Genomic DNA, 72,089 nt, shown 5'->3' with positions numbered 1-72,089 from the left:
AGCAGGAAGCTACAGCAGCTCAGCAGGAATCTACCAGGGCTCAGCAGAAATCCACCAGGGTGCAACTGTTGGCCTTGGAGACAGCCCAAAGGCAACAACAGGTCGCCATCGAGGAAACCCACCAGGCCTTAGCGGAAAACAGCCAGGCCATAAGAGAGGTGGTACAGCACCTGGTCGCCCGGCCCAGAGATGTTACTACTGGTCCTCCCACCACCACTCACTCCGTACGAGCCAGTCACTTCCTCCAAAAGATGACTTTTGGCGATGATGTGAAGGCCTGTCTCACCGCGTTTGAAAGAATGGCCGAAAGGGAGAGTTGGCCCAAGGAGCAGTGGGCAAGTCTGGTGGCACCTTTTTTGTCTGGAGAGCCACAAAAGGCCTATTTCGACTTATGCCTGGCCGATGCCAAGGACTATAAAAAACTAAAACAGGAGATCCTAACTCGCTTGGGAGTCACCACCTTTGTTCGTGCCCAACGGGTCCACCGCTGGGAGTTCCATAGGGAGAAGCCTCCACGTTCACAGATGCATGACCTCATCCATCTGTCCTCAAAATGGCTACAGCCCGAGACGCTAACGGGACCACAGATCGTGGAAAGGGTCGTGATGGACCGGTACCTACGATCATTACCTGTGACTCTGCGCAAGTGGGTGAGCCATGCAGACCCTAAGTCCGCAGACCAGTTGGTCGAAATGGTGGAGAGGTACGTGGTGGCTGAGGAGCTGATGAGTATGCCCCACCGAGCCCCGATGGCGCACCGGCGAACTCCCACAGATGCTGGTAAGACTGTTCCAGGGGAGAAGGGTGCTGGGCAGTGGAATGTACCTAAGACTGAGGGTGTAGAACCTTGAGACAGGCCTGCTAGGCCAGGAAGGTTCTTGCCCCGTAAACGACTAGACATTAATATGACTCAGTATTTCCGATGTGGTGGCTTCGGCCAAATTGCCGCTACTTGTTCACTTACAACTGAACCTATGCAATGTGATACTGCTCATGTCTACTGCAGGGGGTCTTTCTTTGCGCAGACAGCCTGTACGGCTGACCGGCAGGCTGAGAGTGATAAGCACATGTGTGTACTCACTGTAGATGGCAACCGAGTAGAGGCACTGTTAGACTCTGGTAGCTTGGTGACACTTATAAAAGCTGAGCTGGTGAACCCCTTGAGGCGTAAGGGGAAAACTGTTGGTGTGACCTGCATACATGGGGATACTCAATATTATGTTACTGCCGAGGTGAACATCGAGACACCATGTGGCTCTGCTATAGTTTCTGTGGGTTTGGTGCATGGTCTGGTGTATGATGCAATATTGGGGAGAGACTTTGCTCACTTCTGGAAGTTGTGGGAAAGCCGTTTTGTTCCAGAGGTGAACAACCCCGATCCATTTGAGAAGGTTGTCGATGTAGTGGAGGAGGGAGTTTCTTCTGAGTCACAGTTATTCCCTTTTTCTACTATGATTGGCGAACTAGAGAATGCGGAGCGTGACGGTGGCCCGCCAACTGATGTGCCTCCCATTGAGGTGGGAAGTGTTGTTGGGCCAGGTGATTGTCTGCCTGATTTAGAGGTCAGAAGAGAGGTCTTTGCCGTGGAGCAGTTGAATGACCCTACTTTGGTAAAAGCCAGGGAGAATGTAAAAGTAGTTGATGGTAAACCCGTAGATCCTGATAGTCCTTTGTCCTATCTCCACATGGCAATGTGTCAGGATTTGTTATATCAGGTGACTAAGAAGGGGGAAGATATTGTGGAACAACTAATAGTTCCCAAAGCCTTCAGAAGAACAGTGTTGGATCTGGCCCATGGTCATATAACGGCAGGCCATCTAGGGGTAGAGAAAACCACTGAGCGAATAATGCAGAGGTTTTTCTGGCCCGGGCTTCATAAAGAGGTGTCTGACTTTTGCGCATCCTGCCCTGAGTGTCAGTATCATGCTCCCAGGCCACATTTTAAGGGTCCACTAGTTCCATTGCCTATTATAGAGGTGCCGTTTGAAAGAATAGCGATGGATTTGGTTGGACCCTTGATGAAGTCTGCCAGGGGACACCAGTATATTCTGGTCATAATGGATTACGCTACCAGGTACCCGGAAGCGATCCCGTTGCGCAATACGTCAACCAAGACCATTGCCAGAGAGCTAGTTCATGACTTTAGCAGGCTGGGTATACCCAAGGAGATACTAACTGACCAGGGTACACCGTTTATGTCAAATGTCATGAAAGAGTTATGCCGCATGTTCAAAATTGAACAGTTAAGAACTTCGTGTTTATCACCCCCAAACCGATGGGCTGGTCGAGAGGTTTAACAAGACGTTAAAACACATGCTTAGGAAAGTGGTCGACAAGGATGGTAGGGATTGGGATTACTTATTACCGTATTTATTGTTGGCCATAAGAGAGGTTCCCCAGTCCTCCACCGGGTTTTCACCCTTCGACTTGTTGTATGGGAGACACCCAAGGGGGTTACTAGACATTGCCAAAGAGACATGGGAGGGGCAGTCTAGTCCTTACAAAACGGTGATTGAGTATGTTTCTCAAATGCAGGAGAGAATTGCTGCGGTAGTGCCAATAGTGAGAGAGCACCTGGAACAGGCTCAACAGGCACAGCAGAGGGTATACAACCGCAATGCCCGGTTACGCAGCTTTGCTCCTGGGGACAGAGTGTTAGTGTTGGTTCCCACTGTGGAAAATAAACTTTTGGCTAAATGGCAAGGGCCCTTTGAAATCTTAGAAAGAGTGGGGCAGGTCAATTACAAAGTTTACCAGCCGGGGAAAAGAAAGCAGGAACAGATATACCATATAAATCTGTTAAAGCCCTGGAAAGATAGAACTGTACTGTCGGCCGTCTGATCCCCTCCAGTAAATCCAGGGCCCTTAGTTCCCAAAGTGACAGTGGCAAAAACCCTGTCGGCAATTCAACAACAAGAGGTCACGGAGTTTCTGATCAGAAATAGGGTGCTGTTCTCTGATGTACCTGGGAAAACCTCAGTCATTAAACATGACATCATCACTGACCCAGGGGTTAAAGTTAATCTAAAGCCCTATAGATTACCAGAAGCACAAAGAGAATCGATGTCGAAAGAAATTAAAAATATGCTAGAGTTAGGGGTTATTGAAGAATCACATAGTGAATGGTCAAGTCCCATTGTGTTGATTCCAAAGCCCGACGGGAGTGTGCGTTTCTGCAATGACTTCCGACAGTTGAACAGTGTTTCAAAATTCGATGCCTACCCGATGCCAAGAGTGGATGAACTGATTGAGAGACTAGGGACGGCAAGGTATTTAACCACTCTTGACCTAACCAAAGGGTATTGGCAAGTACCGTTAACCGAGAGCGCCAAACAAAAGACAGCTTTTTCAGCGCCAGAAGGCTTGTTTCAGTACAAGATGTTGCCCTTCGGGCTACATGGGGCACCTGCTACCTTCCAAAGAATGATGGACAGGATTCTAAGGCCCCATAGACGGTATGCGGCTGCTTATCTGGATGACGTGGTCATTCATAGTCCTGATTGGCAGTCTCACTTACCCAGGGTACAAGCAGTTTTGGACTCCATCTATAAGGCAGGTTTGACAGCCAACCCAAAAAAGTGTTGTCTAGGCATGGAGGAAGTAAAATATCTGGGATACACCATTGGCAGAGGCCTGATAAAGCCTCAGCTCAATAAAGTTGATGCCATACAAAACTGGCCACGGCCTCTGAATAAGAAGCAGGTGAGAGCCTTCTTGGGAATTACGGGGTACTACAGGAGGTTTATACCCAACTTTGCTACCATGGCAGTCCCACTGACTGACCTGACCAAAGGTAAACAAAAAGTCATGGTAGAATGGAGTCCTGAGGCAGAGAAAGCTTTTCAGGAGTTGAAAGTAGCTTTGTGTTCCCAACCAGTCCTGATGACTCCTAATTTTGACAGGGAATTCATAGTACAAACCGATGCATCAGAAGTAGGTATAGGAGCGGTCCTGTCCCAGAACAAGGAGGGTGAGGAACACCCTATTTTCTATCTAAGTAGAAAGTTGAATGTACATGAGATAAACTATGCCACAGTGGAGAAGGAGGCGTTGGCCATAAAGTGGGCATTAGAGGCTCTCAGGTACTACTTGGTTGGAAGAAAGTTCAAATCGATCACTGACCATGCCCCTTTGAAGTGGATGTCCGAAAATAAGGACAGTAATGCGAGAATTACGAGATGGTTCTTGGCGTTACAAACTTTTACATTTTCAGTGGAACACAGGCCAGGAAGCCAGCTGGCCAATGCTGACGCGTTGTCACGCATTCATTGTTTGGGGGCTTCAGTTGTTCCGCCCCACAGGTCGAAACAAAGGGGGGGGATATGTGATAGGATCACTGGTAAAGTGGTCTGTGGCAGCTACATTTGTCCCAGATTCCTGTCTTATGTGTTTTAAACCCCCAGGAGAAAGTCTGCAGTGTAGCAGGCTTGAATTTTCGGCTTTTTGAAAAGCCGGTTTGGGACCTGGGGGTTGTGGGTGAGAGGAGAGGGAGGGCTCCACCCACGGCCACTCCAGGTTTTGGTTCTCGCAGCCTGGTAACAGGCTTGTTAGGGTTTCCACCTGAGAGTGGCCAATATAAGCCTAGTGTGTATAGGGCTGAGTGTCTCACCTGGGAGAGCAGGCAGGGAGTTTGCTCAGAGACACTTGAAAACCTAACTGTGAGTGTTGTGCTGTGCCTTTGTTGCTGGTGAGGGCATTAGGCCCTGCCAGGTTCTGGTAGTGAGGGAACCACCTGTGAAATTAGTGCCCCGACAGGGCTAGGATTTATGTTTATGTTTTCTTTATGTTATTTCTGTTTTGCACAATAAAGACTGGCGCCGACCAGCTTGTACTCGAATCCAGTCTGGCGACTGTTTCCCGGCTGCTGTGTGTGTGTAAGGAAGGAGTCCTCTACCCAGGAGAGGGACCCCTAATCTGACTGTGTCACAATATATATATATATATATATATATATTTATATATATATGGATTATTGATCTATGATTGGCATTTTCCTGTTATCTCTCCAATTTATTGAAGAAAATAGGAAAACGCCCTCCGGAGAAATTCAAGATCCACAACTATTAACTGATCCTAACAGCGCTTGTGAACCACTCTTATATATCTATCATTATTGCTATTGAGGTTTGGTGCATTCATGAGTTGGTACTCAGTCGCAGTTAGGGGGCGCAAGTTACTCCTCTGTATTTTATTTATATTGCTGTTAACAAAAATGTGGATGGGTGCGCTCCCCAACTAGTTAATATATTGGGTTATAAACTAGCAGCTCCCACAGCAGGATCTGCTACCTGCTGTAAAGGTCAGTAGAACAAAGATAGAGGTGGAGCGCTGGTTTGAATAACCACACAAATTATAAAGAAAGTAAATTTAATATATAATATAATTGCATCTATCAAACAGTAAAAAATAAAACATAAAGATATATAAAAAGGTGATACAATACAGTGCTATGGTCTGTTCAAGCTCTATAGTTGATTGTTTCCCAGATTCCTTTTCTTAAAGGATACAATAGTTCAAGAATGTGACCAGATAGTAACATATATTGAGATGGTGAATTATCTTCCGTTAATTCTGTGCCTGTTCTTTAATAATTGCACACATGAGCATAATTGTCCCCAAATAACAGTCAATATCTTAGTATGCACTTCAAAGTATTGAACTCAATCCACCTATTATGCCGTAGATTCGGACATAGATATACAGTGTGGGATAGGTGGTTTGTATTGTGTACTCACTGATTGATGTCTTACGCAGACTTGTTCTCAACCGCTCGTCAGTGGGAGTGCAAACAAGTTGTAGATCCGCTGTGCAGTATGGTGTAGTTGGTGATAGACACAGTGAGTGAAAGGGATAGCGACGGAGCCACTGATGTCTCTAGTGGTCTAACACTGAGCAAAGCTCTCAATGTTTAGCTGCCTCCGTCCTGACCAATACAAACTGGAAATGTCAGGTGGAACTGTATACGGGTTAATCTGGAGGTCTTGAGCTGATCAGAATCTCCGTTCTTGACTCGTTTCTCCGGGAATAGTAACCCCGGTTTCTTCAGAAGGTATGAATCTCACTGGGCTAGTTGCAGCTATTTAAATGGCTGTGATGCCTACTAATTAGTGTAAATTTCCCTCAGTTGGTTTGGCAGGTTTCACTGAGTTTTAATTAGCACTTCTAGAAACTGTAGTACCTAAGATTGATATCTTTCAAGAAATTCCATACATACACTGTCGAAGCCGGATAATTGGCAGAGACAGGATCGGTTTAAAATTAAATCTGTGCGACGCCATTTTGCGACTGGCCGCCCAGTGCCATTTTAGTGAATCTCGCCCAATATAAGTACATACGGCGATGCTATTATTTAGCGTTGTGCGATTCCCACACAATAGAAAGAAGTTAAAAGTCCTCATCATATAAATACACAGTCACTAAAACATATAAAATGATCAACCCTGCAAAACACGTACCATGGTATACTCCACAAACACGTAGTCGCACAATGCTAACTAGTGTGTTTTCCCAAAATCCCAATACTTACACACTGCACACTTACATAAAAGGTTCCCTAGCATTAAAGTGTAATATTCAAGGTTTATTCAGTATTATTAATGATGTGAAATAAATGTAATTTGATATCCAAGGTAGTACATGGTAAGCAGACCGTGTTTGGTGTTGTACTGATCCACTATGTCTTTGCAGATTTCTGGTACTATCGGTGAGAAGATCGCAACATGTGTCTGCATACTATGGACTATAGAGAGTTAAACATTAAAATGTACTCTGTAATGTAACCAGCTTAGATTTAGTATGCAGCGGGAAAAAGGACACAAAGGGTTGTTGGAGGCTGGTTTGTGTCCATTCTAATTCACCTATGAACTATACTGTAACAGAAGAACCAGGAAGAAGAACCAATTGAATCATGCCAAACTGTTCTATTGTATTGCCTAACTCTGCTAGTGTATATATGTGGGCTGTCTAAACTTGGATGCCAGTCTTCTTGCCTTGCTGTTGACAGAGGTTTCTATATTGTTGCCGGTGTCTGGGTCCAGAGCGCGTGCGTATGTAACAACTGTACCTTGGGTCTGTATGATTTATTTGCGCTAATTGTATTTAGATCACAGCGTGTAACCATCTGTTTTAATATTGAATAATAACTTTTTGTGCTAAACTGCGGTGCGTACACGCCGCGAGATAGCGCGCTTGTGCAGCAAGGTAGCATTGCAGAAGGTATTGCCAGTGGTTCACGCGTACCACCACCGCCTTATGCGGATGGGGGTGCAGGTACAGTTGTAAAAAAACCATAAAAATTTAACAAGTAACTTGTACTCTCTCTTGAGTAATCACAAAGAAAATGCTTATGATGTGGATAATTAACCTGCTTTTATGTCTGCCATTTCCCATGCTGTACACATGTTAGATTCTCCATCTCAACAAGCACAAGTGGTGCTGCCATCTTCATCAATGATAGTACAGGAAGTGTTAACATCCACTGCACCCGTAGAGGAAGTTGTTAATCACATACGTAGCAGTAATAGACTCAATCCCCAGCCAGGTAACAAGGTCAAAAGTAGCAGTGCGGCTGGTCTGCATCCCATCTGGACAATAACTGTTCCGAATGGGAATGAAGATGCGAATGGTGTAGTGCCCACAAGGGAGGTAGCAATGCATTGTCCTTGGACAAGAGCGGAGCTAAATTCCATAATGAATGATTTCCCTGATCCTAAAAAGGAATTAGCCAAATGCCAAAGATTTTTGAAAAATTTGGGTAGTGCTCACGAGCCAACCAATAAAGATTGTCGAGTGGTGTTAAGGGCTTGTCTTCCACACAACACCGACGTGAAAAAGTTTATCACAGATTGCGTATTGGATGGAGATGGTCCCGTAACAGACGAAAGTAACCAAGGTAACATAACCCGCATAATAACTCAATTGGGTGTATATTTTCCAGTAGTACTTAACTGGAGTAAAATTTTCACCATAAAACAAAAAGAGAGTGAACCTGCAGAGGATTATTGTAACCGAGCTCTGCAGGCTATCACCCAGTACACTGGGATAGAGGATATTAATGATAGCACTCATCACAGGGGAATAATCATCACTGTACTTATGGATGGTCTAAAATAGAACCTAAAGACCCGTGTTCAGACCTCACATGCACAGCTACAAGTCCTCACCAATCCTGACCACCACAAACACAGCCCTACCCCACTTATCACACACAGCCTCAAAACCCATACTATCCACAACCACCATATTACCCTCAACAACCTTTTCCACACCCACAATCTTTCGCTACCACTCAACCCACACAGCAACCCTTTAACCCACCCCACTCACGAAGGTGCTTTAATTGCAACCAAGTGGGACATGTAAGTAGGAACTGTAAGGTGAAGAACGTAGGACCCCCTAACCAGGAAGTACCTGGATATCCCCATAAGGGATGTACACAGAGTACAGGAAATTTACAACAGTCACCAGCTCCAATTGTGGCCTTAAATGGTGTATTGGAGAGTGAGACTCAACGCTAAGAGACAGGTCATACCTGTAGTCTACAGATAGTCAGGTTAACGGGAAGTACTAGGGAAGAACTGGTGATGATGGTTGATGTAGCTGGTACTAAATATCATTTTCTTGTAGACATAGGGGCGACCAGATCAGTGATAAAATCTCCCGCTAATTTACAGGTGACCAGCGAGACAGTACCAGCAATGGGTGTAATGGGTAAAGTGCAACATTATCCTGTAACCAAATCCACAAAGGTCACTATCGGACCGTTGCGTACCAGGAATTTTTTCCTCCTGGCAGCAGCGGCTCCTCCTAACCTACTGGGAAGGGATTTGTTATGTAAGATGGAATGTGTCATATATTGTTCCCCTGATGGTATATTTCTAGATTTCCCAGAGAGAGTTACGCATGAGGTGAGGAATATGTTGGACACTCCCCAAAGGATAATGTATCACTCTACCGGTTCAGGTAAAAATCCATCTCAGGTAGATCAAATGTTATCCCAAATTCCAGATTCACTTTGGACCAAGGATGGACAGGACACTGCATTAATGGCAAATGTAGCTCCCGTAATGGTGATTCTAAAAAGCGGTAGGCAAGCTCCAAAAATTCCCCAGTACCCATTAAAACAGAAGGTAGAATTAGGGGTTTATCCCATAATTGAGCGATTATTACAGCAGGGAATTTTAATCCATACACCAACAGTCCCATCTTTCCTGTGAAGAAGAGTGGTGGGAGGAGTTATAGGCTGGTACAAAACCTTACAGGGGTTAATGAGGTAGTAGAGAGCCAATTTCCCGTAGTGCAAAATCCAACTGTCATTCTTATGCAGATCCCACCAAATGCAACCCATTTCACTGTCATTGACCTCTGTTCTGCTTTCTTCTCTGTACCTCTTCATCCTGACTGTCAGTACCTATTTGCTTTTACATACAGGGGTGTACAATACACATGGACACGATTGCCCCAGGGTTTCATAGACAGCCCCAGTATCTTCTCCTGGCCTTACACGACTGTTTACAATCTTTTCAACCTGCCAATGGATCTGTTCTAATACAATATGTGGATGATTTATTGTTATGTTCTGATTCATTTATGTCTTGTTTAAATGATACTAAACTTTTATTGCTTCATCTCTCGCAAACAGGACACAAGGTTGCTAAGGACAAACTACAGCCATGCCAGTCCAGGGTTAAATACTAGGGACATTGCCTAACCCAGGGGTTACGACATCTGACATATGACAGAATCCAAGCCATACAGAACATGACTCTGCTGCAGAATCAACAGCAAATTCGTACCTTCTTGGGAATGTGTGGATACTGCAGAATGTGGATCCCAGGTTTTTCTGTTTTGGCCTCAAAGCCCGATCGTGTCATACACACAGAGGAATCAGAGCAGGCTTTCCTTAATCTTAAGGATAGTCTGACAAGGGCACCTGCATTGGGAATACCTGATTATGAAAAACCTATTGATTTGTATTGTACGGAAGCTGATGGTTGTGCATCAGGTGTCCTCACACAAAAACATGGTGATGCCAGTAGGCCCGTAGCATACTGCAGTGCACAATTGGACACTGTGGCAAGATCACTCCCAACGTGTTTAAGAAGTGTAGCAGCAACTACTCTATTGGTCATTAAGAGTGAGGATGTGGTACTAGGCCATGATATGATTGTCTGTACTCCCCATGCTGTATTTGCTTTGCTAAACTCTGCCCAAACCAGACATGTCTCCTCAGCTAAATTCACAAAATGGGAACTAGCCTTAACAGCACCTGCAAACATCACCATCAAAAGGTGCAGTACGTTAAATCCAGCTACGTATTTACCATATGTGCAACATGATGCACAAAGGGAGGAGAGAGGTGAGTCGCTGGTGAAAGGTGAGTTCTGTAGGTATATTGATGCACATGACTGTATGGAATATCTGAATCATACCCTTTAATGCAAGACCTGACATACGGGATACACCTTTAGAAAATGTAGATGTGACATTTTACACGGATGAGAGTTGTCATAGACAGACTGACACTGGAGTTATGTACAGGTTATGCTGTGGTAAATGATGAGGTCGTTATAGAGGCCGAACATTTAGGCCCACCACACTCGGTCCAAGTGGCGGAACTGGTGGCACTAAAGAGAGTGTGTGAATTAGCGGAAGGTAAATCTGCTAATAACTACACTGACTCTAGGTACGCCTTCGGGGTAGTACACGATTTCGGTGCTCTATGGCATCTGAGAAAATTTATGACAACAGCAGGCACACCAATTGCACATTCCAGACATATAAAAGGACTATTAACAGCAATCCAATTGCCTAAGACAGTGGCAGTAATTAAGTGTAAAGCCCATACATGTGAGGATGATCCGGTGTCACTGGGCAACAGCAGGGCAGACGAAGCTGCAAAATGGGCAGCAGGGTTAAAAATGAATGTACCAACTGAACAAATTATGACTTTTCAAACTATTGACATGCTGACATTAATTGAGATGCAAAATTTGTGTTCCATTCAGGAAAAGGCAGTCTGGAAGTACAAGGGATGTGGGCAAGAGTCTTCTGGACTCTGGAGAGATGGACAAGGTAAGCCAGTGGCTCCCAAGGTGTACTACCCAAGTCTAGCTGAGGCAGCGCACGGTCTGACTCATTTGGGAAAGCAAGGTATGTGCAAATTGGTTAGAGCATACTGGGGCGCACCAGGTTTTTCTTCTCAAGCAGAAAAGAGAGCAAATGTCCTGTCTGACCTGCTTGAGGAAAAACATTGGGAAAACGATCCCTACCGAACCATCCCACATTCCTCCGACTGATGGACCTTTTCAGGTAATACAAATTGATTTCATCCAATTACCACCCTGCAGGAATCTCAAGTATGTATTAGTGTGCACTGATGTGTTTTCTAATTGGGTTGAGGCATATCCAGCTGTCACTAATACTGCTGCGTTTACTGCCAAGAAAATTGTTCAGGAGTTTGTATGCAGATACAGTATCCCTAAAATTATTGAGAGTGATAGGGGTACTCATTTCACAGGTGATGTTTTCCAAAATATGTGTAAGCTGATGGGTATTAATAGTCGACTTCATACCCCCTACCGACCGCAAGCCAGTGCCAAGGTGGAGAGGATGAACGGGACTATTAAAATCAAATTAAGTAAAATCATGTCAGAAACTGGACTAGGTTGGCCAGAAGCACTACCACTTGTCCTTCATAGTATCAGGACAACTCCTAGGCCTCCTCTCAATCTGTCCCTCTTTGAAATACTGTTTGGTAGGCAACCTCATTTGATTATAAGTCCGCAGGAAGATTTGAAAGGTAACAATGAGGTAACTGTAAGGTATCTTATAACAATGAGTAAACACTTCAAACAGCAACAGCAGATACTGAAATTGTTGTCACATGATATGCCTGAAACAAACTGTCATGATGTTGAACCTGGAGAGTTTGTTATGATCAGAAATTTCTTGCGTTCAGGTTGTTTGACTGATCGGTGGGAAGGTCCATATCAGGTGTTGTTGAAGAGTACAACCTCATTGAAGGTGGCGGAGAGAGATACCTGGGTCCATTCCACTCACTGTAAGAAGGTCAACCAACCGGTGGAGATACAAGGCGGAGACGAGGCAGATAACATGGACCTGTCCATCACGAGCTTGTTCCGGGAGGGTTAAAAGGTTGCAGTGAGATATCTGAACTAAAGAAATTTGTAGATCCTTGCTACAGCAATGGACTGGTCTGCTGTGTTCTTATTTGTATTCTGTTCCAGAGTGTCCATCATCCTGTTTTTTGGGGGGATTTCTGGTTTCTGTGATGGGGGACTGATAGAGGAGATGGGAACTAATGGCAGTATTGATGGAGTGGAGTAGAGAGGAGGAGTGCAATGCCAATCAGGGGAGTGTCTGACCAAACTTAGTACAGTAATTGTTAAGAGATCTGCTATTCTGGATATTCGGAGACAGTGTGAAGGTCTGTCATCTGAGGATTATTGTATGTGTGAGTTCTGTTGGTTCCGTAATTGATGAGAGATGCATCCAACGGTGTCAACCTAAGTATAACCAGTATTGGGGTGGGTATCCTTTAGAGGATTATCACACCATGGTGGGCAAAATTTTAAACCAAACCAACTGTTGGGTGTGCTCTCTCATGCCCCAAGGACAGCATAATGTAGGATTAGTGCCATTCCCATTAAATGTCTCTGAAATTTTAGAATCACAAAGAGGGCATGCACTAGATGGAAAATTTCTTAAATCAAAACCACCTCATTTTAAACTCCACCAGTACCAAGTATATAAATCACTTTTATGTTTGAACATCAGCAACTCCAATGAACCAGGAAGTTGGGAGGTGACTGGGAATAACCAGACGATGACCTTCTCACTAAGAGCTGATCGTGAGCCTATGAATTATGAACTGTTACGCACCATTAGGTCAGGTGGAAGACACTTCCGGTATAAATATACACTAAGTTCCACCAAATAAATGATTGGTAGGGTACCAGAAGGATATTGTGCCAAGATATTACAACGAGAAACTTATATGAGTCAAATGAGAGAACCTGAAGTAGGATGACTTGCTAATGTTCACTATTCGTTATGTTCTCCCCGATGATGTATATTTTATATGTGGAAAACATAGCAAATAATAGTAAATTGCAGTTGTCAGTTTACATTTCTGACACAAGCACATGGCACTTACCACCAATGGGGGGAATTCAATTCAGTGCGATGTTGAATAGTGATGGGAAGGAGCTCCCGAAGCTATTCAATACACCGCGCTGTTTGGGCAGGCTAAGGATTTCTTCTCCCACCCCCTTTGGGGATGTGAGGAGAAATCCAACCAAAGTGCAGGGCGCGCAGCAGTTTTTCTGCATAGCGCGGCGCTAACAGCCTCGCACCCGGCACTTTGGTCAGAGAATGACGGTTACTAAACCTTAACACCCTTGATAAGGCGTGAGAACCGGCATTCTCTGATCACACAGCACACTGAATTGAGTAGCTCCGGGAGCTCGCTCCCGGCGCTATTCAATTTGCGTTGAATTGAATCGCCCCCAATGTGTCACTCTTCAGTATGAAGCTGCAGCTCTCATCCCAGCACAGGCTCCTCGTCTCAGTCTGTCTTTTCTAGAGGGCGGAGCTACTCTGTGCCTGGCTGGGAGTGAGGGTAGAGGAGGGGAGGAAACATCAGGGGACAGGAGCTGTGCTGCACAATGTCGGGCTGCAGCTGTCTCTGTGAAGAGTGACAGGCAGCACAACCTATGTTACTAGCGAGACAGAGAGTAGGGGAGAGCAGTGCTAACACCAGCAGTTTCCAGCTGCATAATGTAGATGAAGGATGTCTCAATCACACATTGTTCATGCTTGTGGTAGGCTGATTCAGTGGCTCCCTCTAGTGGCAGCTGCCTAATGGTAGCGCCGGCACTGCACTTAGCCCAACTAGTTAGTAACAACTTGAATACTATTATAAATCCTTGGCAATTTAAGCAGCATATAAAGAAATTGTCTAAGTAGTAATGCTGCACAGGTATAGTCTGGCTGATTAATGGCACATTCAGTGCTGTTATTAATCCTCACTAGTTTTAGCCGCAGATATGTAAATTATTTGTGTGGTGGTGCCACATACACACACCACCCAGCTAGTTAACAGCACCCCAAATGTTGTTTCAGTCCATAGCAACAATATGGCATATACAGACTGTTTAAACAGCGGTGCAGCATAAGCACATAATCCTTAGTAGTTTTAGCAGCAGATATGTAAATTGTCCGTGTGATAGTTCCACCCAGACACACCATCCAACTATTTAACCGCACACTGCTCTAAGGATAGATAAGAGCAATTGGGGTATTAATGTCCAGCCGGACCATGTGCTCATTCAGCACCACCAAATAAACAGTCTATGTATATGCTATATTGGTGCTACGGACTGAAACAACTTTTGGGGTGCTGTTAACTAGTTAGATGGTATATGTCTGGGTGTATTTTATCACCCTACTTTAAGCGCTGTGTATTTCTGTATTTTAGATTAGAAAGAGTTGTAGTAGGTAAATGGAGTAGATGGGAAGGGTGACTGCAGGCATTTTTATCACTGCAATTGTGTATGTGTATCTGTTTGTCAGACACACTATCAACTCATACTTGCCAACTCTTCCTGATTGTTAGGGAGACTCCTTGTAATAATAGCAATCTCCCTGACTCCCTGAAGAGGCTAGCAATTTCCATGACTCCCTAAGGAGGCTAGCAACCTCCCAGACTGCACCTTATCCTCATTATGTAGCTGTTATATATTTGGAAAAAAAGAAATCAGCGATATATACATTCAAATGGATCATTAATGCCATTTCCCTGCATTGGTTATAAGGCAGGACGATCACTATGGCTACATGCATTTTTATTAGGGGTGTGCACCGGCCACTTTTCGTGTTTTGTGTTTTGGTTTTGGATCTGGATCTTTCTTCGTGTTTTGGATCTGGATTGGTTTTGCCAAAACCACCCTTCCGTGTTTTGGGTTCTGGGTTTTGTGTTTTGGATCTGTATTTTTTTGAAAAAAAGCATAAAAACAGCTAAAATCACAGAATTTGTAGGTTTTTCTGCTCCTATGCTATTATTAACCTCAATAACCTTAATTTCCACTCATTTCCAGTCTGTTCTGAACACCTCACACCTCACAATAGTGTTTTTATGTCCAAAAGGTTGCACCGAGGTAGCTGGATGACTATGCTAAGCGACACGAGTGGGCGGCACAAACACGTGACCCATCTAGGCGTGAAACTGCAGTGGCAGACAGGATGGCAGTTTGAAAAACTAGGCCCCAAACTGTACATAATGCAAAGAAAAAAAAGAGGTGCAAGATGGAATTGTCCTTGGGCCCTCCCACCCACCCTTATGTTGTATAAACAGGACATGCACACTTTAACAAACCAATCATTTCAGCGCCAGGGTCTGCCACACAACTGTGGCTGAAATGATTGGTCCGTTTGGGCCCCCACAAAACAAGCTGGCAATTAATGTGTCCCTGCACAAACTGGCTCTACGGAGGCAAGATGTCATCCTCATCCTCCTCATCCACCGATTCCTCACCCTCTTCAGTATGTACATCCTCATCCTCATAAAGTATTAACTCGTCCCCACTTGAATCCACCACCACAGGTCCCTCTGTACCTTCTGGAGGCTGGTCTCCCTGGAGGAGCTGATAATTCATTTTGATGAACATCATCTTCTCCACATTCTGTGGAAGCAACCTCCTACGCCTTTCGCTGACATGGTTCCCGGCTGCACTAAACACTCTTTAGGAGTACACACTGGAGGGGGGGCAACTCTGGTAAAATAGAGCTAGTTTGTACAGGGGCCTCCAAATTGCCTCTTTTTCCTGCCAGTACAGGTATGGACTGTCTGACATGCCTACTTGGATGCTGTCACCGATGTAATCCTCCACCATTCTGTCAATGGTGACAGTATCATATGCAGTGACAGTAGACATGTCAGAAATTGTTGCCAGGTCCTTCAGTCCGGACCAGATGTCCAAACTTGGTCCTGCCTGCCCTGCATCACCGCCAGCAGGTTGCTTAGGATACCTAAGTTTTTTCCTGGCAGCCCCAGTTGCGGGAGAAAATGAAGAAGGAGCCGTTGACGTGTCACGTTTCGCTTCAGCTGACAGTGTGTTCACCAGCAGGTCTTTGCACCTCTGCAGGCTTGTGTCAGCCGGAAAGAGAGACACCACATAGGCTTTAAACCTAGGATCGAGCACGGTGGCCAAAATGTAGTGGTCTGATTTCAACAGATTGACCACCCTGGAATCCTGGCAAAGCGAATGAAGGGCTTCATCCACAAGTCCCACATGCCGAGCGGAATCGCTCCGTCTTAGCTCCTCCTTCACTTTCTCCAGCTGCTTCTGCAAAAGCCTGATGAGGGGAATGACCTGACTCAAGCTGGCAGTGTCTGAACTGACTTCACGTGTGGCAAGTTCGAAGGGCTGGAGAACCTTGCACAACACGGAAATCATTCTCCACTGCGGTTGAGTCAGGTGCATACACCCTCCTTTGCCTATGTCATAGGTGGATGTATAGGCTTGAATGGCCTTTTGCTGCTCCTCCATCCTCTGAAGCATATAGAGGGTTGAGTTCCACCGCGTCACAACCTCTTGCTTCAGGTGATGGCGGGGCAGGTTCAAGAGTGTTTGCTGGCGCTCCAGTCTTCGGCACGCAGTCGCTGAATGGCGAAAGTGGCCAGAAATTTTTCGGGCCACCCAAAGCGTCTCCTGCACGCCCCTGTCGCTTTTCAGAAAATTCTGCACCACCAAGTTTATTGTGTGAGCAAAACATGGGACGTGCTGGAATTTGCCCAGATGTAATGCCCGCACAATATTGGTGGCATTGTCAGATATCACAAATCCCCAGGAGAGTCTAAGTGGGGTAAGCCACTGGGCGATGATTTCCCTCAGTTTCTCTAAGAGGTTGTCGGCGGTGTGCCTCTTACTGAAACCGGTGATACACAGCGTAGCCTGCCTTGTAACGAGCTGGCATTTCTGAGATGCTGCTACTGGTGACGCTGCTGCTGTTGCTGCGTAAGGTGATACATCTACCCAGTGGGCTGTCACAGTCATATAGTCCTTAGTCTGCCCTGTTCCACTTGTCCACATGTCCGTGGTTAAGTGGACATTGTGTACAACGGCATTTTTCAGGACACTGAGGACACTTTTTCTGACGTTTCTGTACAGTCTCGGTATCGCCTGCCTAGTGAAGTGGAATCTAGATGGGATTTGAAACCGGGGACACACTACCTCCATCAATTGTCTAAATCCCACTGCACTAATGGCGGATACCGGACGCACGTCTAACACCAACATAGCAGTCAAGGCCTCAGTTATACGTTTTGCTTCAGGATGACTGCTGTCATACTTCATCCTCCTCGCTAAGGACTGTTGGAGCGTCAATTGTTTAGTAAAAGTAGTGGTGTTCCTACTTCATCTCTGGGATGATGAACGACTCCCAGCAGCAGCAACAGCAGCAGCGGCAGCAGTAGGCGTAGCAATGCAGGATCCTCCGGAGGAATCCCGGATAGGAGAGTCAGTCATGCCAGTGACATGGCCTGCAGGACTACTTCCGATCCTGACTAAGGAGGAAATTGACGAGGAGGGAGTTGACGGTGTGGTTTGCAGGCGCTTGGATACAACAGGACAACGGGATTTAGGTGTCCCTGGACTGCTTACGGTCTTAGCCAAAGTTTCTGAACTTGACAGTAACTTTTTATGAACGCGCTGCAGGTGCCGTATAAGGGAGGATGTTCCTAGGTGGTTGACGTCCCTACCCCTACTTATTTCACCTTTACATATGGTACATATGGCAAGACAGTTGTTGTCCGGATTTGGATAGAAATATTGCCAGACCAAAGAGGTGGAATGTTTGGTCTTCTGCCCAGGCATGACCGTGATGGGCTTTTTCATCCCACGGACAACAACTGTCTCCCCCGGAGCCTGATTTAAACAAACCACATCACCATCAGAATCCTCCTCGCCAACTTCCTCCTCAGCGCCAGCTACACCAGTATCCTCATCCTGTTGTACTTCAACAGTGACATCTTCAATTTGCATATCAGCAAGTGGACTGTGGGTGCTCCTTTCAGCACTTGCAGGGGGCGTGCAAATGGTGGAAAGAGCCACCTCTTCCCGTCCAGTGCTGGGAAGGTCAGGCATCGCAACCACCACCACACTTGGACTCTCCTTGGGGATTTGTGATATCTTCTTAGAAAGCACAGTTCTTCGCTGTGCTTTTGCCAGCTTAACTCTTTTGATTTTTTTAGTGGGAGGAGGGCTTCCATCGTCATGTGAAGCTGAACCACTAGTCATGAACATACTAGGGATCGACCTTAGCCGTTCCTTGCCACTCCGTGTCGTAAATGGCATATTGGCAAGTTTACGTTTCTCTTCAGATGATTTAAATGTTTTTTTCAAGGTCATTTTCCTGAACTTTGTCATTTGGGATTGTATCTGCCCTCTACTATGACATTGGGCATCGGCCTTGGCAGACGACGTTGATGGCATGTTATCGTCTATGTCATGACTAGTGGCAGCAGCTTCAGCACTAGGAGGAAGTGGTTCTTGATCTTTCTCTATTTTATTTTTATCGGAGAAAGTTTGGTCCTCCATTTATGTTATATCGATTTGATATATACGTGCGGCTAAACACAGAAAATATTTTTTTATTTTTGCTGGAGAGTAGTGCACTTTGTGGGTTACACCAGCCTTTAAGAAATGAGCCAGCCGGCTCTTTACTTATGGGACACAGGCGCACGCTTGGCGCTGCTCCTTTGTTGATGCACGTGCGGCTACTGCGCACACAATTCACAAACACAGAAAAAAAATTTTTTGGTTTGGACTGGAGTGTACTTTCGGGGGTTACAGCACCCTTTAACGGTCAAGCCAGCTGGCCCTTTACTTATGACACAGGCGCACGCTTGGCACTACTTTGTTGATGCACGTGCGGCTACTGCGCACACAATTCACAAACACAGAAAATAATTTTTTTTTTGGTTTGGACTGGGGTGTGTTTTGGGGGTTACAGCACCCTTTAACGGTCAAGCCAGCCGGCCCTTTACTTATGACACAGGCGCACGCTTGGCACTACTTTGTTGATGCACGTGCGGCTACTGCGCACACAATTCACAAACACAGAAAATAATTTTTTTTTTGGTTTGGACTGGAGTGTACTTTCGGGGGTTACAGCACCCTTAACGGTCAAGCCAGCCGGCCCTTTACTTATGACACAGGCGCACGCTTGGCACTACTTTGTTGATGCACGTGCGGCTACTGCGCACACAATTCACAAACACAGAAAATAATTTTTTTTTGGGTTTGGACTGGAGTGTACTTTCGGGGGTTACAGCACCCTTAACGGTCAAGCCAGCCGGCCCTTTACTTATGACACAGGCGCACGCTTGGCACTACTTTGTTGATGCACGTGCGGCTACTGCGCACACAATTCACAAACACAGAAAATAATTTTTTTTTTGGTTTGGACTGGAGTGTACTTTCGGGGGTTACAGCACCCTTAACGGTCAAGCCAGCCGGCCCTTTACTTATGACACAGGCGCACGCTTGGCACTACTTTGTTGATGCACGTGCGGCTACTGCGCACACAATTCACAAACACAGAAAATAATTTTTTTTTTGGTTTGGACTGGAGTGTACTTTCGGGGGTTACAGCACCCTTTAACGGCCAAGCCAGCCGGCCCTTTACTTATGACACAGGCGCACGCTTGGCACTACTTTGTTGATGCACGTGCGGCTACTGCGCACACAATTCACAAACACAGAAAATTATTTTTTTTTTGGTTTGGACTGGAGTGTACTTTGGGGGTTACAGCACCCTTTAACGGTCAAGCCAGCCGGCCCTTTACTTATGACACAGGTGCACGCTTGGCACTACTTTGTTGATGCACGTGCGGCTACTGCGCACACAATTCACAAACACAGAAAATTATTTTTTTTTTGGTTTGGACTGGAGTGTACTTTCGGGGGTTACAGCACCCTTTAACGGTCAATCCAGCCGGCCCTTTACTTATGACACAGGCGCACGCTTGGCACTACTTTGTTGATGCACGTGCGGCTACTGCGCACACAATTCACAAACACAGAAAATTATTTTTTTTTTGGTTTGGACTGGAGTGTACTTTCGGGGGTTACAGCACACTTTAACGGTCAAGCCAGCCGGCCCTTTACTTATGACACAGGCGCACGCTTGGCACTACTTTGTTGATGCACGTGCGGCTACTGCGCACACAATTCACAAACACAGAAAATAATTCTTTTTTTGGTTTGGACTGGAGTGTACTTTCGGGGGTTACAGCACCCTTTAACGGTCAAGCCAGCCGGCCCTTTACTTATGACACAGGCGCACGCTTGGCACTACTTTGTTGATGCACGTGCGGCTACTGCGCACACAATTCACAAACACAGAAAATAATTTTTTTTTTGGTTTGGACTGGAGTGTACTTTCGGGGGTTACAGCACCCTTTAACGGTCAAGCCAGCCGGCCCTTTACTTATGACACAGGCGCACGCTTGGCACTACTTTGTTGATGCACGTGCGGCTACTACGCACACAATTCACAAACACAGAAAATAATTTTTTTTTTGGTTTGGACTGGAGTGTACTTTGGGGGTTACAGCACCCTTTAACGGTCAAGCCAGCCGGCCCTTTACTTATGACACAGGCGCACGCTTGGCACTACTTTGTTGATGCACGTGCGGCTACTGCGCACACAATTCACAAACACAGAAAATAATTTTTTTTTTGGTTTGGACTGGAGTGTACTTTCGGGGGTTACAGCACCCTTAACGGTCAAGCCAGCCGGCCCTTTACTTATGACACAGGCGCACGCTTGGCACTACTTTGTTGATGCACGTGCGGCTACTGCGCACACAATTCACAAACACAGAAAATAATTTTTTTTTTGGTTTGGACTGGAGTGTACTTTCGGGGGTTACAGCACCCTTAACGGTCAAGCCAGCCTGCCCTTTACTTATGACACAGGCGCACGCTTGGCACTACTTTGTTGATGCACGTGCGGCTACTGCGCACACAATTCACAAACACAGAAAATAATTTTTTTTTTGGTTTGGACTGGAGTGTACTTTCGGGGGTTACAGCACCCTTAACGGTCAAGCCAGCCGGCCCTTTACTTATGACACAGGCGCACGCTTGGCACTACTTTGTTGATGCACGTGCGGCTACTGCGCACACAATTCACAAACACAGAAAATAATTTTTTTTTTGGTTTGGACTGGAGTGTACTTTCGGGGGTTACAGCACCCTTAACGGTCAAGCCAGCCGGCCCTTTACTTATGACACAGGCGCACGCTTGGCACTACTTTGTTGATGCACGTGCGGCTACTGCGCACACAATTCACAAACACAGAAAATAATTTTTTTTTTGGTTTGGACTGGAGTGTACTTTCGGGGGTTACAGCACCCTTAACGGTCAAGCCAGCCGGCCCTTTACTTATGACACAGGCGCACGCTTGGCACTACTTTGTTGATGCACGTGCGGCTACTGCGCACACAATTCACAAACACAGAAAATAATTTTTTTTTTGGTTTGGACTGGAGTGTACTTTCGGGGGTTACAGCACCCTTAACGGTCAAGCCAGCCGGCCCTTTACTTATGACACAGGCGCACGCTTGGCACTACTTTGTTGATGCACGTGCGGCTACTGCGCACACAATTCACAAACACAGAAAATAATTTTTTTTTTGGTTTGGACTGGAGTGTACTTTCGGGGGTTACAGCACCCTTAACGGTCAAGCCAGCCGGCCCTTTACTTATGACACAGGCGCACGCTTGGCACTACTTTGTTGATGCACGTGCGGCTACTGTGCACACAATTCACAAACACAGAAAATAATTTTTTTTTTGGTTTGGACTGGAGTGTACTTTTGGGGGTTACAGCACCCTTAACGGTCAAGCCAGCCGGCCCTTTACTTATGACACAGGCGCACGCTTGGCACTACTTTGTTGATGCACATGCGGCTACTGCGCACACAATTCACAAACACAGAAAATAATTTTTTTTTTGGTTTGGACTGGAGTGTACTTTCGGGGGTTACAGCACCCTTAACGGTCAAGCCAGCCGGCCCTTTACTTATGACACAGGCGCACGCTTGGCACTACTTTGTTGATGCACGTGCGGCTACTGCGCACACAATTCACAAACACAGAAAATAATTTTTTTTTTGGTTTGGACTGGAGTGTACTTTCGGGGGTTACAGCACCCTTAACGGTCAAGCCAGCCGGCCCTTTACTTATGACACAGGCGCACGCTTGGCACTACTTTGTTGATGCACGTGCGGCTACTGCGCACACAATTCACAAACACAGAAAATATATTATTTTTTTAGCACTTGGGGGGAGCACCCCTGATGGACAGAGCACCCCCTGGACAACACTACAGCACCTCTTTAGGACTGGGACACTGCACAGGACTTTGGAGTGGACACAGCCCCTATGGAGAACTGACTGCACAACACAGTCCAGCCAGCCCCTATGGACTTTGAAGTAGTGGACACAGCCCCTATTAACAACAGCAGCACAGCACAACACAGCCAGCCCCTATGGACTTTGAAGTAGTGGACAACAGCAGCACTACACTACACTACACTACACAGCCCTAACTCCCACCCTCCCTCTTCACTGTCCACAGCCGAGTGAGAAAATGGCGCCGACGTGGGTACCTTATATAGGATCCAAAACCCGCGAGACTCGGAAGGCGGGATGATGACGTTTTGCCTCGATTTCAGATCCGAGTCAGGCGGGAAAAGTCGAGCCTGATTCGGATCGGACTCGGATCGGGGGGGCTCGGGGGGGTTCGGATTTCAGAAATCCGAACCCGCTCACCCCTAATTTTTATATAAGGTTTCTCATGGCCACTTATACCCCTTTTACACCAAAATCCAGGGTCTGACCCTGGAATTTGAACACTGGTCAATCCCGGGTCGAACTCGGCTTCAGACCCCGTTCACACTGCAATTCGACCCGGGTTATTCCCGGGTTTGCCCCGTTCACACTGAACCCGGGTAATCCCTGCTTTTCCCTGCTTTTGCCTATAGATGTCATTAAAAATGGACTTTTTTAAGGGCTGACAAAGATGAGGTCACAAAAGGCAACAAAAGAGAGGGGTGGGGACTGCTTACAGCATTGCTACAGGTTGCTGTTCTGGCTGTGGCAGGCTGTGTATTAGCCTGTGTTTGTGGCTGCTGGTCAGGTTGTGGTGCAGCCTGCAGTTCTGGCTGTGGCAGGCTGTGTGCCTGCCTGCTTTTGTGGCTGCTGGTCAGGCTGCTGTGGTGTAGAAGGATAGGCAGGCAAGCGATGGCTTCATGTGTGTCTCTCTCACAAATTACATCACCTGCCTGTGCCCCAGAAGCTCCAATCAGCATCTTTCAGAGCTAGCCGGGTCAAATAAGCAGGGTAGCATCCGTTCACACTGCCTCATGACCCGGGAACAACCTGTGTTCAACCCTGCTCTCAACCCGAGTAAGATTCCCGGGTAAATCAACCCGGGAATTTTTTCTGGGAGCCGTTCACACAGAGCATCGACCTGGATCGACCCGGCAATAACCCGGGTTATTCAGTTGGTGTAAAAGGGGTATTATATGGAACCCTGTGTAAAACACAATACATGAATAAGCCCTGAGAAGTATCAGCGTGTTTTCATCAACAAGTAGAGCTTACTAACTGCTTTGGGCATTGTGTACATATGGAAGTCAGTTTTATGACACGCCTCTTATATGTAGCAGTACACGTCCACTTTACCGCCACGCTCATAGTTGGTGCTTTCACAATCTCCCTGAATGCTTTTTCAAAAGTAGGCAAGTATGAATCAACAAAGATCCAGCCCATTGAAAACAGGATACTGTGAATTTGTTTGTCATACATAGTAGCATCTGCAATCCAGTGCTGCAAACAGTCTATCATATATGTTTCTTAAAGTGAACTTCTTGAGCTTGTTTTTTTCACAAGGATATCGAAGATATCTACACTGTAGTATATATATTGTCACCTTTGTATGAGGGCAAGTACAGAGTGATTTCTAGATTATTTGTAAACAAAATAGTATACTGTGCTGTGTGAGCTGCACCCCACATAGGACCTCTTTTCCTGTTATAAAAAAAATAATAATTGCAATAAAATATATTTTTTTAATCTGCACTCTTTTTTTATTTAGTGAAATCTTTTTTTAAAGTGTGTGTCTTGGAGAGGCAGTGTATATTACTGTACTTACTGGGTGTTATCCTGTCCCTGTTAGCTGCACCACAAAATAATTAAAGTGGAAAAAATACTTTTATAATTCAAAATAACTAGTATTTCAGGAGTACACATCAAACCATGACATGCAGAAAAGGGGGAACAAGTTACCACCTTACTGCAGCACACTGATAAATACTCTCAGTTTTATGAAAGCTACTCAAACCATTTAAGATTGTAACAAATGATGTGAGTTCAGAGACTGCCAGTCTGAGACAAGTCATACCCTGATTAAACTACTAGACAAGCAGCTAGGGAAGCTGAAGGAGGAGATGAAACAAAGCTAATCCACTAAGTATATTGGACTTGTAGATCAAGTTCTTTTTTCACTTCACCAGAACTTAAGGGTTTGCAACATCTTGCATTTGGATCACTACATTTTGGCAAATATGCTTGATCCTGGGTTTAAGTCCTATGTAATGTCTTTATTTCCAACTGACGCAGTCCCTTGAGAGCAAGTTGTCATCTCAAGTGGCACATGACATGATGATGTCTCCTGCTTTAGTTTCTCCTGCAAATTGTGCTGCCAGGAAAAAACTGATCTTTTTGCAATAGACCCACTGGTGATGAGCAAACAGCGCTATAGAGTGAAACAATTGTCCACATATATTGACGCCTCTATCATGACATAAAAGAGAATTTTAGCTAGAGATAAAAAAAGAAGATATTAATTTTTTAGGGCACTTGTTAATTATATATAGTTTTTAAAGTATATTTGATATGAAAAGGTGATTCATATTAAAATATAACCTTTATTGAATTGAACTTCAAACACAGCCTGTAAAGTGAAAGGAGCTGATTTGTTGATACTTTATCTCTGTCCACTTTATCTCACTCCAAGGTTTAGTACATTGACCCCTAATCTGATTCAATAAGCATCAGTAAAATGATGGAGGATTACTTTAATGATAATGTACAAATTAGCATCTCACAGAGTTCCTTTGAATACTGGGAGGAAATAAATGGCATTTGGAGCCCCATTGCTGCCTACCCTCCAGTGTGTACTAAAAAAGAGAGTTTAGCACAATTGTGAACCTTGTGAGTGATTGGTGTAGGAGGCCATTCCAGAAAAAAATGTGTAATAAATTAACTACAATTTCTATTAGGAAGACTTTTGCTGCCACTTACAACAAACCAAGATTTTTGTAATGGTAGATTCCAGTGGGGATGAGCTAATATTGTGTGATGATATTAACAACAGTGATGAGGGTGATTATGAGGATGATGACATCTTTAAACTGTGAGGATGATTAACAACATTGTTAACCCCCAGATGTTTTCTTTTGTGGGGGCCCAAACAAACCAAGCACTTCAGCCAAAAAATGGCAATCTCTGCTGCTAAAGTGCTTGGTTTGTTAAACTGAGCATGTCCTTTTTAATATACAACATAAGGGTGGGTGGAAGGACCCAAGGACAACTCTATCACGCACCACCTTTCATTATGGGCTTTGCCGAGATTGTGTGTGTTTGACACACAGCGTATATTACTGTACTTTACTGAGGTGTTGATGTTCTGTATCTTGGAACACCATCCATCACCAGCTTCACATCCTGCCATATAAGCCCTGTTTCCAACAGCTTTTCCACAATACAGACTAGCATCCTCCTCCTTTTGTCCTTTATTGTGTGTGTTTGTGAGGCTTCATCTAATTGTCTATGATGAGTACAGATTGTCTGAGTTGCTCATTTCAGCTTTTCCTCCTTCAGTACATGAAATACTGTATCAGTCCTAGCTTCTCTACTCTCTTGTAGTGGTCATGGCAGCAGCATACATCTACAATAGTTCTGGACAGCCACTTGTCACAGGCATTGATGTTCTGTATCATTTATCTTGTACTTTGTATCTTGTATCTGTATGATTTGATTTGGTGGGACCTGTGATTTGCTGGTTGGATCCAGTGTGTTTATAATCTCATATTTGGATAGATACTACTCCACCTCCAATCACTTTTATTCTCCTACGGCCTGTGATTTGCTGGTTGGATTCAGAGTTTGTAAACTCACATTTGTATGCTTGTTTTGTTAAGTTTTTTGACTTCACTAAATACTTAGTACTTCAACTCCAATCCCTTGTATTGTCCTGAGACCTGTAATTTGCTGGTTGGATTCAGTGTGTTGATAATATATTATATTGTCTACTAGGCTTTTACTTTTAGTCTATTAGTTCTTACTTAATGAAGACATTCTACAGAGTTGTATAGTTTATTAAACTGCCATCTTGTCTGCCACTGCTGTGCCACTATGTTACATAGATGTGCTATATTATTTTCAACTTCCGTTTGTTTGTGCCGCTATTCTGTCAGTTAGTTTAGTCAGCCAACTCACTGCAGCATTTGGTCAATATTGGTAAATTTAATATTGTGAGCTGTGAGGTGGTCAAAATTGACCAGAAATGACTGGAAATTAATGTTATTGATGCTAATAATACTATAGGAACAAAAACAGGCCCAAATTTCACGATTTTACCTGTTTTTATAAATTTTTAAAGAAATCCAGATCCAAAACCAAAACATTTGAGGGTAGTGTTGGCAAAACCAAAACAAGAAGATGATATAGAACCAAAACACAGGGGTCTGCGCACATCTCTAACTGAAAGAACGTTGTCTATATCACATAAAAAGACTAAAAGAATTAGGTTATATATCACAGAGGAGACAGTAACAGGAGCGTAGAGTGGGTAAGTAGTGAGACCAGTGCATCTTGAATAGGAAAAGATAAACCTTCCAATCCGAACTACAATTATATTATAAGCTTATATAGTAATCAATATTATTTCCAAATTTAGAGACTCAGGGGGGCAAGGGGAATATCATAGGTTGTGATTTTGAAAAACTGAAGCAATTCCAGCATATTTCCAGTGAGTTGTATTAAAAAGACACTAGAGGTAAACTCGCCAGAGTTGAACCTCAAGAAATCTTGCTCTCCAGTCTTTTCTAATATTAAAGATAGACATTAGCAAATGAAATAGTCAGCAAGTTCAAAACTATCTGGAAATGTGCCAGAATAACTTGCAAAATAATAGATGGGCCTCAGGGCAGTGAGATTGATGAAATCTGACATCTGAGCCCTATTAGCACAGAAATGACTTATTGCAGCACATTCATAACCTATCCAAACTAGTCCACAGACCATTTCCCTTGTGTGTGGCTGTAGTTATGTGTGTGAAAATCCAATAGAGCTTTATGTGTATGGGATCCTCACTCTTACTGGGGAGCAGCATATGAAGAGGGCAGACCATCAACAGCAGAACCAGGGCCCATGGAGACTACATGTCAGACATACCTATTGATCTGAAATCATCCTGGACTTTCAGTTCAGGAGGTGGTTCCAGTACCAGACTGGGGCATGAAGGGCCTACTGGGGTAGTGCAGTGATAGCGCCCCATGCTTAAGGGGTATGACCAGCTTCCAGAAGGGGTGTGGCCAGCTTCCACAGAGGCTTGGCTAACCATTAGAGAGTGCATGGTATGGGCCCCTTAATAAATATATATAATATGCATGCATGATAATGTACCAGATTGACAAATACAATGCATTGTAGTGAATACACTATAATCCTGGGAATGCAGTATAATGTAACATATGTGTAGCCATATGAATTTATAGCTAAAAAAATACATGAATATAGGCCAGTGGTACAGGACACACATAATGGTTAATAGATAAATGATCTGAATGTTTAATAATAGGTTTATACTATAATCATTATAGAGAAATGAATGTAAATAATAAAAATGTATGTAATTACATTTCCGTATTGTGAACATATAGGTCTGGGGTATTAGCCAGTGCAGCGGCACGAGGTAGTTTAGAAAGTGCCAGAAATGTCATGAGCTCTGACCAGTGGCAGTTAGGTGCGGTGGGGGTGCTCATGGTGCGGGGGACATATAGGTGCTGGCGCAGCGCAGAGTCCAGTTTGCAGTTCCCCAACAGTGCTCATGCTGGGAGTCTCCCTGGTGCTACTTTAGGAGTGAGCGCTAGTAGTGGCAGCAGCCAGGAGCTCCAGCACTGAAGCCAGAGTGGGCATTACCTTTGTGTTTGCCGGAGACAGAGCTGTGTGTTCTGGCTTGGCTCCAGCGGTAAGCAGCAATAGGAAGCCACATCATCAGAAGGGGCATCCCCTGATCTGAGGTCACGCAGGAGGCGGAGAGAAGGAGAGGCGGACCCTGATGTGTGAGCAGGGGCTGGAGATACGCTGACAGCCTGAGAGCTACGGAGTGTAGCCAGCACTTCAGCAGTTGATAAGTGTAACCCTTTCAGTCCCTGACAGCTATCCAGAGTGGTTGTGAGTACTATAAAACCCCACACCACACTTACAAGCATCATTAGTAAAGCAGACTGGCATAATTTATAAGTATACAGCAGGGGATATATCAGAGAGAATCCCTTTCTTGTCAGCAAGGCACTATGAATTAAGGGATATAATACTGCTATACGCACCTGTATAGCCAACGCAGGAGAAAAGTATCAAATAGAAGAAGGATACAATTGTAGCAAGACTTTACACGTCTATTGTACAGTGTGAATTCTGATCTCAAGTTTGGAATTCAGAGTAGGAGTATTGCAGTAGATAAAGCACTGGCTACTACACTCTAGAGACTTATATGTATATCTTTATGTAAATTACAGAGTCAGAGGATTTTCGTACATATATATAAGCCCTAAAAGAATGCATAAACTTGGATAAATCTGGGGCTCATCCTATAAACTTATTCTTTTGCCTAGGATAATCCTGGATTCTACTCTTTAGGACTAAGACATTTTAGTTGCAGAGACAGGACTCTTGATATAGACTCATCTTCATGTATTCTCTTCACGGAATTGACTATTATCTATTTTAACTGTGAATGTTATTTACAGAAATCCATCAGTATAGTTTCATTACAGTATAACGGATTTATGCATGGGGAGGGAATGTTCATGGGAATTGCATTGTGATATTACCTGTATATTTATGCGTATACTTTGTAAAACCTGATATATGATGACAATATATGTATAAAAACAATAACCGTGTATAGAACTACTCACCTTAAGGTATCTGACGGACGTCTTTCATCGGGAAGCTGTGAAGGAAGAAAGGAGACAGGTGTTGATTTAAGTGCAATGTATAAATGTCGATTTATAAGTACTGTGTAAATATTTGAATCCAAACAAAACATTTCATTATACAAATTATATATTAGGGCAACCCTAGGCTAGCCCTTATAAAATAGCCTAGGTGGAGGCACACAATATAAGGATAAAATATATACATATATAGCTACCATCCTTAGAATTGGTGGGGCTACATATGCACAGTCTGGAACCAAACCCCTAGAGGAGGAGTGGGCCCTCAGACAGTGGGGCCCATTAGGGATTGCCCCCTGTACCCCTGTGGGCAAAGTCCGATCCTAGGTGGTTCAGCATTTTAGGAAGATTTACAAACCTCCTGAACCTGTATGAGCACATGAGAGATGATCTTGAACCATTGTTTATCAGTAATTATGCAGTGAATGGGCTGCATAAATTATTGTGTGCCCTGCACTTTATTGCCACAGGCTTCTTCCTGTCTGTGAGCTGTAGAGTGTTAGGGAACCCAGGCAACTTTATCTCGACACTTAAACCAAGTATTAGGTTTTCTCAAAATTTTTTTACAAACATACAGTACAGTACATCCCCATTCATGAATCAGAGAGGTAGGACCTAAAAGTTGCCTTTTACAGCCTTTCAGGTCTATCTAATGTCTAGGAGCCATTTATTATAATCATTGCACCAAAAGCACCTCACTTGAGGCTGGAGATCTATGTGAACAGGCATCACTTCCACTCCCTCAATGTGGTCTGTGATGTTATCCTAAAAATAATGAGTGTGGATTTGAGCTTCCCTGAGACTGCCATGACCCCTACATCCAGCGCCAATCAGGCTTGTGAGATACATTTTACATTGTGTAACCTCTAAGAATAGTTTATTTAATTAATTTCACCTTTGTTGTCTTCTACTATATTTATGATATGGATTGCGTTGCGTATTAGAAATCACTGAAAATGTACAATCTCAATCCTGAATATATTTACAGTATTTCTCATGTCCTTGAAGTACAAGGTTTGTGAAGATTGGGAAGAGATCTTGGTAACAATCTTTGGGTGATAATGTGATGTTATCCATACCTATATATTTTATACACTGTGGATGCAATTTTCCATTAAGAGTGGTGAGTCTCCCATATCCATTCCAAATATTCCGAAATACGGAATCATTTTGGCATGACTGAGATAATGAAACCTTTGATTTTTGATGGTTCAATGTACACAAACTTTGTCTAAGGCACAAATTATTAAAAATATTGTATAAAATTACCTTCAGGCTGTGTGTATAAGGTGTATATGAAACATAACTGTATTTTATGTATGTACACAAACTTTGTTTGAGCCACAAAATTATTGAAAATATTGTATAAAATTACCTGCAGGCTGTGTGCATAAGGTGTATATAACACATAAACGCATTCTGTGTGTATATTTGGGTCCCGTTCCAAAGATATTTCATTATGAAATGCAAATATTCCAAAAACACGGAATATTCCATTATCCAAAATACCCCTGGTCCCAAGCATTTTGGATATCGGAGACTCAACCTGTACATGGTAAGGATTGCTTGTGCTCGGTTCCTAGGTGTTATAATAAGGATGTATTATATTTTGAAATAGGCACTTTTGATATATTTAAAAGTATGGTGTTCCAAAAGTAATCTAACATATCCAACACACCATTGCACATTTTACAGAGCTGACTTTGGGAAATATACCAGCTAGGTACCTTAAATTTAGTTTCAAGAACAGTACAAACACACTATGGGGCATATCCAATTACCCGCTGGACTTTACCTGCGAGTAATTGTGGCTCGAAAGTCCCGTACTGCGGGGTTAAGCTATTCAATAAAATAGCTTTTTCCCCGCGCCGTTAAATTGGCTCTTGCGCGTGGGAATACGCTGTTTCCACGAGAAATGCGGAAACAGTGTGTTATAGCCTATCGCGTGAGGCGTGATAAGGCATATTGACGCGGATTTTACCTCGCACCAACATGAGGGGCGAGGTACTGTCCGACAGCGGGGATTCGCGTGCGGGGTCTCGGGAACACCCGCGTGTGGAATCCCTGCTAAATTGAATCCAGCCCAACGCAAGAATTAGCCACAGGGTAAACCCCGCTGCTAATTGGATATGCACCTATAAGAGCAGTTGTTTAATGCTTGGAAAGCCTTGACCTACTGTTTGTTTTGTATAGGTTCTCTAAAGCTGTTTCTCAAGAGCTGGGAAAGGGGGGTTTTCAATCAATAACTTACATGGTGGAGATTATATGTTTGGTATGTACATATGAAATACATAACATTTAAAAATAAGTTGTATCCCTAAATAAGGATGAAGCCAAGTCCCTATGTGAAAGAAAATGTCTGAACTGGAAATACATGAGATAGCATATCATAAGGAAAATGTGTTTCTCTTTTCCAAGAAGGTAAGATTTCTTCCAGAATTGATTAACTCACTTTGCTGGGAATCCCTACAAACCTTCAGTAAACAGAGCAATTTTTAAATAGGTTCATAAGTTGTGTGCCCGAAAAAGGGGCGTGTCCTCATGGGGAAGGGGCATCACAAATCTGATTTGTCTCGTATGATGATGAAGGGGTACCAATCCCTTTCTACTACTGTTAGACAATGCCACTGCCAAAATCAGTGTGAATCCAATGGCTGCAGTGATTAGACACAATAATTATGCAGTGTAACTCACCAGCTCTAGATGTAAGAGAGAGCTGTGAAGATGCATCTGCAGCAGGATTTGTCCATCAGAACAGCCGTGCACAATCCTGGTGCCAGCAAAGTAGATCACAGACTGAAGATTATTTTTTACAAAAGTATATACTGTCTCACATAGATAGAAATCACAAACTTCCTTTGCAGAGAGCTCCATGTGTAAGGTGTCTGATTGCTGTGTTAAAGGTGATGGGTTCCAGTTCCGGGTATGACAGTATTTTTATATATGTGTTTTAAATAAAGGAGGATGTGACTGAAGGTACTTAGGGCTCTATTTACTACAATCCGCATTTATAATGTGGACTGTAGTGTGTCACAGGGATTTACTACAAATCCCTTGCAGGGACAGAGCTTGAGATAAAGCTCTGTCCCTGTGAATCCCCTCCGCACACTTATCACGCTATCTTCGCTAAAAATACCGTGACAAGTGCCGATGCATACGCCGACCGACCGTCGCTAAGCCCCGCCCCAGCGACCCCCCTCCCTTAATTACACTTACCTGCAGTCATCGGTGGTTCGGTGATGTTCTCCGTAGCTCTGGTCAGCTGACATCCCATACTGCACTGGGACTAAGGCCCTCATTCAGAGCCGTACGCTCTGAGCAGAGCGCACGCTCTGAATGAGGGCCGCCCTCCATAATTATGGAGCGTCCTCCTGGACGCTCGTATAGCTGTGGGTCACCACCCACAGCCTATACGAGCGTGCAGTTTGATGGTCTTGACCATCGCGACCATCGCCACTGCGAGCTGGAGCCTGCGATTGAGTTTTTCAACCGCAAGGCCAGGAGTGATTTTGGCTCTATCAGAGCCAAAATCACTCCCACTGACATCACTAGTGATGTCAGTGGGCCGGCTTCTGACGGTAGGCGTTCCCTTGGGAATGCCCCCGTCAGGGAGGCACGCACCCGGCACGCCCACCAAAGGGGGCGTGCTGTCAATCAACATCGACAGCACGCCCCCTTTGATCAGACACAACGAGCGAAGGAAAGTCCTTCGCTCGTCGCGTCTGGCGCATGCGCACGACGGAGCTCCCGCCATCGTGCGCATGCGCAGTGCACAACATCGACCCACTTGCGAGCGGACAGCCGCTTGCGAGTGGGTCTGAATCAGGCCCTAAGTCAGGTAACGACCGGGCCCCAGTGTAGGCTGGGAGACCAGCTGACCGGAGGGAGGACATCACCCGAAGTCCCGATCCCTGGTTCCTGGACTCAGGTAAGTTTTTTTTTTTTTACTATTTTTTTTTTTTTTTTTTAGCAGAGATCAGCGTATGGTCTATTTAGACCACACAACTGATAACTGGGGCCGGCTCCGGGCTCTGCTCTGCCCGTTCGAGTGGAGAAGGAGTCCGCTAAACGGGGGAGACGCTGGATAACGCCACCTTCAGGTTATTTTTAGTAACTTTGGCCAGTTCACATTTCCCATTACAATTATGGGAAATGCAATCTGTTTACTAAAAATAAGTGGTAATTAGCGCTTGGAGTAGAATTTTACGAATTCTACTCCAAATGCCCTGTATTAACTTTAGGTGATACTAAAATAATGTGAAAAGGGTGTGAAAACACCCTTTTTCACTTTATTTGATTAAAAATAATGTTAATAAATAGAGCCCTTGGTGAGATGGCTAGATTGAAGGGAAGTTGGCCAGAGGAGATAGGTGGAAGCCAGTAGATTCCAGAGATGAAAGAAAAGGAAGATACAAGTGAGAATGATTGTAAACAGAATATTGACAGGTGCCGCCAAATAGTGCCCCCTGCCCTGCAGTTCCCTGTGCTGTGGATTTTGCAAATGCAGTGCAACAGGGGAGTGAATGGAAGAAATGTGTTTCAGTTCTGTCAATTCATGAGATGTGTGTTCTTAATTGTTGTATGTTTGATAGAGGAATTTTAAAGGCCAAGGAGTGGATTGGAGTAATATTTTCAAATAATATTCCTCAATTTTCACTGCTTGTTTAATTGTGTCCGCTCTATACCAAACCATAGAGTGAATAGCAGCTTGAAAATAGCGTGAGAAGAGGAGAGATACTGTAATTGTGAATCTCTTGAGTTCTCCTTCTATACCATACTAGCTGAAGTACCCAGGGTTGTCCAGGTTTAAATCTTCAAGTTATTAAGTTTTATTATGTAATGACATCCAAATCCAGAACAGGCTGCCTGGGTCAAAGTTCTGACCAGCGCACTCCGCCGTGAGGTCTGGCTGGGACTCCATCCACTCCATTAGACATGCTAGACCAATTGCCACTCCTCTGTGAAGTTTTCATCCAAATCCATCCAGTGGTGGGCCCAGAACAGGCTCCCCAGGTCAAAGTTCTGCCCAGCATCCCCGGGTCAACGTTCTGCCCAGTGTACACAAACGGGAGGTCCAACCGGGACCTCAACCCCCTAGTATGTCTTCTGGAATCCAATGTTACCATCCATATCCATCCAGTGAAAGGCTCAGAACAGGCTCCCTGGGTCAAAGTTCTGCCCAGCATACATCAACGGGAGGTCCAACCGGGACCCTAACCCCACTAAAGCCTGGCCAGGATCCAACTGGACCACCTCACGTTAGTTTTATCCCAATCAGTGTAGGGGTGTCCGAATGCATAACCAGACAGACAAACAGACAAATTAATTTTATATGTAAGATTTGTTGCTCTGTCGCTTTGTCGCGTTGTCACTATGTGGTCTAATAGCTTAATTTTTAGATACTAAATAACTATGTAAGATTTGTCAGCTTTACCTTGAGAGCTGTGGAAAATATTCACCAACAAACAAACAAATGTATGTCTTCGTTTACATATACTGTATATAGTAGATATCAGTGGTTCTCACCTCCAGTCCTCAAGTACCACCAACAGGCAGGCTGGATTAAGAGCAACAAGAGCCTGGGCTGAAAATGTTCAAGGGTCTAATATGAGAAGCAGAGGATAAGTGACCAGTGCTGTGTGGGTGTGGCCATTGCTATGTGGGAGTATACACGTCCTACACAATCAGCCCCTAAACATGTAAAAGTATCATAATTCTGTAAGGAAAATAAAAATACAATATTAATACTTATGATTTATGGCCGACAGTGTGGCCAGTTTGTTGCTGACCATCGTCATGCTGTCATGATGACGGGCCTATTTTTATGTGGAGCTGTAGTCCCATCTGCCCCATTGGTTATCTGACCCTGCCATCAGGTCATGTTTTGTATATTTCTTTTATCATGCAAAGGTGAGTTTATCTATTTTGCTGGGTCAGTAATTATCCCACCTGCTTCCATAAACAGAAATCTACAAGACATGACTTGTTAGGAAAACTTGAGAGTTGAGGTTGAGAACCACTGCTGTATATAATAATGATCCCTTATTTATGTAGCCCCGAATTCTGTCCCTGCATTATGATTCTGCCTCAGAAATTGTCTGTCACCTTGCACCTGTTGACTCCAGTTCATCTGCCAGTGTCTCACCCAAACCTAGTCACATCCAGAGCTTATCCGGGGGGCGTGACCCTTGAAAAATTAGCAGCAGAGCCTAAACCTGATTGCGGAGGTCCCTGGTGAAGACCTGACCCCAGTTAGACTCTGCTACTCTGAGCTAAGTAGTGTCAGACTGGACTGGCTCTGACAGAAACTCATCTTCATGGTGAGTTTCCTAACATGAGGGGTGGCTTGGGATACCCCTTGTTCCTGGCTCAAGCAATCTGCTGGGCCCTCACACACACACACACACAGATTGGCCATGTACTGTAGTAAGAGTTACTGTACATTTTTAGTGTATTAATTATCTTTTATGCAAAAAATAGCAAGTGGGAGGGGAGAGAGGTGATATAACTGAGCTATGGGTTACTGACCTAGATGTTGATGAATATATTAAAAATAATATACTGTAGTAAGTTGATAATAAAATCTGGATATTTGTAACAGTTACATTTATTTTGCAAAAAATCTCACATAAAAACAATGAAAACATAAAACATAAATCATTAAGACATTTATTACTATATTTATAAGTTTTTGAAGCCAGTAAAGTAAATCAGATAAAACTGATGGCACAAATACTGTACTTAGATTCATTCATGTTAATGTCCAGATGTATCAAGAATGATCATGAAATTATAGTACGCATAGCATCTGGCATTGTTACTGTACCTTTAAGGATCCAGATTGGGATCCAGCGCAGATGGAGGTAAGCTACTTGCAGCTGGATGTAATGCCATTGAGCAGAGCAGTCTGTGGCAGCCGGCGGCCCCCACGAGTGTATTCGGTTCAGTGCAGCACAGCTGATCATAGAAGGACTTTGGCTCTAGGATCAGTTGTGCTAGAAGGTAGGGCAAAGCAGCAGAACGTGTAGGCGAAGCCCACATAGCTCCATCTGAAGATGGGGTTATTTAGGTCCAAAAAGATTTAACAATTGAAGCTTGTTAAATCTGGGCTGATCACATTTCTCATTAGAGGTATGGGAAATGCAATCAGCATGCATGAATATATGCGAGTTTTAGGGCATGAAGGAGATTTTTGCAAAAGCTCCCCCGAAAGCCCTGTGATAAATTTATGTGACAGTAAAATAATGTGCAAATAGTGTGAAAACATCAATTTTTTTAGTTAAAAATTATTAATAAATTGGCCCCTTATTTTCAGAAATTTGTACTGGACTATGAGCCTGATTCAGAGATGGGCAGTATTGTACAGCTGCAAGGAATTGGCTGTGCAATATTGTCCAACTGAAATGCAAATGCAGCAGGAGGTGTCTGTATGAAATAGACACCTTGCTACATCTGTGATCCAAGTGCCCTGTCCGTATATGCTGCCTCAGATCACATCATAACCATCGTGCCCATTAATCAAGATGGTTACTCCTTTGGCCAGGCTGCATACTTTCTCAGCCTGATAACTTGGGAGGCCAGGAAATCTGCATCCACTGATACAAACCCTGGCCTCGTCCCTCCTGTTTCTGGGAAAGCAGGCCAGGAACTCTCCCGCTCAGCCCCCCTCCCCCCCAAACACTGCAGTCTATGAATCAGGCTACAGCATGGAGACACTGTGAGATGGAAGGCTGCACATGCACAATACACATCCTGCGCATGCACAGACCTCCCACCCCCATGTATTGGGCTACCATACATCTTTGAATCAGGCCCTCTATCTCCCTGCAGTTACTTAAGAATCACTGCAATTTTTTACTTACAGTAATATAAGTTCCTCTCCTGGACCGCGGCTGGCAACAGATGCCAATTTTATTCTATCAGGTACATGAGAATACTGCTAATCCCTCAGACTTCTGACCACACTGGCAGCCATTTCAACACTTTCTTCTGATCCTCCCTCTATGGCTCATCATCCCTCTCCCTCACATATCTCTTTTACAGCTGCAGGTTTCCCAGTGTTGGAGGTTGTCCCCTCTAACAGGACATTCAGGGATGGTTCTAGGGGTGGGCTAACAGGGCCGTCGCCCGGAGCGCTGGCCCATGGAGGGCGCCGCTGAGTCCCCATGTGTTTTTTTTTTCAAATCACAGTCTTGGCGGCAGCAGCAGGTCCTAGCTGCAGCCGCCGCCCGCAAGTATCCCCGGGCCCCTCCACCTCCGACCCATCTCTAGCTGCTCCCTCTCCTCCACCCTGACAGGATCAGTACCCTCGCTGCACTGATGGCCAGGCTCCCCTGTGCTTGCGTTGCTGCACTGCAGTAATCAGGCACGGATGGCCAGGGCCGGGATCACATGACCTGGCACAATAAAGGTTTTTTTTTTTTTTTTCCTGGTGCGCGTGACGTCACGAGTGCGCTGAAGAAGAAAGAGTGTCCGTGAGGAGCCCTGCAACCATGAACAGAAGATTCAAGTAAGTGTGAGAAACTAGTTGTAGCCAGGAGGGGAGAAGACACAGTCTGGAAATTAAGTGCACTGCAGTGAGGGGAGCCGCGGCTGCCGGAGGATGTGGGATTAGGCCATGCTGTGGTATTAGGAGGAGGAAGGGAATGGGAACACAAGGGGAAGGGGAGCCATTTATAGGATGTGAATGGGAGAAGGGGATCACTGTGTGGGTTCTGGCTGGGGGAATGGAAGCACTGTGTGGGTTCTGACTGGGGGAATGGAAGCACTGTGTGGGTTCTGGCTGGGGGATTGGAAGCACTGTGTGGGTTCTGGCTGGGGGAATGGAAGCACTGTGTGGGTTCTGGCTGGGAGAATGGAAGGACTGTGTGAGTTCTGGCTGGCGAATGGAAGCACTGTGTGGGTTCTGGCTGGGAGAATGGAAGGACTGTGTGGGTTCTGGCTGGGAGAATGGAGGGACTGTGTGGGTTCTGGCTGGGAGAATGGGAGGACTGTGTGAGTTCTGGCTGGGGGAATGGAAGCACTGTGTGGGTTCTGGCTGGGAGAATGGAAGGACTGTGTGAGTTCTAGCTAGGGGAATGGAAGCACTGTGTGGGTTCTGGCTGGGAGAATGGAAGGACTGTGTGGGTTCTGGCTGGGGGAATGGAAACACTGTGTGGGTTCTGGCTGGGGGAATGGAAGCACTGTGTGAGTTCTGGCTGGGAGAATGGAAGGACTGTGTGGGTTCTGGCTGGGGGAATGGAAGCACTGTGTGGGTTCTGGCTGGGGGAATGGAAGCACTGTGTTGGTTCTGGTTAGGGGAATGGAAGCACTGTAATATGGGGAAGGGGAGTATAGTGTGTGGGATGTGGACAGGGGAAGGGGAGCACAGTATGGGATGTGGATAGGGGAAGTGGAGCACAGTGTGTGGGCTCTACTGTGGTTTAACATGTGTAAATTGTACTACTGTGTGGTGTAATGTGAATAACGGACACTACTGTGTGGTGCAATGTGAATGACGGACACTACTGTGTGGTGTAATGTGAATCGATACTATTATGTGACCACGCCCCTTTCCCATTAGGCCACACCCCTATATTTTTTGGTGGCGGCTTCGGCACGCACTGTCCCTCTTCCGGGTATGGGGGCGCCAAAGGAGACTTTCGCCCTGAGCTCCACAAGGTCTAGAACCGGCCCTGAGGACATTACCACAGTTCTCTTTTTCCCCACACCAGATGTAGAGGGCAGAGGGGTCTCTACAGACAGTTACTTCAGACTAGGGTTGGCCATCGATAGATTAGCAACCATCGATGAGCCCGATGGTAAAATACAAATGCATTTTGCGCATGTGCGGGAGCCTACTGCACATGTGCAAAACACAAACCATTGATGGCACAATCAATGGTTCTGTCCAATAGCTGAAAACATCTACCATCGATGGTGGAGTCATCGATGTTCACCACTACCTTAGACCAACTGTCACTCTGCTTGCTTTACTGCTATTTATATATCCTTCTGGGATATGTGGCAATCTCCCATCAAATCATCCTGCAAACTGAAATCACCCTACAACTATGACAGCTGCCTCACTGACATCAGCACAAATGGCAGTGGGGTGTTAGTCATACATCAAAAGCAGACTATCTGCGGGAGGTTATTGGTGGGTGTCAGGGGATGGGGCATTATAATGCCAATGTACAACGGGCCCCCACTTCTGAGCAGAGGGCCACTTCAGCCCACATCTCCTTATGCCGGCAAGTGGGTCCCTCATCTTCTGCAGCTCCATCTTCCCAATGATATTCTGATAGATGTCACATGCGCACAAGAGAGCTGGGGGCCCGTGTGCACTTTACACCCTGCACCCATTATAAATACGCCTATGGGATTTGAGTTACTGTCACATGAAATTCTGTATTATTGAAAGGATTTCTCCCAGAGGGCCACATGTCATGAACTGGGGGGTATGTATACAGGAGCACACACTGTTCTATTAGGGAGGGGTAAGGCTGTAGTATTGCAAAAATCTATACCTTAAATTTCTGGAGTTCGCACATTGCATCATATAAGCAAACAATTATTGTGAGCAGTGCACCACTGCTGAATGCATGATACAAACAATATAGTTACCATAGTAATAGGAGGAATAGTTGCTATGGGGCACACAGCTGGGGGGCACATCTCATGTAAGGGTTCCATGTGTATATTTTATTTTTATCCGTGGTTGTTACATGTGATCTGTTGCAAAATCTTGTTATTGTGTCCAGCAATTTCTAGTTGTACCTGCATGTTGCATTTGTTATTCTCTGTATACTCTTTTCAGCTACATTCAACATAAATAATTTCATACAAGTACAAATTTTATAATATCCTTTTGTCAGAGTGATCTTGGCAATGTGAATATAAATTTGACATTCTCTTAATTGCGCAAAAACTCATAAAAGCAAGGAGAATTTTAGTAAAAATAGCACTGTGATTGACAGCCCCAGCTAATGCTTTAGTAACATGATGCCCCCAAAGAATGTGGAAGAAATTAATGTGCTTAATCACTCTTTTACATTAGCTAAAAGTCATCAAGAGAAAAAGTGGTCTATCTAACTGCATTTAAATAATTAGATCATCCTGAATGACTTTATAGTGATGATTGACTGACATCATGAAAAGTTATGGAATAGAATGTTTCATTAATGATAAGGTAAATTAAGCACATTTACAGCTGCCACAACCGTGCCAATCACTTGGATCAAACTTAGTAGAGTTCTTGGTTTTTGGGTGACTCCTCTAAAATCTGTGTATTTTCTGTACTCTAAAAAAATGGATTTAACTGTAAATATCTGTTTTAAGACTTACACTAAAAAACTGGACCTAAAATATGACCTTGTTTCAAACATTCCATAAGTTACTCCCAGTAATTTTTTGTTTAAATTATCTGAAGCACTTATTGTACCATTCACAGCATAAACATTAAAGACAGAAAATAATGGAGTACTGAAAATGCTCACTTTCTATACCATACCATTTGATACTAATACATAAATGTTCTACAAGTAAATACAAATAATGTATTATATATACATACTGTATATATAGTTACTCTTAACATAGAAGTCTTCTGTATAATATCTGCATTTGTGTAATAAGCTATGCTGCCCCCACTTCTCTCTCTCTCTCTACTCTTTATCTATCTATCTATCTATCTATCTATCTATCTATCTATCCATCTATATTGTACTATTGCTCATACATCTAGAAATTGCAAGAATAATTAATGTACATAATATAATATATATAATGTCAACTATAGTGTATATGTTAGTCAAACCACTTATAATTATCATTGTTTATTACAAATGTATTAATGCATTATTTATAAAAAAAATCAACTCTTCAGCAGTCTTGCAAGTCACTATTATTATATTAACATATATGTAAAGTACTGTCCCACCTCCTTCTGGTGGGTTGGTAATGATGGTTATGATTTGCATACCTCTCATAACATAAGGAGACTCCTGACTGCCAATAGCAGTTCATGACTCCGCCTGCATGTGGGAAAACCTTTCCATTCTACACTCTGCAGTTACTGAAACATCAATCAAAGTTGATTTAAAACTTCTATAGTTAGCAGAAAAGAAAACCTTTCAGAGAATACGGGTTTAACTATTTCAATTTCAGGTTTTAAAAAACATGAGAAGTGGAGAAGTTATTGCACTGTCTGTATGGATGAACTGTCTGTTCACTTGCTGCAAAGTCCTAGCCACTACTGAGTCACCTACTACAAGTAAGTCTGTGCTTATGAAATGCTGATTATCTTCTGTTATGAGGAGATTTCAAGGAACTGTTTAGCAAAAATTACAATAAATTCAGGGATGACACATTAAAAAGAAAACTGTATTTTATTCATATTCATAAAATGTTAGCTTAAAACTCGAAATGTTGCCAACATTGATTTTTTTTTCTCAAAATGTAATTTATATTGCATCTTGTTCACAAAAGTTAACTTGAGTTTTTGTTTGCAAGATGCTGCACATCTGTAATTTATTACCTTTTATAGTGACAATGATATGGTAGTGATATGGTAGTGTCAACTTTTTATTGTAGACTATAGTATTACAGAAATGTGTTGTTGGTTCCTCAAATGTGGGTTAAGCTTGAACAGCCTGGAATGTACTTGAATTCTTGGCACACATATGCCAGTGTATGTATCCCAGTTACAATCTTTTTCAGAGCTCATGCAGGGAGGGGTAATCCGCATACTGTGCTTAAAACTGCATGACAGGTTTTCAGCCACAGAGACCAAAAATGTGTGTGAAGCTTAGCCCTAAAACAATTAGAATGGCATTGCAATGTGCATGTATATTCATATATTTCTTGTCATATGTGTTTAACTGTTTATTAATAATAAAACAGCATAAATCAATGCTATTAACAGAAACACCCTTAATATCAAACCTAATAAATACGTTTTTTTCAAGTTTGTTGGTGCATGCACCAGAAAGTTACTTAAAAAAAAATGTAAAAAATCACAGCCTGTGAGGATTTAACATGTCGGTAGTGAAGGGGTTAAACAACATTTCATTTGGTGCCCTTATAGGGTAGATTCGCAAAGGCAACTTTGTCAGTAGCAACAATAGACATGTTTGCCCTTCATGTTCATGTCATTCTCATTTTATTTCTACAATCAATAAATAGTTTGATAATGACACTTTAGATAATTCATTTAGGTATATTTCAACATTATAATGTTGTACAATTCAGATCGGTATGAAATACCGCCGGACCTATGTCAAATCCCGACGCCAGAAGACCGGCAGCAGTGAAGATCCCGAAAGCTAAAAAGGTAAGTATTTACTAACCCTACTCCCCCCCTAACCCTTCTTTAGGGGTGCCTAACCCTAACCTCCCTCCCTAGTGCCTAACCCTAAACCCCTCTTAAGTGCCTAAACCTAACCCCTCCTTGCCTGCAGCCTAAACATAAGTCTCCCGGGGGGGTGCCTAACCCTAACCTCTCCCTGGGGGTGCCCTTCCCTAACCCCCTCTTCCCCTAGCCTAAACCTAACCCTCCCGTGGGGGTACCTAACCCTCCCCCCCCCGCAACTGTTCGTGCCCGCCTTTTCTTCGCTCGGTATGCGTCGGGATTTCGACACCTGTCATTAGTACCTTGCCGGGATTCGACAGTCGGGAAGCCGGCGGTCGGCATTTCGACCGTCGGCTTCCTGACTGCATCCCGTTATAATATATAGATAATAACTATTGAAAAAAATATCTGTAGTGTACAGTCAGTGAGATAGATTGCCAAACTAGAGCTTATCACCAGTAAGCCAGTAAGTCCTGGTGTTATCTGGTCTGTGTTCATAAAAATAACTTGTGTGATAATAATGCACCCGTTGCAATAAATTACTAGAGATATTAGAAATGACATCAGAGTCAGTGACCTACTGTATATATAAGCACTTAGACCACAGCTTTATAGTTTCCCACAGGGCATTGCTAAATTCGAATATAGTCCCACGTCGCGATTTAGACAGCGGGATTGCGACGGACGGCTTCCCGTCCGTTGGTATATTGACTGTATGTATTATTTCATAGATAGTCATGTAATAATTATGAATTAATACTGTAGTTCCTTGTAAGCTGATTGTTTATATTTAAAAACATAGTAGCACATGTTGTAAGTTGCTACTCCTAAATGACAAATAACTGTATAAATAGGTGAGATATTTCATTTCATTATAACCAGATTTGTACAAAAGCCACATTATAAAACAATTTTGGATAATTATTTTTCGTATTTTCTGTATTTAGTATTTATTATTATTTTAACATCAATATGAAATTACATTAGAAACTGCAATTCTTTTTTAAACCCTTCAGACTTATTTCTTTGCTAATCCTCTGTATTAGTCATGTTTAGGAAACAGTGAGGTTTGGGAGGACTAGTTGTTTGAATGACTGGAAAAAATGTGACCGATGGTTACCTTACTACAGCTCATTTTTCAAAAGCTTTGAATCCAATACAAGGTCATTGTGACTCCACCTGGCTTCACACCCCCTTTTCTGAGTGGCTGATTGGCTCATTGAGAGCCGCATGAATAGGCTAGTCCAAGAATCTCCCATCTCACACTGCTTTTGGCAGCAATTGTCATACTAGAAACTCTTACAAGCTGTTCTGCCTGGAAGTGCTCTGTTACAGCCTGGAGACTGTTTATTTTCTTTGTTAGCCCTCACACACTCATGTATTTGTTTCTCTCCATGTCTATATATTACTGGGTAAGGGAGCAACTTCTGCTGCTAGAACATGTGTAATGCTTTTTATAGTTTATAGTACTGGCAATTACATGCGTCAGGATATTCAGGTTTAAGGACAGTTAAACTGACACTTGTAATTGTCACGTATTTTGTGTATGAGCATTTCATCCAGTTGTCTCTATTTATTAGCACAGATTGGCTTACATATACATGGTAACACATTTTATTTGCATGTTAGAACTTGTAGTTCCACAACAACTGGAGATCCACAGTTTAAATTAGCCTGTTATATGGTATTGCTTTATAAAGGTGCGTACACACTTGCCGATATTACTGAACAATTGCACGATTACGACACAGTAATCGTGCAATCGCTCAGTAATCGTGCACAAATCATGCACTTTTATTTCAGAAACGACCAGCAATGCACGCGCCCGCTGGTCGTTTCCAACATTGTCCATCGCCTGAACATGCAGGCCAATCTGCCGATAATTATAGATTGGCATGTTCAGGAATGATGGACTGTGCCTGCACTGAACGACTGATCGTTCAGTGCAGACACTACAGGTGATCAGGAACGACGGTACGATTACGAAGTCTTTCCTGATCGCCCAGTGTGTATGCTCCTTAGTAGTATACTGCTTACAAACACATGGGCTTCATTTAATAACGTTACTTATTGCTGACCGCATATTTTGTTTACAATAAAAAATATGTAGCTATAATTTAGTGACGGGTTAACAAGCAATGTGCATGCGTGACATCTGTCTGCGTATTAGCAGAGCCGTAACTAGACTTTTTGGTGCCCTGTGCCAGAAAGAGCATTGGCGCCCCCCTCATTTTTCAAAGGGACATAGTGCACCCCAAAAAGGGCCATGGATTCATGGGTAAGGTCCAGGGAAGAGATAGGAGAGGCCAGGAGATGCTGGGGATGAAATAAGAGGAAGCTACAAACAGGAATGATAATAAAAAGAAATTTGACTGGCCCAAACAGCGCCCCCTGACCTGTGGTGCCCTGTGTGATGGCACAGGCCGCACTACCCTGCAAATTAGCATTGCGCTTCAACCTGTGGGGGACTCAGCCGAAGCTTTAAGGCTATTGCTGTGTCCCCATTAGATTGTAGTGTTAACGGCATCTATCGATGGCATAAGCGATACAGTGGCAAACTGCAGCAAGCTAAGCTAATCAATGGTTGCTACATACACAACGTAGGACATAACCCCTTTAGCGAGTGCTAAAGCCATGAGATATAGGGGCTATGTCTCGTTCTTAAATTGAGCCCATGGTCCTTTGATATATATTTTAAGAGACTATGGGGTCTAATTATTGAAGTGTATAAAATCTTGTCTCCAGCGAAAAGTGTTTTTGTTGGCAATGCGGATTTGCCCTATACTTTATGGCTCACTGCTGGTGATAACAGTGTCATTGTTAATGGTATGCTCCAGCTTTAATAGTACTATCATCAGAGGGGTTGAGTAGGGATCCCGATGGTCAGAATGTCGACGGTTAAAATCCCAATGGATTTTGGTAACTATTTTAACCTATATCTTAACTCTAACTCACCCCTCCCACAACCTAACCCTAACCATTCTGTCCCACAGCCTAACCCTAACCCTCCCCTCCCGCAGCCTAACTCTTACCCTCCCCCTAGTGCCTAACCCTAAATCTAACTCTAATACTTACCATCGGGATCTGTCAGGATTGTGATCATTGGGATGCTGTTGTCAGTATTGTGACCGTCGGCATTCTGACGGTTGGGATCCTGACTACATCCCCTTCAGAGGTAAACCCCGGGAGCAGTAAGTTTCACCGGGTGTTGACGTCGATAGCTACCAATGCAAACACTTCTGAACATGCATTATGGGGATAATGTTAAATTACAATGATACTGTAGGATACTTTCACAGTGATAAAAAACAGTCTTATTGCCATATTTTATTAAATAGATCCCTGATTCTTAGAAGTTTTTAGGCTAGATCATTATCTCATTAGTGGGCTAAGCTAATTTAATTTCCTTGACAATGATCAATTAAAAATAGCTAGATGCATATCTATAATTTCAAATATTAACAGGTCACATTCAAACAGAGCAAACACAACAGAGAAGACCATCTTCTAAGTGAACAATATTTGTGTCAAACACTCTCAGTTGTATTTTGATCTTATGGTGGGTACACACGGGATGATCGACAATCGATAATCGACAATCAATATCGTTGATCGATCTCCCGGGTGTGCTGGACGATATCTATCATCCAGCACACCATGTATTCACCAACGACTATAACGACCCGCGATCATCGATCATCGCAGGTCGTTGGTGGATGAAAAATGCACAATATGAATGATATGATCGATATCGTTATCGTTCATATCATCCATTTAAGTCGTACCGTGTGTACGCACCTTTAGTTTTTTTAGACATTTATTATGAGTATAGAATAAATGAGTGTTGCAGTTAGACATAATCATTAGCGCTCTGTTTAAGTGAGGAAATCACAAATATTGTTCGCACTAAGATTTCCTGCTTCTAAATACAGATTATTAGTGCACAGATCACTTAATATTCAGCTGTAAACTTGACTTTGGCCATGTTAGAATTTTTAAAACACCTTAGTTTTCCATTTTAATTTTGCATTGACAACACCGACATATATGTTCAAAGTTAAACCATATAAATCTTTGGCTGACAGTGGACTTTTATTGAAGGATGCGTTCAATTAGTGTCAAGCACAACTGAGCAAATAGAAGGTTAAGGTGAAAGTTGAAATATAGTGCTAATAAAACCCTTACTTTTGAAGCAGATATTAATGCCTGTGAAGCAGATGACAGTTTGATGATTGCTGAACTTAGCTAGACTGTTAAAGCCTAGAAATCAGCTACTACATCATGATTTCATTGCTTGGTTACTATAATTAAAACATTTTATGGTCAAGGAAATTTTTGTGTAATACAAGACAAAAAGCCTTTGACAATTCTCCTTTCATATGCTCATAGTTTGCATGTGCTGTAGTCTGCCAGTTCTTAGATAGCACTTGATTAATGAGTACTTGATTAATGGAAAAATTCATGGAAAGAGAGCTTCCTGAAAACGTTTGCCAAGTCAAATGCTAGGGGCAAGTTTATTTCATGGGGCCATCCAAACATTGCAGCTATGTACATTTAACGTATTCAGATAAGAGAAACGAAAAAAAGAAGCAGCTAGAGCTAGATTAAGTCACACTCAGTAATACAGCAATGTTGAATAAGACCCTCATCATCCATTCTGAAGGTTGTGGTGGCTTTTTACTTACTGTACTATTGCTGTCATTTCTCATTAGACTGTAACAAATGTACCCCTATGGTGAGCAGGTGATCCCCTGTTTATGAAAGCTGATGCAGTTAGTGGCTGTAGAATCATCATTGTCCTGTATAATAGATTTTATCAAAGCTATTAACTACAGTGTTACAAATATGATGTAATACCCTCCTAGGACCTCACATTCTTCCTTTCATTACCATAACCATAATATCCAGATAGAATTGAAGCTACACATATGTAAGTAATGTCTAAGACTTATTCACCTATACCGAATAATCATTTCTGTTATAGTATAGTACACATATGTCCTGCTACATCTTTGCTGCGCACACAGCAAATCGCGCCACGCATAGTGCGATGAATGCGCCCGCGAACTGATACATGCACTGTGTTCGCACCTGCCTCTCCATAGGATTGCATGTGCGCGCCATAGCATACCGTAGCATATATTGTATATTGGGTAATCGCATGGCGCGATGTGTGCGCATAATTGTAGCACGTTTGGCAAAGATGTAGCAGGACACATCTGTATGTAGAAGTCATATATTCATTGGTCAATATTAAACCTGTTTGTTACTGTTGTTTATATTTTTTATTAATAAATCGCCATGAGGCATTTGTTGTCATTATGATAAGTGATGCTTCCATGCCGTGTGTTTGGAATAAACCAGTAACAATTGATACTAATAGCAAACATGACACTGAAGGGATTTCTCTACCATTTATAGTTTAATACAACCCATTTAGGATATACTTTTAGAAATGTCTTATATTGTTTCTATGGAACACTGGGGGTGATTTAGCTGAGGACAGAATTGCAAAGCCGCACACAAGCAGCTTTGCAATTCCGTCCTTGCTAAAATGCAAATGCAGCAGGAGGTGTCTGATATCACCTGCGATCCCAATCGTGACCATCAGTTGCGATGTTGGACAGCATCGGCCAGCTGAGTAAGCCTCAGCTTACGCAGGCTGGCCGGTAAGCGAGGCCTGGAGATCTGCCTGTCAATCAGGCAGAGGCATATGGGTGCCTGCGTGCGATCATGCAGGACCTGTTCTGCACATGTACAGAACGCGTCTTGCGCACACGCAGATTCACGATAGTTGGGAATCTGCGATCTGCAGTGGCCACTAAGAGTGATGTAGCCACCGTTTCCTCAACAGAGTCATCATTTTATCTTGAGTTTAAACTTCATAAAGCATTGCATTGTGGGGGTCTCATCTTACAATTATAGCTTTCTCTACTCCTGTACAGGCTTGGGTTTTGCTTAGTCGCTGAATCAGCAAGATGAATGTACAGTACAGGAGAGCCCATGCATGCACTCATTACATGCACTGCATGTGTGCTGCTGAATCAGCTCCTAGAAGTTCAGGGGGTCAGAAGATAAGAATAGCAACATCCACAAACTGGAGAAATTCACTTTGGCAATACAAAAGTTCAAAGGATGTGAAATGACATTCATAGAAATGAGCTAACTAGCCATGTTGGCAAAATTACATCACACTACATTGTTCAATATTTCATGTACACTGATTCTGTGCTCCTGTATAACACCTACTGTGATCTATTTCTGGGTGAAATGTAAACATTGAAGGTAGGCTTGGCTTTTCTAAGCATAACAGAGACATGCAATGACTAATTATACATACTGTATGTTCATAAAAAACTGACTAACTTGAGTATCTAAAAGTTTATATGATACATACTATAGAGAAAAAAAATATTGGTAATTCTAAAATACAATGTTAAAATAAAAAAATTAAGATGCCAAGTGAAAGCAAAGCTTTCAGCAGGCAAATAATTGAGAATTAACTTTTCCCACACCTACAGTACAGTATTATGTTATCACTTATCTGTATAGATTGCAGTGTAAAGCATCTGTAACATTTTACTTTAGTAAAATATTAACTGGTCTGCAAGCGCACATGACTACTTGTGTTTATAGAACCTTTGCTAGTGGGCATAATAGTGCAACGCCTCCTTTCTGTGAAAACAATTTCCAATTAACAATAGAATTGTTTTACTTTATTGAATTAAATGTAGTTTACCTATATGACGTGCTGTTACTTCCATCACCACTTTTTGTATGGTGATTATTTTGTAAGTAATAATTGTTCAAAATGTTTTTGTATAGTTAATGAAAAGACCAACATGTAAATAGTAGTGTTTTAACAAAGATATAACTTAATTGACCTGTGCTGGTATTGTACTGTAGCAATGTCTTTATTTTTTATGTCTAGCACTTTTCTTTCAGTGAAACTTCCTCCCGGTCTTAGATTATGTTAGTGACATATGACACATAAGTGTAGTGATCCAGTGTGGTTTACAGTGAAATATATCATTAAATTATTATCCTATGATCCAAAAATGAATTCCTCAGATATTCATATATTATATTATAAAGTGTTTAAAAACATATAACCTACATACAGCATAGGATCTTTGATTTAGGAGAAGGTTTCTAGCACTAAATTCCTGATGGTTCTTCATTCATTCATCATTGGTAACAAATCTGATAAACGGTTATTAAGATTCATAGGGCTCGATTCAATAGCCCACGATGTAAATAGCGCCGGGAGACAGCTCCCGGAGCTATTCAACTGTGCGCAGTGTTTAGTCGGAGAATGCCTGTTCTTGCGTCTAAACACCCTGTTTAAGGCATGAGAACAGGCATTCCCCGACCTAACTTCCCGCGTGATACTGTTTTCCTGGCGCTAACGGCAGAAAACAGCCTCGCGCCGGGACTTTTGTCGGATTTCTGCTCGCATCCCCGTAGGGGTGCGAGAAGAAATCCTTAGTCGGGGTTAGCTGCGCGGTGTATTGAATAGCTCCGGGAGCTGATTCCCGGATCTATTCACATCGTGCAGAATAGAATCGAGCCCATAATGTGTTGTTCATAATAAAAAATGATCACACACAGAAAGCTGTATACATACTGTAGTTTAGTTCCCAACAGTACAAGATACAGATACAGGAAACTGGAATGTGAGTGTACACAGTAGTTCTCTATGAAAGCACACTGTACATTTAATTATGGAACATTATACTGTACTTGCCAAAATAGCTTGTTTTCTTGTCAATTTGTATTTGTGGTCAATTTAGAGCAGTATCAGACATCTTACATGTAAAAAAACTGTTCATTGCAGGTAGAAAGGTAGCTACTGTCATACACTGAGATTACAGGCACTTATACTATTGCAGGATATCTTTAATGCTGAGTAGATAAAAAGTATTCAGATAACCTCTATAATGATATCTTTATTTACACATTCAGCATTTCGCTTTCATTTCATTGCAGCAACTCCAACTGTTGATTGGAAGAAAACTGACTACAAAGATATTGAGAGTAAATTTTCTCTTAGGACACCAGAAGAACCAAATGATGATACTTGTTACATTATCCCTGGCCAGGAGCAGACTGTCAGAGAATGCCATTTTAACCAAACAAGCAAGACATTTGTAATTATCCATGGCTGGACGGTAAGGACTTTACATGGCTTAAAATCTTACATGATAAATGCGTATCACAAAAGTTGCACCATTTTTCGGGATAGAATATGCTTCACCTGTATCTTAAACAATATGTAGCAAATAAATAACATGGGATTGCATTTATTCTCCAAAATAGACAGCACCAGGTGTTATTCTGAAATGGAACACACACATTATATGACAACTAGGAGATCAATCTACGTTTTTCCTTCTGCTCGTATGATAGTTTAAAGGTTAACTTTGTAAACAGAAGCCTCTCACAGATATGTCCTGAGCTAGAGAAGTTACTTCATGGAAGCGGCACTTAATATATATTTAATGTCAGTAAAGATTAGAAAATACTGAATGAGAGAAAGGTCTTTGCTGTACCCACAGTCCATTTGTATTTAGATATAAATAATAATCCTGTTCATTATGTTCCAAAACTAACACACATGATAGTAAATTGTATCAAATTTACTTTCAGGATACAGTTTCCTGTTTTGGTTGAATAAATAAATATATGGAATAATGCATTCTAAGGCCCGTTTTCAATTAGTTTCGCACCCGCGATACTTTTTCGCCTGACGGACTTTTCACCTACATCGCATATTTTAGCCGCGGAAACTTATCGCGAGCGTCCTCGCGATTCACCCTATTCAATTCCATAGGACGCGAAAACGCAAACCAGGCGAAAAGTACTGTCAGAATTGGGGAAATCAGCATGACACCCCCTAAAAGATGCAATAACATTGGGGATCACATGTACATGCTCCCGAATAGCCCTAATAAAGCTATTTGGGTACTTAAGGGGTGTCAATGTCTTCTAATTAGGTTTCTAGCACTAAATTCCTGATGGTTCTTCATTCATTCATCATTGGTAACAAATCTGATAAACGGTTATTAAGATTCATAGGGCTCGATTCAATAGCCCATGATGTAAATAGCGCCGGGAGATAGCTCCCGGAGCTATTCAACTGTGCGCAGTGTTTAGTCAGAGAATGCCTGTTCTTGCGTCTAAACTCCCTGTTTAAGGCGCGAGAACAGGCATTCCCCGACCTAACTTCCCGCATGATACTGTTTTCCTGGTGCTAAGGGCAGAAAACAGCCTCGCGCCAGGACTTTTGTCGGATTTCTGCTCGCATCCCCGTAGGGGTGCGAGAAGAAAACCTTAGTCGGGGTTAGCTGCGCGGTGTATTGAATAGCCCCGGGAGCTGATTCCTGGAGCTATTCACATCGTGCAGAATAGAATCGAGCCCATAATGTGTTGTTCATAATAAAAAATGATCACACACAGAAAGCTGTATACATACTGTAGTTTAGTTCCAAACAGTACAAGATACAGATACAGGAAACTGGAATGTGAGTGTATACAGTAGTTCTCTATGAAAGCACACTGTACATTTAATTATGGAACATTATACTGTACTTGCCAAAATAGCTTGTTGTCTTGTCAATTTGTATTTGTACTTTTTCGCCTGACGGACTTTTCACCTACATCGCATATTTTAGAAACTTCGAAACTTATCGCGAGCGTCCTCGCGAATCACCCTATTCAATTCCATAGGACGCGAAAACGCAAACCAGGCGAAAAGTACTGTCAGAATTGGGGAAATCAGCATGACACCCCCTAAAAGATGCAATAACATTGGGGATCACATGTACATGCTCCCGAATAGCCCTAATAAAGCTATTTGGGTACTTAAGGGGTGTCAATGTCTTCTAATTAGCGTCTTTGCACAAGTGGTGAAGAATAACATTAAGCAGTTTTTTTTTTAAGAAAATAAATCCTGTCAAATTTGGGGTACTTGAAAATGGGTGGAAGCATGGTTTAAAGTCGCTGAAGTAAAGTTTTAAGAAACGCACCAGTAGCAAGCACCTGCAATCAAAAAACACCTCACCCATATTTGCAGACCCCCCAAAAGTCTATTTCGCTAGTTTTTACATTTGTATCCCCACTTTGTACTTTTTTGCCCCCTTATTCTAAGTAATTTTTTGGGGTGTTCCTCATTTTTTTTTTATTTTTTTTTTGTGTAGTTATCCTTTGGGGGGCTGTCCCAAAGGTGCTGAGTGGTTCCCCTACCTTTGCACCCTAAAATAGCAATTTTGCACTTTTTTGCTCCAACTATTCAGAGGCGAATCTTTTTTGCCTATTACACTGCATTGTGTTTTTGCGTACACAAAAAGTGTTTGCAATTGAATATGGAGATAAGTTTCTGCCTGGCGAAAAGTTGCAATCGGCGATACTTTTTTGCGGATCTCGTCTTTTCAGCTCGAATTGAATACGGGCCTATATTGTAAATAATAAGGATATTTGAAGACACCAAGAAATTCTGCGACCATATATTTTATACAGGTCACACAAATCCTAGGTGATTTCTAATATCTGTTATAATTTAAAATAGAGGTTACACTATTCTTTATAATACACACATTTTTGTAATACACAGGTGATAATATCAAAACTCACCAATTCTAACCAGTGACATCAGAACTCACTATTTATACCGATATTATTTACAGGAGTTTATGTAATTATTACACCCACTTGCATATTTTATAGTATTAATTTTGTAGAGGTAGTTATAGGTAGTTGAAGATAGTTATAAGCTATTGCAACTAACCAAACAAAGAAAACCAAACATCATTGAATAACTATCTGATTGGTTTCAGTGTACATCATCAGCAGTATGCTGTTTGCAGAATTGTTTAGTTATATTAGTGTACTTCCTGTCAGGTGCATAATATAGCCTCTGTAACACGTCTGCAATATTTGTGCTTTCATTAGCCTACCTCCTGATTTTTCCTACAACCCCCCTATTACATAAAATTCCCATTTCTGCTTCTTTCCTATCTGCTTATCCAATGTTACCCCTATTATAAATATGAACATATAATAGAGAATAGTACAATAATGTCTCTCACATCTACACACCTGTCTTTAGCTTGCCTCACCTAAGTCTCAGAATTTATTTATCTAGCTTGCTCAGCTCACTTCTCTTCCCATCTATATATACTGCACTTATATTCCCATGTCAGTCATCCCTAGTACACATCATCAACCTCTCTCAACATTATCTTAATTAGTGCATAAGAGTTGACATAATGTAGCCGAGTTCCATACAAAAGGTCGACAATGATTTTGTTGACACCAGAAGGTTGACATGGAAGAAGGTGGACATTGGCAAAAAGTCAAAAGTACAGAAGGTCGACAGGTACAAAAGGTTGACGTGGAAATGGTTAGGTTTGGGGTAAAAGTTAGGCACTTCCTGGAGGGTTAGGGTTAGGCATTAGAAGGAACGGTTATGGTTAGGCACTAAGGGGAGGGTTAGAAAAAAAAATGTGGCAACCATTTCTGCATCAACCATTTCTAAGTTGACCTTTTGAACCTGTTGATGTTTTGTACCGTCAAACTTTTTTCATGACGACCTTTTTCCATGTTGACTGTTTGGTGTTGACCAAATTAGTGTCAACCTATTTATTGTCAACCTTTTGTACCTAACCCGCACAGCCAGTTACAGCACATTATTGACTCTCTATTCTATAACTGTTGAAAACATAGTAGTGCAAAATTGTATTATTTGTGATAAGATGATATGGCTTATGGAATACTCCTATAATATCTGTCTGCTCTGCTTCATGTATACTACTTTCACTTAAACTGTTTTAGTCTTTTTCTGAAAACCATAAACAGTTACGATAATTATCTATAACAAAGTTATGAAAGTCTCTCAGGGGATTTATCTAACCAGGCAACAGCTAAGTGTGCCAGTAACAGAGCACTTGGGACCTGTACAGTTCATTGAGAGCCTGGGACGAAAAATTGTCTGGAAATTTAGTAGATTCGTTGTCTGTGAGCCTCGTGTTTCTCATTGCAGCAAATGAATGATTTGTGCCAGAGTTGAGCATATAGATTCTTACAATATATGTGATGCAAAGCTATTTTACAAAGAATGGCAAGAAATGCGCTACAATATGCAAAAGGTCGGCACTAAAAATTTATAGGCTTGCAGATTGTAAAGCTGCTGCCACTGTGCAGACATACTCTAAGGGTTATTTACTAACATTTCTCAAAGCTAAAATATGCATTTAATCCATAAAAACAATCGGCAATTAGTATTTAATGTTTAGTACAAGTTAGACAATAAATGTGAATGCCTGGATTGCTAACGTTTTAGTGCCGACTTGCCTATTTCAGCAATGCTTGTAAATCCTCCTCACTGTTGCTTTACACTTAAAACACATAAAACATATCACATTGTGTTTCATGCTGTTCATAAATTACAGTATTTTCAAAAACAATCTTCGTTAGAATCCAGTTGTTTTCTGAACCAGAATTCCATACATAGGAACTTTCAAGTATTTGTTAAATAGTTGAAGTGTAAATAAAAACATTATAATAATATCATAAATTTTATTTGTTCAGCATTGTTACCTTAAATTGCAGCATCCAATAATAACAGTTACTTTTACAAAGGCCAAACAAAATGTAGTATTGGGATATAGCTACTGTACTGAATTACTGCCATGAACAGCAGCTGTTTATTTATGATAGAATACTTGTGTTTTAGCTTAGAACATGTAGATGATTTGTGATTGGCTCTTTGCTACACATTAGGAGAAATGTATGAATAGACAGTACATTACCCTACATTACAAATTATTGTACCGTTTACATCATTTGCGAATTTCTTTCACCCGGCTCATAATTATATTCAAGCCTCATAATTTAACTCTTAATGGCATCTGTAATGTTTAAAGAATGTTTGCGATGCCTTTGTTTTAACTTTCATATTTGATGATCTTGTAATATTACATAGAAGGAGTTATCCCTGTGGTGCAAAAGACAAAGCAGAGCATCCCTTTGCATTTGTTTCTAGCTCATTTATGTAAATCCTAATTACATAATCTCATTTGACAATTATGGCATTACAACCAGTGCAAACATGCAAATAGGTTGTAATTAGTAAGAAAAATCTCAAAATGATCATATAATACCACAATAAAAAGAAAATTACATAAGCTGCCTAAGCATTGCCCATCCATTTGTAAATGTCCCCAATTAGTTGCAATTACATGTTTAATTGGTGACATCAGTCACACCCATTACATAATTTTGTTGTATGAATGCTTTTTTCATAAATGTCACACAATAAATAAAACAGTTTCTAATTACTGTAGGTCATTTACATGACTGTCATTCTGTCAAATTTAAATTGGAATTCTAATGATTCAGGTGAAGCTGCAACAGAAAATGCACTTAAACGACATTACATAATCCTCAGTGTTCTCTAACCCAAACATCTTACAGTTACTTTAGGTTCTGTTCCAGGATACATAATGGGTAATGTAATTATTTTATAGATGGATTTCCAATTAGAGGCTTTTGCTGGGGAGTCAGTAAATATGTTTCAATGATACAGAAGGCTAACCCGTAATTTTGTGCATAAAATATTTTCCATATTTAAATGTACAAAATACTTTGAGAAAGATTTATCACAGCTTGGAGAGGGATAATGTGGAGAGAGATAAAGTACTAACCAATCAGCTTTTAACTGTGTTTAAAAATTACAGTTTTAAGCTGATTGGTTGGTACTTTATCTATCTTCACTTTGTCTCTCTCCAAGCTTTGATAAATCTCCCCCTTTATCTTCTAGTTGTTGTTAAGTTAAATTGTCTAGTTATACTCTAGTTTTTGTTAAAAGTGCTGACTACAAATATGTATTATAAAAAATCTTTGCTTTGCTTAATTTGCCTGTATAGTTTTTAAATGTCATTGCAACTATTTGGTTGTGTTTTCCTTATTTGTAGGTAACTGGCATGTATGAGAGTTGGATTTGGAAGTTGGTGGATGCCCTATACAAAAGAGAGCCAAATTCAAATGTTGTTGTGGTAGATTGGCTGACTCGAGCACAGCAGCACTACCCAGTGTCAGCGGCATATACTCAACTGGTGGGACAGGATGTTGCAAGTTTCATTGATTGGATGGAAGTAAGTACAGTCTAGAAGAGCTGGAGAGAGCACAATAAACCATGGGAGAAAGAGAGAAAGACAGCATGGGAACAAGGAAGAGAGAAAAAGAGAGATCAACAGAGCTAGAGAGCAAGGAAAAGATAGATAACTTGGGAGATGTAGAGTAAGAGAGAGGGAGAGAACAACACAGCAGGATATATTCTGAGCAATAGAGAATGAAAGATAGAGAGTAAGAGAGATAATTTAGTAAATTAGATAAAAATAAATATTAATTTATTAATTTGTTATTACAGAATGCTATGTTGAATAGTTAAAAAATTGGTTCTCACATGCATTTCTGGCTTTCAAATAATAATAATAACAATATATAATAATAATTATTATTATTATTAATAATAATAATAATAATAATATGTTAATAATATTTCAGTACTAATAGAAAGATGTTAACATTGTAAATACATATCTTCACAAATGTTTTTATTCATAATTAAAAGCTTTTATTTTTCATTATTACTTTTCTTTTTCAAAGCATTATTAAGAATAATAAATGAAACATCTAATTTTTAATAGGAAAAGTTAAATTACCCAGTGGACAACATTCACATCTTGGGGTACAGTCTTGGTGCTCATGCAGCGGGAGTTGCTGGAAATCTGACTAACAACAAAGTGAACAGAATAACAGGTGAGAGTTGGGAAATTGTAGACGATATGGTTGTAGCACCAGTTGCTCAAGAAAATAGAATACAAGGCATTTTACATATTCAGACACTTCTCTTAGGTAAACAACAAAAGAAGACTTCATTGTTCTATGATGGGACCTTCAATAGTTACCAAATACCATTATATTTATTATAGAAACTTTATAACTTTTATTTTTTTTTCTTTCGATATTTGCATTTTAATCCTCCAAAATAAACAAATAATGGAGGAGGGGCTTTGTGTAGAGAGGACATGAGCATATTGGGTCTCATTCAGACCTGGTCGCAAGGGCTGACTGCTCGCAACCGGGTCGATGTTAAGGCCCTGCGCATGTGCAGCGGCCGCACTGCATGTGCGCAAGCCCCGGAGCGAGAGAGAAACTCTCTTGCTCCGGAGCTCACTACAAAAGGGGCGGCTGTTGATGTTGATCGACAGCTCGCCCCGTTTTGTAGGCGGGGTGAGGGGGTGGCTACACAAACGGAGGCGTTCCTGACGGAACGCATAACATTTTGTGGGCGGCCGCCCTGACATCAGCAGTGATGTCAGTGGGGAGCTTCCTGCTCAATCAGAGCAGGAAGTTCCCTGGGGCTTGCGATTGCCGAGACCCAACCTCCTATGCCTGAAGGGGGGAGCGATCACACTGATCGCGCCCCCCACTGGCTTTGCGCCGGGCTGAGGGGCTCACAAAGCGGCGCTGCAAAACTCTTTTTTTTTTTCAGGGGGGCGTGGCCGCGCCTTCTGAAATTAGGCCACGCCCCCTCTTTACCGGGGCCCCGCGTGGCTCTCTACGCCCCTGCATACACATTTACAAATTGATGGCCCAATGTGTCGTGCCTAACGTCACAATTGGGTGGGCATTTACATGTGCCCGCCCAGTTGTGATGTCAGTCAATGGCGGCCTGTGCAGCAAGTGAGTGGACGGTCGGCTGACCGCCCGTACACACAGCACAGGGTGCCGATTTATCTGCAGATATATATCGGTGATCAGCTGTGCTGCGCAGCCAACACAATATGCCTGTGAACGACATCGCTAACAGACATATTGCTGGTACACATCAGCGGACGTCTTATTATTTCTTATGTTTCACCATCCATTATGTTTGGTAACCATAAACTCGATTGCTGTATCTGTTGCTAGCTTCAAGGGGGTTCAGGCATTTTAAGTTTCACAATACTCTCCAGCTTACAATGTTTTTTTGTGCAGGTTTGGATCCCGCTGGGCCCAGCTTTGAATTTGCAGAAACCTCTGTTACTCTGTCTCCTGATGATGCAGACTTTGTGGATGTGGTGCATACTTATAGTGTGGGTACCCCTGACCGCAGCATAGGCATACAAAGGCCTGTTGGACATATTGACATTTATCCCAATGGTGGGAACTTCCAGCCAGGATGCAATATTGGAGACACAATACGACTTATGGCAGAAAAAGGTCTTCGTGGTTTTATAGGTAAACATATGAGTAAATATAAATTTTACTACAGCATTTTGAATACAGCACAGGGCTGGGACAGTGAATAGGTGGAAGAGACAGTTGTGTTGTGTGCAACAAGTCTGGGGAGTTACAAGTTCAGCACTGAATGCAATCGGTAGTTCACGTATGTGTGTAAAGCTGATGCATGGCCATAACTAGGGGTGTGCAAGCAGTACCATTGCCCAGGGTGTAAGGCCCTGGTGGCAGCATCATCACTACCCTACAGCACCTACATTTAGCCTGCAAGGTGTTTGGAATGGCACCATGCAGCCTATAATGCTGCTGTAGATCTGCCTGGAGTGTGCAAAGGATGCTCTGGCAGTGCTGTACTTACCAGTGATGGCGGATCTGCCTCTTCGGGATGATGTTGTGTTATTGTGTCCCGGGACAGAGCTGGCACAGGGTGCAAAATCTCCATGCTCCGGCAATGAGCTGATGCAGAATGAGTGCTATACGTGTTTGCATAGCATATGTACCATGATTTCACTCTGAGCATGCTCAGAGTCTAGGGGTGAGCGGGTTCGGTTTTACTCGGATTTACTCGGATCTTTAAACGGCATTTTATTGGCTGTCGCCTATCATGTGTTTTGGATAGCCAATATAATAAATCCGAATTTGCGGTAAAGTGGCGATAAGAACCGAGTAAATCCGAGTAAAACCGAGCCTGCACATCCCTAGCTCAGACAGTAAATATGTGTATATGTGCCTAGGCAGACTTGTGCAGGAAAAATGGGTGAGGGAAAAGGCATCCCAGCATAGGCCAGGTACAGTGATAAACAGAATGGAAATTGCTCAATGTATTAGCCCATGATAGGTGCATGTAAGGGAGGGGTTAATCCAAGAAAAAACAAAACAATTCCCCCAGCACACTACAATGGCCATCAAAAGGGGCATACAGCCTTGTAATGCCATATTGGAGGATCCTGGCCAATTGTGTGCTGGGGGAATTGTTTTGTTTTTTATATGCCAAGTACAGCAAGGTTGTGTTAAAGAAATGTTGACCAAAGAAACAATGTTAGGAGGAGTGTCACTTCCTATAACAGGTGCAAATCCATGCTGATGTTGATGACTTGTTGTAAAGAAGGCTGATATGCTGTTGATGTGGAAGCAGACACATATGGTGATCTATATAGCACTGCATATGTACAGAAATGCGCTCTTTTTCTGCGTACATTTATAAGAGGGACTTATGCTCATATGTCACCAACTCTTCATCAGCCCCCTATTATGTAGTATATAAATGATGTTACTTTCTCTTATTTTTTAAGACATGGATCAGATTGTGAAATGCTCTCATGAACGCTCCATTCACCTCTTCATTGACTCTCTTCTTCATGAAGAAAAGCCAAGCATGGCCTATCGCTGCAATTCCAAGGAGGCCTTTGAAAGAGGACTTTGTCTAAGCTGCCGGAAAAATCGCTGCAATACGTTGGGTTACAAAGTCAATAAGATACGGGGAAAAAGGAGTGTTAAGATGTACTTGAAAACTGGTCCTCAGATGCCTTTTAAAGGTATAATGCAATCTTTGAATTGAATAAAAATTATTATTTTTAAATAAAAATATAGTAGTAAATCCTAGTATTATTATTATTATTATTATTATTATTATTATGATTAATAATAATAATAATAATAATAATAATAAAAAACTTAGTTGCCCGTTATCAATTTTACAGCTCATTTGAAAGTTGGATTAAGAACAACAATAGGCAAACAAACAAAAGAATTGTGTGTGTAAAAGAAATAATAATAATAAAAAAAGAAATAGCATAAGAAATAGTATAGTGATACTGTATATAAAAATAATATCTAATAAGCACATCACTGAGAACATAGTGGCAAATAAGCACATCCTCAAACAATAATGACCAATACATTAATCAGCCAAAGGCCAGGCAGTGTTGGACATATGTTGATGCATTAACTATATATTTAAAGGTTTAGATTCACTTCTGTAAAATTGTATGCCAAATATGATGTATTATTATCTTTTCTTATTTTTGTGTAAATATTTAGTATTCCACTATCAAGTAAAAGTGCACTTTTTTGCAAAGAAGAACCTCACTGTAGTCAACCAACCATTCTTAGTTTCCTTGTATGGAACAAATGGAGAAAGCGAAAACCGACCACTTACACTGTAAGTATAATTTGTAAGAAGACTCTTGCATATATGTTAATGTTATTTTAAGTTTATTGTAAGGACTCAGGCTGTAGTTAATCAATGATACTGGGGACTTTTTATGTGAGCCCAGATTAAACCACACACCATATGAGACAAAACTGAAAATATTTTTTCTTGATAATACAACACAACAAACTAAAATGTTATTCTTGTTGAAGAATAAGAAATTATGTCTGTTCTTTTAAATAAATATGATAGAGAATGTTTGTAGTCATAACAAAATACTTCTTGGAAAATATTGGGCAGATCTCTGAGAACATCCTTAAATAAAACATGAACTTTAATTTTTAACAGGTGCTTGTAAAGAGATCTTGCTTGAAAACAAGGCATGTGAACCAAAAATTGTATTTTGAGTTCCAAAATGAAATGTGTTCATAGTTCTGATTTAGAGTTAGTAACAAATCCAATGAAAGGGTGTAGGTATGCTTACAGAGAAAATACTGGCTGTATTTCAATGAAACACAGAAATACTGAGAAGCTTTAAGCTAACATTGCAATTTAGAGTTGGGCAAGGACGTTCCTCCTCCTTCCTCTAAATATGTCCATACATGTTATTGCCCGGATGCAAAATTACACCTTTGAGCTGAATTTAGTCCTACGTCTAAATGGGGCCTGCATTCAGCATTTTGCTCATGGCTTGCGAAATAGGACCACGTAGAATTGCATGCATTTGTACCCTGAATGTAGGATAAGAAGCACAAAAAAAGCAAAAAAGCACATTTTTATTGTAATAACATATATATACAAGAAGGGAATTGGGTCTTTACAGTTATTAATAAATGCTTGTTGCACATAAAATGTACATATAAAAATACAATGGGAATCTTAATTCATGCAGTAGTCCAAATGGACATGTCAGTGCATTAATATAAATAGAAGGAAGAAAGTTCATATAAAATAACCAAAACATCATCTGGAGTGTTCAGTACTATTTAGCCAGTCAGTAGCAGCTAAATAGTTCTGCTTATAGTTATCATCATCATTTAGTATTGTTGCACCAGCACTCCAGCACCTACAAGAGATATTCCTCCTGATGGGAGTGTCTGTGTTTAGATCTACATACTTTATAATTTTGTGCATACATCATTGCTGTACTCAGTATATACATGTATATATACCTTCCCTCCCCCATTCCACCTCTCCAGACATACAGTAAATGTAAGTGTAAAATGTGGCAAAGTCTACATTTACAGTATATATGTGCATTTTTTGGATGAATGCGCAGTATGGACATGAGTATTTTATGCAAAATATAAGTAGACTAAAGCTGGGATACACATGCGGCTACTGTGTAGCATTTGCCGCATGCCGGGTCCGACGGGGGGAGGGACTGCAATAGGGCCGACAGGGGATGTCACTATCGACCCGCAGGAATGCACATATAATGGGTACACACTAGACGATGTACCCGATATGTCACTCTGATCCATCGGATCAGCCAACACATCATTTTATGTGTACCCAGCTTTACGCCGACTCTGCCTGAACCTCACAATGTCAGTACAGGATAAATAGCTCAGTCAGTAAAATTACTGATATAAATATATTTAGAGTATTCTATATATAAAGTCTAATAAAATAGTAAATGATCAGTATTACAAATAGGGCAATGAATAATTCAACATAATTGCATTTGCAAGATGTATTACTTTAGGGAAATAAAACAAAATATATTTGATAAAGTCTATGAAATTCTGATATAAAGTTCAGTACTGTGAACTAAGGTGCTGTTAAAGCATGATCTGCCATATTAAGTAGCTAGAGGCAATGGCCCTCATTCATAGGCGGTCGCAAGAAGCGATCGCTCTCTCTGAATGAGGGTGGCCGCTTGCTTTTTTAAGTGCGGCCTCCTGGTCGCTATTTAAGCTGTGGGTTACCACCCACAGCTTTAGCGACCGACCAGGTTGATGGTCGCGATGGTGAAGACCATCGTGACCATCGGGGCTTGCGACGAGACTCTAAGGTTGGGTCTCGGCAAACGTAAGCCCCAGGGAGCTTCCTGCTCAGATCGAGCAGAAAACTCCCCACTGACATCATTGCTGATGTCAATGCGGCCGCCCACAAAACGGCAGGTGCCCCTTTTGTAGTGAGCATTTCTCTCCCGCTTCGGGGCTTGCATACGCGCAGTGCTGCCGCTGCGCGTGCGCAGGGCCTTCACGTCGACCCGGTTGCGAGCGATCAGTGCTTGCGACCGGGTCTGAATGAGACCCAATATCCACTGATACATTTGATGGATTTGTGGATACATTTCAGTTGCAAACCAGTTATTATTATATATATATCTAATGTATGTGTATGAATATTATGCTTCCGATACTTTGTTATGTTTGCTATACAGTCCTTAAACAGGTGTTTATCAGACAAAATAATATGAGCCTCCCAAACAGTCCCCTTAATTTTCCATTTCTATTAATGTGTTGAATTGAATAATTGATATTTTAAGACCACTTGTACAAGAAACTGCAACAGAAAATGAAAGTGGGTGGGTTTGTGTCATGTTGGATAGCATGATGTATTTGAGTTTTCAGCCATGTCTGTAATGTCCCAATCTACGATTAGGACATTCATAGAGTTATATGCCTAATGTGTTGATTAGGAATTCTAACCAAAATTGTTTGATTCTCCTAGAGCCGAAATGTCAACCAATAAGACCTACTCCTACTTAATATATACTGAACTCAATGTGGGAGAACTGCTAATGCTGAAGATTAAATGGGAGAAGGATTCTTATTTTGACTGGTCAGATTGGTTCACAACCTATGCATTTGATGTTCAAAAAATCAGGATAAAATCAGGAGAGTTGCAGAAAAAGTAAGTAACAGTTGTTTGGAGAGTGCTACATGCAATATAAATAAACTTATACAATATAAATATCTATGTTTTTCTACATGTCGTTTTCTAGAGTTCATATAAACGTGGGTAAAAATAAATGAGACAGATTCATATTATCACAACATTGTAGCACTGATAGAATATAACCTCCACTATCCCTGTGCTGTGTACATATATTTCTTGAATGAACATTCACTAAAACATTTCTTAATTTAGATGTTGAATACGACAAGCAGCAACCCCTCACCTTCAGAATACTACTAAAATACAAGGTGATCCTCATACTCTGCTCTTTTGCAATAAATAGAATTAGTGCATCCAAAACATCACTTAGATATTCAGCAAGTCCATCACCTCAAATTCACCTTATCTTTGTGTCAAGTCATACTTGCACCACTTGTTGTGAAAGGTGGGTCCAGGCCACATTATAGCCCTGGGTTAATGCCTACAACTACCTTGCTGTAATTTGTTGCTGGATGGCAGATGGTCTATTTGTGCAGCACCTTCCGTGGATTTCTATGTGCTCAATTGTTAAAATGCTCGCCTAACATAATTTCTGTTATGTAATTAATTGGAATTAATTTCTCCAGGTATAAGCCACTTTCAACATGACAATGCTACTAGATGATGCTCTTAATAAATGATAATGCATACCAATAATTATTATATTGAAACCTCGTGCAAAGCTGAACATCTTACTATCAGGGCTGCAGTTTTAACTGATGAAGCTCAGACTAGTGAAATAAACAAAATAAACAATTCAAAATATAACAAAAAGGACATAGTCTAAAGTTGTGGATATCTGGAATCCTACTTTTATTATTACTGTATGTGGCCAGGCAAAACATGTCTTTTTGTATTTGATCAGTCAATAAAGTTAATATGGGTGTATATTTTTTTCAGGCTAATATTTTGTCCCCAGAATGGGAAACATGCCACTATCACACGAGGAAAACCACCAGTGGTATTTGTGAGATGCAATGAACACTCTGTTTTGAAGAAACGAGACTGGTATGAACAAATTAACTCATTACTGTGATGAAAACATTACAAAATTATCTGCTATCATGAGTGCAGTAAATAATAACAACCCAAAGGTCTATTTAATAAACTAAAATATGTATTTTCTCCAGCAATTTACCTGGAGAAACACTTAGGGGTTAATCCTATTAGCTGCGATGATCTCGCCGGCGCGAGTCATCATGGCAGTGGCCGCACTTTACGACGGCCCGGATTCGTCTGATACTGCTCGCAGCCCCATAGGGGTCTGAGCAAAATTATGTAAATCCAGGCTCGGGTAGTTTAAACGCAGTTGCAATGGCACATTTAATAGGATTGACCCCTAGGTTTTGTATTCTCTCTATTTACAGTAGTTACAGTACATGAAAAGTGTGGATAAATCCAAGATTTCATATCTCCTCTCTTATTCTGCAGCCCCATTGTATTTAAGTCGATCTGTGCCGGAACAGTATTTATATCTGATATCATCTTTTTTTACAAACATAACGCCATCTCTAGATGGTTTTATGTGTTCTCATTCTGCTTTTCTCCGCTGCCACTGGCCAGCTCTGTCTTCTTTGCTCCCACATCAGCTCCCGCTCCCCCGGCCTGCTTCCAAACCAGCATCAGTCTGATCGGCACATCCACAGACAATTCAAACGTCATTCACAAATGTGAAAGATATTTAAAAACTCCACTCCTAGACAGCCTTTTGCTACAAGGACTGTCCCTGCACTTTTAAAATAGAATGAAATTCAGCAAAAACTACAAAGGGAAAAAGATCAAATTTTTTGTGCCGCTTTTCACTTTGTTTTTTAAATAGACCCTAAGTCATTGTTTATCTACAGCTTATTTCTGATTGTCAATAAGAGTAATGCTGGGTACGCACTATGTGATATGTTGTTCATTCAGCTGACGAATGACATATCGTATAGTGTATAGTATCTTTTCGTGTGTACAGATGATATGTCTGTGAATGACATAATTCACACACATATCTAGGTGGCTGTGGAGCACAACCGATGCAGATATATTGGTACATCTGGCTCTCTTTACAGCTGACCCACCGACCAACCCATATGCTGGCCCAGAAACAGCAGACAATGATGTCCCTACCAGTTTCTGTGGCCAGACATATCAGGTGTTGTACTGGTAAGTGTGTATGGACAATATTGTTTGTGCATACCACTTTATTGGATCGGTCGCCCCATCGTGCAGCTGACTGATCCATTACTCAGGTGTGTACCCAGCATAAGTTGGTAGTGTACATCAAAGGCGTCACAAGGTGTGATGACACCCGGTGCGGCACTCATATTCCCCTACTGTGAGTGAAAGGGGGCATAGCTCCCTGATGTGCTGTTTTGGGGATGTGTCTGCATGTAATGCTCTCGTCCTCGCCACGCTGGTGGGCTTGCCCAGGGCTCCGAGGTGTCACCCCATCAGATGTGTCACTCAGCGCGGCCCGCACAACCCGCACGCCACTGGTGTACATCTGTACTACATCTTTGCCCTCACCCGCTCCCAATATAAACAGTAATTCCACTCAGAAATGATGCTGCCTAATTACAATGATTACGCAAGGTACTATAGCTTTCTAGAAAAGTTTTACTGGATTTGAAATTGCCAACGTAAAGGTCAGAAATGTAGTGCTGCCATTTGACAGGTTTAAAAAGAATGGCATGCACTTAGCAACAGTAGTATCCATGAAAGCAAACTGTGGAATACACTGATTGTTCCCATAGCTGCAAAAATTGCTAAGGAGTGTCAGTATTTAACGCCGACTACACTGGTTAGCAGAAACACTATTATTACTAAAGCTGAGCATGCACTATACAATTTTCTGTCAGATATCTGTCCAATCTGGCTGGTTGGAATGAAAACCTGGTAATGTATGGGGTTTTAAACACTGAAAAAAGGACAAAAAAAATGTTCAAATAGGTTACATTTCTGTGTTTTAATCAATTTGTCTGAACGACCATTTTTGTCTGTTCTCCAGTGTTTGTGAGCAAATGGTCGATTGTCATTTGCTCCCATACATTACCAGGTTTTCATTTCAACCAGCCAGAGTGGACAGATATCTGACAGATAATTGTATAGTGGATGGCCAGCTTTAGAAAGCCAGGCAATTGTGGGAGACCTATGGTGTGGTTTTATATATTTCAATGGGGAAAAATTATTTTTAAGTGCAGTTTATCTTAAGGGTGGTCCTCAATCTAGATTTATTTTGCCTTATTAAAGACATACAAGCAGGCTGGGCATGCTCAAATAATGCACAGCAGCAAACAATAAACTATATATTGCACATATTGTAATATAGTGTAAAGAGCAGTAGTGCCACTGTCTATTTCCTTTATTGTAAAATCACTTTGTTTATTCAGAAAAACATTCTGAAGCTGGCAAAGGCACCAAGCTATGTGACAATGAGCCAGACCTGCAAACTCTGTAAATCAATGACTAACTGCACTATTGACAACCTGTATACATATTACATAAGAAACATAGGGGTGAGATGTATGAAGGGACATTATGGGGTTTAGTGGTATTTGCTATTTTGGTGTCAACCCCTCAGATGTGTCACTCGGTGCGGCCCGAACAACCCACACGCCACGTGTGCTGATACCACTTCTCACCCATGTATATATGTGGCGTTGGGTGTTAAATTACAGGGGATCTATGCTCCCCTGTCATTATCGGCGCTGCTATCTACAAGATATATAACAGTCACAGCACTGTCCCTGGTTGCGGCTGTTGGGCTTCGGGCTGTGCATTGGAGATCTTGCAATGCTTGTGAAATCTCGCGTATGCCCATTGGACATTGCCGGAAGGTGAGACACAGCACATCAGCACTAGCCTTATGTGCTGTGGGGTCTGGCAGGGATCGCTGGAGGGTGAGTTTTTCACTCCGCCACTCCGGCAGGTGAGATGTTAACACATCTCGTCAGTACTGCTTCCTGCTTCGCCTTGGTAAAAAAGGCGAAGCAGGAAGAGTTATACCTGCACAATCCATGCCACTATAATACATCTCCTCCATAGAGCAGTACAACATATTTCTAATATCAACGTTTTTTTTGCTGTCATGATAAACTAATCTTTTTGAAAGTCAGAAACATAATATTCACATTTATACTTTTTACTCATATGAATAAATGCTTCTTACCTTGTCTAATGTAATCTACAATATACAGTAATACTTGAAATATGTTCGACAATCTGACGATATACATAATTACATATAACTATTTAATTCAGGTAATATGCTGTATGATTTAACAATTGTGTAATCACCTATTCAGCTTATAACAATTTTAATGTGATTTTCGTTAAAGATGTGAACAATATTCTGCACTTTGAAGCATATATTATTTGCCGTTATTGAATCTCTGAAGAACAAATGCATCTCTATTACTCAAGCCATAATATTCAGACCTGAAATGAAGTCGGAACAAAGTACATTAGAAATTGGTAAATAGACAAGAAATAGCAGACTGCTTCTTTGTAGTGCAATATCTGGGGACAAGAAGAAGAGGCAAAGTCAGACTATGTTCCATAAACTAACCATTCCTGTCTAGGAGCTGTGTGGATTGTGCATATTTATTTTGGTAAAAATATTTTATACAGAAAAAATTTATTAATATACTTTAAGTTCCGATCATACTGTTTGTGCACTAGAATTCAAACTAAACGGGAAAACTTGAAAGCCATATATGTATTTAAGAAACTGTATTTGTGTGATGCAATATATACCATCCTGCTATAAAATAAGCATCTGTATTTTAAACTGAATGTTTCTTTCCAATGGAAATAATATTTCTATATACTATACATGATATACATATGTTTGTTCACGTATTAAGTTGTGAAATATTCATGTTGGAAAAGATTTTTTCCAAAAGATGATTTCCCATAAATACAGTACATAAGCTTCTTTTGGAAACAAAATTGTATTGCAAAAACCATTCAATTTTTGAATTATAGAACAGACAGGTTAATTTTTAATACTGAAGTTTATTACACTGTTAATAAGCTCAGTATTGTTACATATTTATTGTAAACCTATTTGTAAACATCAAGAGCACTTAATCAAAACATAAATTTATAAGGTTAGTTGAAACATCTTCATTAAATATATACTTTAATGTCAATAATTGTTGCAGTGAAAATAATACTATATATTGTATCCGCTAATCAATCTATAATAAAATATGTATGAAATTGATTCACACCAATTTATTTTAATTCAGAAATTTCTCAACGTTTACAAAGTTGATACTTAATTGATTTCAGTCATAAAAAATAATTTGTGCATGTATAAAATAAATTAATTAAAAATTAAAAATGCTTGAAAAACATTGTTTTGCCAAGTGAACCTTAATGTTGGGGAGGACATAATATTTTAACTTAATATATATTATAAAGGCATAGTAAGGTATAATAGAAAAGAGTGATATGTTTTGTCTGGTCCTTTATTGAACTTAGGAACAACTTGGCTTGATGGAAATACATCTAAAGGGTCAATCCAATTAGGGGTGAGCTTGCAGTATGAGTTTGTCTCATGAAACTCACACACTCCACGTGAATGCTCTCTCCCAAGAATCCTGCAATTAGAAATGCCAACTCACACTACTCGCAGTGAATGTGTGCAAATTCCCTATAGCATTCGACTAGGGAGAAGTGCATGAAAAAGTGGGAAGACCATCCAGGACCTCCAAAAATAGATAATTTCATTAGCAGGACCATATATAAGACTGTTAGCAGGCATATAGGCATAAGGAAAGCACTGGAGGCTTTTAAATGGTGTCAAATGGTTGATTTGTGAATTTTAAAAAAATCATAAAAAGCAAGCTTTTTTTGTTTAATCTCAAACAAATTAAATGTCAAATACAAAAAAAAAGTAGGAAAAAGGGTGATTTTGGAGTAATTTGAGGCCACTTTAAGTTTTTTTTAAAAAAATTAAAAAATGCTAATAAGCAATTCTTTTTAAATTAAAAAAATACTGTCATTAAATTTGGAGTCCTTAAACCAATGAAAAAGTTGATATGGGGTAATTTGAGGTGATTTTTTTAAACACCCAAAAATAAAGCTAATTGAAAACTTCTAAATGCCTAATTAGTCATTAGAGGGGCTAAGGGGTTCTGCACTGTTATCCAACTTTTATACCTTAAAATAATAATTTGACCTACCATCTCAACCGTCAGGGAGGTGCGCACAAAAAATGCGAGTTTGGAATTGGATTGCAACTGCATTTTGCAGTGTGAGTTTGCCCTGAAAACAGCTTGCACAAACCAACTCATACAAACTCGCACCTAAATGTATTGCCCCAAAGAATAGAAGCCTGTTTATCTAAATCTGAAAAAGTGTTACACTTTTGGGGATTAAGACTTTTCTTACATAGTTAAGAAAGGTACATTCCTGTTAATTATCTAGTGTTCTGTAATAAAATGCAACTATTATATATATATTGGTCAGTATTATAAGATTAATTTTCATAACCATTTTTTTATTAATTAGATATTACCACTGCTAATTATACAATATTGTATACATTTCAGAAACTTGTTTCTAATTTGAAATTAATACTATTATGCTAACAATTACCTAATATTTGTACATCAAATTGTACTTTTGTGCATATTTTGTGCAGTTACAGAAATGTAACTGTTTTAACGTTACACAAAACCTTAAATTATATGATTTAGTTGCATCTCTTAAGTAATAGTTCACAATTAATATATGTGCCACACATTTATCTATTTCTTCATCAATCTATCCCCTATATAAATTATGAAAATGGAAATATAAGCAAAACTAACTGTATGTATTTTAAAATTTTCCTTCATCAGGACTACTATTGTATGATAAATATATAGGCTCTGTTACCTTAAATACAGTACAGTGGAAGCCAAAATTCACTTGGATTAAGCGAATAAAAATGAAAATATAGTCAACAGTATCAACTCACTAGCAACCACGGCATTGCCAAAGCAATTAATGAATAATATATATATAGTAGTCTGACTAATATTCATGATGTACTGGTTCGTAGCAAATTCATTCACCAAATCCGGGAACATATAAGGGGTCAGACCCACTCGCGAGTGGCAGTACGCTCGCAAGTGGGTCGATGGTCCCCACTGCGCATGCGCACGATGGAGGGAGCTCCGTCGTGCGCATGCGCGAGACCCGGCGAGCGAAGGACTTTCCATCGCTCTGGGTCTCGCACCAAAGGGGCGTGCTGTCGATGTTGATTGACAGCATGCCCCCTTTGGTGGGCGTGCCGGGGGCATGCCTGCCAGACGGAGGCGTTCCCATGGGAACGCCTACCGTCTGAAGCCGGCCCCACTGACATCACTAGTGATGTCAGTGGGAGTGATTTTGGCTCTGATAGAGCCAAAATCACTCCTGGCCTTTCGGCTGGGAAACCCGACCGCAGGGTTTCCCTCGCAAGTCCGATGGTCGCGATGGTCAAGACCATCGCGACCATCTTTTTGCATGCTCGTATATGCTGTGGGTGGTGACCCACAGCTATATGAGCGTCCAGGAGGACGCTCCATATTAATGGAGGAGGACCCTGATTCAGAGCGAGCGCTCTGGTCAGAGCGTCCGGCTCTGAATCAGGGCCATAGTTTTGTAGCTGTACTTTAAAATGAAATGACAATAAAATGGTGCTAAAGCTGTGTGCATGCTAGACGATATGTCGTCTGACCCCGCCGATCAGAGCGACATATTGATAACATCATCTAGTGTGTTCCCATGATATGCACGCTTCTGTGGCTCGTTAGCGGTATCCCCTGTTGGCCCTGCAGTAGAGCAGATGCGGAATATGGCTAATGATGCCATGCTGCAGAATGCAGCATGGCTCATCCCTCTCCCCATCGGATCCAGCATTGGCAAGTGTGTATGCACTTGCCGCATGCCAGTTCCTGTCGCAATGTCGTGCTGGGTACACATCGTTTGATGTGAATCCAGGTATATTTCTTATAAATTAGAATCCATAGTAATTAAATCTCAAAAATTCTAACTGTGTTCTGCTGACATTATACATAAAAATGAGAACTAAAAAAAGAAAGATTTGAATACTACCTATTCAGTCACATAT

General features: G+C 41.8%; 1 protein-coding gene across 3 annotated transcripts; it reads left to right on the top strand.

Moving 5' to 3' along the window:
- Nucleotides 1–37,677: 37,677 nt before the first annotated feature.
- Nucleotides 37,678–69,209, top strand: LPL (lipoprotein lipase). Of its 3 annotated transcripts, none has more exons than XM_088448408.1 (11): nt 37,678–37,851; nt 41,490–41,595; nt 50,662–50,843; nt 56,646–56,825; nt 57,381–57,492; nt 58,714–58,956; nt 60,249–60,491; nt 60,997–61,117; nt 63,791–63,973; nt 64,898–65,005; nt 68,320–69,209. In XM_088448408.1, coding segments are annotated over exons 2-11 (1,467 nt in total). In that variant the 5' UTR covers nt 37,678–37,851; nt 41,490–41,501; the 3' UTR covers nt 68,321–69,209. The 3 variants fall into 3 exon arrangements, with proteins under 3 accessions (XP_088304534.1, XP_088304535.1, XP_088304533.1); XM_088448409.1 differs by lacking the exon at nt 37,678–37,851 and adding an exon at nt 37,907–37,967; XM_088448407.1 differs by lacking the exon at nt 37,678–37,851 and having other exon boundaries at nt 41,339–41,595.
- The last annotated feature ends 2,880 nt before the right edge of the window (nt 69,210–72,089 follow it).

Source organism: Taudactylus pleione, unplaced genomic scaffold (genome assembly GCF_031769625.1).
Source record: "Taudactylus pleione unplaced genomic scaffold, aTauple2 ptg000454l, whole genome shotgun sequence".
NCBI classification, from domain to species: domain Eukaryota; kingdom Metazoa; phylum Chordata; class Amphibia; order Anura; family Myobatrachidae; genus Taudactylus; species Taudactylus pleione.
This window is presented reverse-complemented; position numbering and strand designations above follow the sequence as displayed.

Bases quoted from the DNA above. Each gene is read 5' to 3' on its own strand.
- LPL (XM_088448408.1), top strand. From the start codon at position 41,502: ATGAGAAGTGGAGAAGTTATTGCACTGTCTGTATGGATGAACTGTCTG. The intron at 41,596-50,661 runs GTAAGTCTGTGC...ATTTCATTGCAG, and splicing joins TACTGAGTCACCTACTACAA to CAACTCCAACTGTTGATTGG. The intron at 63,974-64,897 runs GTAAGTAACAGT...TATTTTTTTCAG, and splicing joins TCAGGAGAGTTGCAGAAAAA to GCTAATATTTTGTCCCCAGA.